At 36.0% G+C, this 72,089-nt stretch overlaps 1 pseudogene; it reads right to left on the reverse strand.

The window, feature by feature from the left end:
• Window positions 1-18,516: 18,516 nt before the first annotated feature.
• Window positions 18,517-23,749, reverse strand: LOC150049740 (splicing factor 45 pseudogene; annotated as a pseudogene).
• Window positions 23,750-72,089: the final 48,340 nt, after the last annotated feature.

The raw sequence follows: 72,089 nt of genomic DNA on the forward strand, positions 1-72,089 counted from the left end.
ATTTAAAAAAATATCCCAAATCAAATACAATTTTCAAGTTATCTGTGCTCTGGGAACCAAATGTCTGGAAACAAGTCCACAAGATTTCATCTCAAAAGAAATAGGTAAGCTGGGTCTAGTGGGCTCACATCTGTAATCCTAGCTATTGAGGTGGCAGAGATCTGAGGATCAAGGTTCAAAGCTAGCCCAAGCAATGCAAAGCCTAGAGACTCTTATCTCCAATTAATCACTAGAAAATGGGAAGTGGGACTGTAGCTCAAGGTTAGGGCAGTAGCCTTGAGCTGAAGAGCTCAGGGACAGCACCCAGGCCAGAGTTCAAGCCCCATGACCTGCCCTCTGTGGAAAAAAAAAAAAAAAAAGAAATGGTAGGCCTAGGAAGGGCATGTCTGTTATCCCAGCTGTGTAGTGTCTACAACAAAGAGGCATTGTGGTCAGGGTCTATTTCAGCCAAAATTGAGATACTACAACAAAAATGGGTTACAGAGTGCTGTGAGGAACTGTAAGAAAACAACCGTATTGACTAGCACACCTGTGAAGGTCTCCAAGAAACCTAATTTGCCTGAATTTCCCCTATTGATTTCTGAGGCCAAAAGTGTCTCTAGTAAATGAGTCTGAACAGGGGTTTGAAGCAGAGGCACCCAACTCTACAATATTTATACCTATTAGGTCAAGTTGGAGAAAAGCTGAGGTCTTCTTTATGGATTTAGGCCTGTCCATTTAAAGTTCATTTAAAGGCAATGAATTGGTACTGCCAGTCTACTAATAGAAAATACATTTACAAAAACGCAATATTGATATGGAAGCAACAAGAAAGGTATCTACAGGTGGAATGGAAATTTTAGTGTTCATACAAGTTCAAACACATGAAAAGAGTAATGTCTGAGAATATCTCCACATAGTCTTTGGAAGGAAATGTGTTTAGTTCTGATGGTGGTAGATAACATCAGGTTCCACTTTTGAAACTGAATCTGTAGTTGTTCATAGCACTATCAATATGATAAATTTAGAAGTACTTAACAACATGAGTTAATTTCAATGAATTCTTCCCTAGATTATTAAGCTGATCAAAGAAAGTATCTTGGAACATGGCCTATGACTACAGTAGATGTTCGCATGTAAATAAACAAATACTTTTCCTAGGCTTAGGAAATGATGAAATATTTTTGTATTATAAGCTTTACCTGAGTAAACATAGTGAATGTGTTGTTAAGATGTTACTTGCAGAGAGAGAGAGACAGAGAGACAGAGAGACAGAGAGACAGAGAGAGACAGAGACAGAGAGAGAGACAGAGAGAGAGAGAGAGACTGAGAGAGACATAGAGAGAGACAGAGAGTTCAGTACAGGAAAACCAAAAGAGGAAAAAAAATTCAGTATAGAAAAAAGCAACATAAAATTAAATAAGTATAGTTTTCATTGGAAGAAAAATGAGCAGCTATTGTTGACTGGAATATAATGAACAGAAAAGGTATGTTAGAATGAAAGTCCCAGACATAATTCAGATACTTATTGATTGTTATGCTGCTCATTTAGAATGAAGACTTAAAGTGGAGAGAAACCAGTGGAAATATTTTGAATAATATTTGAAAAGCAAGGGTGAGGACAATAACATGAGTACTAGATCAGAACTAAAGGGAAAGAGACAGGAGAAAATATAACCATGTGTAGAGTTGTAATGTTTCCATAAATGACAGATTATAAATATGAGGATGATCTCTAAGATTATCATAGAGCTGAAATTGTCTATTGTCCAGTGACATTGCAGCTGCATTATACTGTGGTTATGCTACATTACAATGCCACTTGTGTGATTGTAGCAATGCTAGTATAAACAAAACTAGCACAAAGCAAGTTGTATACAAATATAGCCCATAATTGTGTACAGTACATAATGCTTGGTAATGATAATAAATGTCTACAGTACTGGTTTTCACATTTACTATATTCTATCATTATTTTATAGCATGTTCCTTCAGCTTATAAAACAACAGTTTGCTATAAACAATCCACTGTATTATTCTGGCAGCAGCCTCATTCTGTGTTTGTGTAGGCACAAAGCATGATGCTCTCACAACAATGAAATCACCTAATGACACATTTTTCAGAACATATCCCTGTTGTTAAGGGATACATGGCTATATACTCGAAGAAAAACGTATTGAAGAACAAGACAATTTACTTGACTTGACAACAGACAATAGTTATAGTGAAGAAGAGAGGATGTCTCAGGATGTACTGGTAAAAGCACAGGTCATAGCAGAGGAAGATTGTTAGAATTGTTATTTAAAGACTCAGTGTGCCAGTCTAAGCATCTTATATCATGTCAATGGAACACTCTCCTCTGAGTCCCAACCAAATAACTTACCTCAGAGCACATCTTATTCCTAAATCAATGCTGGTGTTTCTGGACAAGATGGATTGCACTTGTGCTTAAGTCCTCACTGGGTCTCAGTGAGTCCTCAGTTCGTGCAATATTTAGTCATTGTTCATCTGGGATAGGGTGCATTGTTGACTAGATCAATTCATGTGATTCATACCAGGGCCTCAGGTTAACCTATGTACCTGAGAAGTAGATGGCTGTCTTCCATATAAGCCCAGCATCAACATTGAAGAAGAAAAAAATGCACAGCCCTTCTCGAATGCATACACATTAAGAACAAAGAAGAATGACATTTTAATATATCAATAGATCAATATCACATCACCAGATTGTGTCATTATTGGGGAGATAGTATAATCTTCAAGAGGAAGGACCCAGTAGGAGCAAGTTAAGTAAGTGCCCCTGAAAATACTGAGTTGAGACCCCAGGCACAGCTCTGTCTCTGTCTGTCTCTGTCTCTGTCTCTGTCTCTGTCTCTGTCTGTTTCTCTCTCTCTCTCTCTCTCTCTCTCTCTCTCTCTCTCTCTCTCTCTCTCTCTCTCTCTCTCTCTCTCTCTCTCTCTCTCTCTCTCTCTCTCTCTCTCTCCTCTGTCATTTCTCTCTCTCAGTTTCCATAAGATCAATAGGTTTCTTCTGGCACATTCATTCACTATACTAGATTGTGTTAGTACCACAAACCCAAACCCAGAAAACCAGAGGATCACTGACAGACTTATACCTCTGAATCTGTGAGCCAAAATAAACACGTTGTTCTTTTATGAGTAGGAGTTTTTTCTGAATGACTTTGTTACAGTAACACAAAGGTGAGTAACTTAGGGTAAGAAAGGTAGCAGGCAACAAGAATCAATGATTAAGGGTAGAGAATTTGGAGAATTTGGAATTTCTGGTCTGCAACTACATGGTTTCACAAACCTTTTTTTCTGGTGCAGAAAATAAAATACTCCACCACACAAAACTATAAAGATAATTAAATGGATAGTATGTTCTGAAAATAGTCACCAGAGTGAGTCTGTTTTTTTTTTTAACTTTATGGTATTGGAGATTGAATTCAAGGTGTTGAATTATCCAAGCAGATGGTCTAGATGGTGTTTTTGCTGAGACCAAAATCTAGCCATGTCCCAATCCTCCTCCCTCCACCTCCTGTGAAATAGAATTCTAGACTTGTGCCACCACACTCCTGATTTATTCCACTTAGGATTTTTTTTTCAATTCAGAATTGTTCATAACACCACTAATAGATTTGTTGCAATTCATTACATGAATAAACTCATTTGGGGGAGGGCAATATTATTTTTCTCATTGTACAGATTAAAAATAGATAAGTTGGGTCATACAAGAAATGCAAATCAAAACAACTTTGAGATTCCACCTCACGCCAGTTAGAATGGCCATAACCAAGAAATCTAATAATGACAGATACTGGTGGGGATGCGGCCAGGAGGGATGGCTACTATACTATTGGTGGGAGTGTAAATTTGTTCAATCACTATGGAAAGCAGTATGGCATTTCCTCAAAAGAATAAACATAGAGCTCCCTTAAGACCCAGCAATTCCACTACTTGGCATTTACCCAACTGTCCAGAAATAAGGACATACTAAATCCACAAGCACAACAATGTTCACTGCAGCACTATTTACTATAGTGAAGATATGGAACCAATCCAGATGCCCCTCAGTTGAAGAATGGATCAACAAGATGTCTTTATACACAATGGAATTCTATGCTGCTGTCAGAAAGAACGACATTGCCACATTTGTAAGGAAATGGAAAGACTTGGAAAAAAATCATATTAAGTAAAGTAAGCCAGACCCAAAGGAATAGGCTCAATGGTTTCCTTCATCTGTAATAATTAGTACACATCTAGAACTCTCCTAGCAGAGGATTACAATATCTCAACCTCTAGATAAATAAGGCCATATAGGATGAGGCCAAATTAATGGACCTCAAAGACTTGGAAACAAGAGCTTAATTATAAGGGGCTGTTATTCTTTATGTATTACATTTTTTCTCTCTTGTGTTGCCCTTTCATTAATCTTACATTGTTGCAGCATCCCACTTTGTTACCTGATACATTATATAGAGGTTACTTGTTTATTTGAAATAGGAGCAGAAAAAATGAGGGAAGGGTGGGTGGAGGGAAATGGGGACAAAAATATAAGAAGGGATATCAATGTGTGAGAAGTAATGCACACTCTATCTGGTGAATATAACTGTAACCCCTCTATACATTAAAATAAAAAATAATTAAAACCTCTGACAATATGATCCAAAATAAACCTTTCTTCCTTTAAAAAAATAGATAAGTTGAACACCTTGTTCTACATAGCTAGTAAATGATGGAGATTGACAATAACTCCAGGCAGTTTGCCTATAGGGAATATCATACTAATTTTACCTCTATAGGCATATAATAAAAATCATCCTTTGTGGCTGGGAATGTGGCTTAGTGGTAGAGTGCTTGCCTAGCATGCATGAAGCCCTGGGTTGGATTGCCCAGGACCACATAAATAGCAAAAACTAGAAAGGATACTAAAGTGGTAGAGTGCTAGACTTGAGCAAAAGAAGCTCAGGGACAGTACCCAGGCCCAGAGTTCAAGCCCCAGTACTGATTTTTTAAAAAAGGGGAAAAATAATAATTTACTATGAGATAAAACAGTATTTCTCAACTGGGGCCCATGTGAACCTTTTGCCCTTTGGTCTTCCATCATTATGGGAGAATAGGAGCATCTTGGTAAAAAGTGACATGAAATAAAATGAGTGGGAAGAGAGAACCATATGATAGTTCAAGAACTGGTCTAAGAGACATAGTATTTGTCCTCCTGGAGGTGGTACTAACTAACATAGGAATGTGGCAGATGGTTTCAGAATTACCATGCCTGGATTTTCTCCTTCTATAAAGATGCTGCTTTGTTACTAAATGATTCCTGTGATATCCTTTAGAATACAATATATGGTTCTATAATTTCACCAGAAAACTCTGTGCTGTTTGGCAGCTATCAACATCAACTTGAGAGCAATTGGAATATGAATACAGAACATAGTTATCTGTCTTTGCTTGAAAATCAAATCAAACTCTCTGAGGGAATTTAAGAATTGGGTCTATGTGGGAGGAGCATAATCAAGCATAACAGCTTTGGAATTATATTCTAATGGAGAGAAATCAAGGGAGTAGGAACAGCAAGAACAAATACAAGGGGAAAAGTCAACTCTGCATGGACTCCATGTCATTTGCGGATAGCCTGTTCTTCCTAGGAAATGTTGCCATTGCATCATGGTTTTAGTGAACTCCAACTGTATTCCCTCCTCCCTGGGTGCACTAAGATCCCATTGGCTTAGGAACCACTGGTGTTTAAGAACAATGAGATCTCATTTCATTCTCACTCTGGAAAGTGCAATTTATTAATGGCTATTTTAGGACACAAGATAAAGTTAGTGAATAGAAGGATCCTGTTATTATCACATTTGTCCCTAGCAAGAAAGGAATCAGAGATGACCTCTGATAGGTGAAAGGGATATATTTGCATCAGCTCAATGTATGTTCAATTTGGCTCATATATTGGAAAAAACTTGGAGGGAGGTCCTGGAAGAGGCAGAAAAGCATTGAATGACTCCCCTCTGCCCTGAGCCTCTGAGATGCTTGTCAGCAAGCTTGTGACTCCTGTGAATGGGAGAATTGGAAGGCCTCAGGGGGATATAGCTGCGAGCCTGGGGGCAATGGACTTAGCTAAATCTGAAAAGTACGACAACAAACTAAAGTGAGTCACTCAGAGCACATCCAATATTCCCAAAGCCTGGAAGTATATGCCCTTTCAGAAAGTTTTCTTTTGGTTGAGAATGAAAGATCAGTCACAAGAGAAAATATTAAGAGGAAAGAAATGCTGTTTTTTGTTTTTTGATTTCTTTTTTTTTGCCAGTCCTGGGCTTAAGCTCAGGGCCTGAGCACTGTCCTTGGATTTTCTCAAGGCTAGAGCTCTACCACTTGAGCCTCAGCACCACTTCTGGCTTTTTTTCTATGTATGTGGTACCGAGGAATCAAACCTGGGTCTTCGTGCATGCTAGGCAAGCACTGTACCACTAGGCCAAACTCCTGGCCCAAGAAATGCTGTTTTTAATTGTACCTCTAGATAAAGGTGTTTGGGGCTGTGATAAATAGGTGGAGATAATTTTGGTAATCAATTAGAACTTATATACTGCATCAACCATTAATATTAAAAAGAATAGGATGTTAATGCATTGACTTCATAAAACAAAAGGAGGAAACTTTTCCTACTCACAAAACAAAAAGTAATGGGCAGAATGAATTGAAGAATCCTTCAGAACATGTGTGCTTCCCAGGATGATTCTGCATTACATTTTCTTTTAGGAGAAGGTTACAGTGGTTCCTGAGCTGTTGTATGAGCCCTCACTACCAGTACTCAGCCCTGGAAAAACTCAAATTTTGTCCCCCATCCCCATTCATGACCTCTGTAAGAAGGCCCACAGAGCCAGGCACTGGTGGCTCACAGATGTAATCCTAGCTACTTAGGAAGCTGAGATCTAAGGATCTTGGTTCAAAACCAGCCTGAGCATGAAAAGTCCATAAGACTATTTTTTTCCATATAATTTTTATTGTAATTAATAGAAAGGTTACATTACATTCGCCAGAGAGAAAGTGTATTACTTCACATATGTTGATACCCTTTCTCATGTCTTGGTCCCCATTTCCCTCCCCCCATCCCCACCCTCGTCTTGTTTTCCCCCCTTTCCTGTTCAATTTCAAATAACCAAATACGCATATATCCAATATATCACATAACAAAGTGAAATACTGTAACAATATGAGATAACCAAGGGAAAGCAAAATAGATGAGAGATAACATAGTACATTAAGGGCAACAATCACTTATTATATGGCCAAAAGTCCATAAGATTCTTCTCTACAATTAAACACCAGAAAACTAGAAGTGGCGCTGTGTTGCTGTGGCTTAAGTGGTAGAATGCTAGACTTGAGCTGAAGAGTTCAGGGACAGAGCCCAGGCCCAGAGTTCAAGGAAAGAAAGGGGAGAAAGAGGAGGAAGAAAGGGGAAAGAAGAGGAGGAGGAGGAGGAGGAGGAGGAGGAGGAGGAGACGGCTCACAGTTGAAGTTGTCCTAAATCAATTGAACCTAACCTGAAACTAATGCTAAACCTAACTTTAAGCAAACACTAACAGGCAATCTGTCAAAGCATTATTCTTTTAAAAAAATATTTTATTGTAGGGGCCGGAGTTTGGCCTAATGGTAGAGTGCTTGCCTAGCATGCATAAAGACCCGGGTTCAATTCCTCAGTACCACATACATAGCAAAAAGCCGGAAGTGGTGCTGTGGCTCAAGTGGTAGAGCTCTAGCCTTGAGAAAGTCAAGGACAGTACTCAAGCCCTGAACCCAAGCCCAGGACTGACAAATATATATACATATATATATATATTGTAATTAATATCAGGGTTATATTATATTCACCAGATAGAAGTTGCATTACTTCACAAACATTTATACCCCTTCTCATGTTTTTGTCCCCATTTCCCTTCCCCCACCCTCTCCTCTTGTTTCCCTCCCCCCACTCTTTCCTATTTCAAATAAACAATAATAAAGCCTTATTCTTAAGGCTAACAATTTTTCGAACTTAACATTAGTGTTCAAAATCTAAACAAACACTTAAGCTAAACCTTCCCTCCTCTCTTTCCTTACTTTTCTTTTTTCCTTCCTTCCTCCCTCCCTCCCTCTCTACTCCCTGCCTCCATCCTTTCCTTCCTTCCTTCTTTCCTTGCTCCCTCCCTCCTACACACTTTCTTTCTTTCTTTCTTTCTTTCTTTCTTTCTTTCTTCCTTCCTTCCTTCCTTTCTTTCTTTCTTTCTTTCTTTCTTTCTTTCTTTCTTTCTTTCTTTCTCTCTCTCTCTCTTTCTTTCCTTCTTTTTTTATCAATCAAGCTATGTAGCCCATGTTGGGAAGTACATTCTATAGCCCAGACTTGGGTGATATGCATGATCTTCCTGTTTCACGTCCCTGAGCACTGAGACTAGTTGTGGATTATCATGCCTGTCAACCTTTTTACCTTAAAAGTATCCATAGTTAGGAATTCTACCCAAGTATGGAAGGCATGCTATAGAAGATTATTATAAATTGGAGTTCCAGACTGATTATTTATCCTCTTCTCTACAGTTAGGTGATTATGGACATTCCTTTCCCTCTCATTAATAAAATATTCAATTCCCACTCTGTACTTGAATATAGCAACAAGTAGTACAGCCATTAAAGCTCAGTTGTCACTTTAAACACAGTCCACACTAAAGAACTAGATTAGAAGTCAAACAGACTTGATCTTTTGCTTCCTCTGACCAACTTTGGTAGCTCATCCTACCATTATCAATTGCCATTTTGTCAACTGTGAAATATGATTATATATCCCACATATTTGCCAGACTAAATATAAGTATTCTGTATTCATCTTTTGCCTGATGAAACTAAGAAGATAGAAAATTGCTACTACTCTTTGAATTATCTCATCGGCATTATGTTGTGACTTTTGAGAAAACTTGAGGCACTCAGTATTTCTTGAAAGAAAAACTAAATTGAATATAAGATGGAAGGAAAATTAAGACTCACTAAAGGTAGTAGAATTCCTGATCAGTCATTTAACAAGCCCTCTAAATCTTCAATCAATTGGTATTGCCTTCATTATCACCAGCTCCTCAGATAGGCTTCTTTCCTCCTTTCTCATAATTAGTCATCCTTCTAAGATATCCTGCCTACATTTTCCCCTTCATGGAAATGGTTCTTTGTGATGCTTTTCCCCCATATGTTTCCCATAAGTAATACTCTTTTCTGTCCTGTGTGATTTAGGGATATCTATTAAAAAGGACAGAGACCCAGTAATCCTCTTGGTTTCTAGATTCCAATGGGGTTTGGATATTGGGATGTGCCTATAAGTGCTGGAAGGAAAGAAGAAAGAGAACATCTTCCTGTGTTACTGCATGCTTTGTCATCATGTTCTGGCAATGATTCTGCTCACAGACTCTACCAGATGGCTCTCTTGCTTGTCCTTCAGCTTCGGAGATGGCATGGCCTCTTGCTGTTATTAGTCCTCAGAATTCTCAATATTTTTTGTGGTTCCCTTAACTATGTTCTTTTATTTTCTCTAGAATTTTATTTTTATTTCTTCATTTTTTGCTGGGAACCCGTACCATTCTCTCATTCTTTTTGCCACATGTGTATTTATTTAATCATTTTTCAAATGAAAATAGGCCAGTCTTATTCTCAGTTGAAAATAAGAAAAAATAAGTTGAAAGGATTGTAAATGGGGTTAGACATATGCATCTTAGGACGGTAGAACATCCATAATCAATGACAGCCTTTCTGCTTGCAGAAATTATTCTTGATCAGTTGCCTTGATGGAATTGTATCATAATACAAGGAAGTATCATAGAGGTGGAACTGGAGACTGCACAAAGTGATGGAACCTGTCTATTCTTCCTTCCCAGAGATAAACACACACACACACACACACACACACACACACACACACACACACACACAGAGCACAATTAACTAAACGGTTCCAGGTAAGGTTACAGATCTTTGCCTGAACAGTGTATACTGATTCTACAACCCCAAAGTGATGGTACATTTTAGACACAAAAGTTGTCAGATAGCTATTAGCAGCAGTGGGAAAAAACTGGAACTTTCCAAGTGGGTGGTGATAACACCGATCAGATACAGCTATATTCAGAGGCCATTCAAACTCCACACAAAAGCGAAATCTGCCAGAAACATAGACCCCATGCCAAGCCACAAAGATTCTGCAACCCAGAGGGAACAGTCTTTTTTCAGGACACTCCTCTAGTATCTGACACACTAGAATCCTACTTTTGTGACTTTCCATCTTTGCCAGTTTAGGAAAGAGTTACATTTTATTTTTTTATTTTTTTGACAAGAATTGAAGGCTTAAGCAGGGCATGGTAGGGATTCAGTAAATAAACTACATCTGGACGAAGTATTTGGGATCTTGGGGCTTTGCTGGCACCTCAAAATCACGCTGTGTAGGCAGTCGCTTCCTCCATCCCCTCAGATGTCCAGGACTGCTTTTGGTCCTGTGGACAGGGAATGGCTCTGCTGTGATTTGTACATTTTCTTCCTATCTGAATGCCCTCCAGTGAGGGTGGATTATCTTGCCCTTGGCTTTCTTGGAGTGAGGCATCATCTGTCATGCCGTATGTCTTTTTAAAATTTTTTTGGCTTGAACCTTTCCATTTTGTTATCACAAGCAAGATTGCCAGCAGTTCCAACTGCGAGCTATTTGAGTTCTCAGGTGTATGTTTTAGGAGATGAAGACCTGTGCCAGGAATATAGGTTAATACTAGTGCCAAACACAAATCCACCTCTATCAGATTCTAGAGACATTCTGGAAATGACAGAATAACTCATAGTCATCTCTGTGACAATTATTTTTCCCTCTCTGAGAAGAAGTGCATTGGATCTACACTATGGCCACTCTGAGCTCAGTTTTTCAAATTCACAGTAGTTTATATTCCATCCTTATCTTCATCAATTCCATTTGTACTGAATACTGTGGGAGCTGAATAGAAACCCACCACAGAAATGAAACAAGTGGTAGGAATATTAGTCTGGGAAATTCTCAGCAAAGTTGTTTCCTAAAGTCTAACTTAGACTGACACACACACACACACACACACACACACTCACACACACACACACACACACACACACCTCTATCTAGAGGTAACTCTCCTAGTAATAAAAAGCATTGAAAAGTATGAATGCCTGGCTTCTTAATCCAAGCTGGAATAACTTTTCAAGGACCAACCAACATATCCACAAGTCTGCCTTGGTTTCTGAAACTACGATGATGCTTCATCCTAATTTGGCTTCATCCTACACACTCTTCATCTGTTTCCACCTAGGCTGCTCTTGTGAACACTCTCCAGTGGACTTCACATGTGAAGACCTGCCACAGAGAGATGTCTCCAAGGAATTTGACTAGTGACACCCATCAATTTGAATATTCCTAAAATAATGGACACACTCTACAGAATATATCCAAAATGTTATCTCCATTGTTTTTTTGTTTTTGTTTTTGTTTTTTTTTTTTTTTTTTTGCCAGTCCTGGGCTTTAGGTCAGGGCCTGAGCACTGTCCTTGGATTTTCTCATGGCTAGAGCTCTACCACTTGAGCCTCAGCACCACTTCTGGCTTTTTTCTATGTATGTGGTACCAAGGAATCGAACCCGGGTCTTCATGCATGCTAGGCAAGCACTCTACCACTAGGCCAAACTCCCAGCCCGATCTCCATTGTTTTATTTGGGCCTTCTTGCTTTCTCTTGATAAGCTGAGAGGGCTGATTTTTTAAATGACTTCCTGTGGGTTCTTTTCCAAGCTAGCAAATACAATTGCTAATACACCTTCCTTCTTTTATATGCCTTTGTTTCCAACTGTTCATAAAAGAGTGCTGTGGAGTGTTTCTTCTTCATTGTGTACATTCTTTATTAATCATGACAATAAGACTGGAAGACTGGGTGCTAATGGTCCATGCCTATAATCCTAGTTACTCAGGAAGATGAGATATGAGGATCATGATTTGAAGCCAGTCAGGGCAGGAAAGGCTATGAGAATCTCATCTCAGATTAACTACCAGAAAACTGGATGCAAAACTGTGGCATAAAATGGTAGAACACTAGCCTTGAGCAAAAAAGCTCAGGGACAGTGCTCAGGCCCTAAATTCAAGCCCAACAACCACCACTACTACCACCACCAACAACATCAAAAACTGGAAAGTACTTAACTGGTTATTTAAATGCTGCAAGTGAGGCCTTAGAAAATTTTACCTGATTAATCTGCATGTAATGCCTGAGGACAAGTATTTTAGAAAGGGACAATATCATTGTTATTTATTTCTCATGATAGTCATAAAAATGTGGCTCAACAATAATTTATACCATGTACGAATATCTTTTTCAAATGGGTTGGAAAAATCAAAAGACAACAAGTGGGTCTGTGATAAACGTCTTCCTATGAACACATATGACAAATGTCCATTCCCTTTTCCAGAAACAATTGTGATTTCAATTTTAGGGCATTCTTTCAGAAATAATCAACACCCATTCTAGCAAGTTATATAAACTGTATCTCTTTTTTTCTAATTTATACACCAAGGTCCTCCAAAGTCCTTTAGTTAGCAAGGTTTTATAAAGAACATCCCAATCAATGCAGACATATTTTCTCATTTTTCTTATTTTTCTACATAGTATTGTTTTATCCAGATGTAAAAAAATATTTTTAAAACCTGTTCTCATACTGGATAACATATTAAGATCATTTCAGGGTAGATTTTTCTCAGTTAATGTTTTCTGGAAAAACCACAGATTTAGAAGACTCACAGACACTCTCAGAAATGTGCTTAGTAATCTCCTCTGTACTTCTGAATCTAATCAGATTCAGGAAACATCCAGGGCTGGGATTGTGGCCTAGTGATAACATGCTCACCTAGCATGCACAAAGTCAGGGGTTTGATTTCTCAGAGCCACATACACAGAAAAAGCCAGAAGTGGTGCTGTGGCTTATGTGTCAGAGTGCTAGCCTTGAGCAAAATGTGTCCAAGAACAGTGCCTAAGCCCTGAGTTCAAGCACCAGGACTGGCACAAAAAAAGAAAAAAGAAAAAGAAAACATCCAAATTAGCCATTATAGTAACACAAATGTGTTCCCTATATTAAATATGGTAATGTTCTGGGAGCATCCTTCCAGAAATTCACACAAGCAACGGCTGTGCTACTCTTCATTTTTCAATCATATGATCTTCAGGCTCTGTTCTTTAGCTCTCAGTGACTACTACAGACTTTGGAATATGATCACTTTTCAGGAGGATTTCCTGCACCACTTAAACAACCACTTGGGAACCCTGACTCGACATGCTCATAGTACCACTGGTAAGATAACCGAGTCCCGTGAGTCTCACACTGAATTGACTCTCTCCATTACCTTCCCCAATGGAAAGATAGATGAGAGAGAAGTATGAGCTTTAGTCTAATGCTAATTTCCAGGTTTTATTATAAATGGCATGATGATAACATTTGGCCAAGTATATCGCTTTCCATATAAAAATTACTACTTTTTGAGCCTCAATATTTTATTGAGGAGGAAAAATTCCATCAGACAATCAGACTGATGGCATTTAGGGTTTTAGCTGTTTATTCCCTCATCCATTTTAGGAAAATGTAGAGTGATTCTTAAATCCTTCAGCAGCCATCCATCAATTGGTTAGGCCAATTACAGAGGAATTTTCACATTGTTATTTCATCACTTTCTCTGTTAACTCTTGTGTCTCAAGTTGTTAAATGGTAGTGTCCAATCAAAAGACGTGGAGGTAAGTCTTTCTATGGTACTTTTATTGGTCACAAAACTACTGACAGTTTTTACCTATAACAGAGGCCATATTGGGAAACATTTAACAGTCCTTGTCAAGAAAATAGAGCTTCAACATAAGTTGAGAGACATTAATTTCCGGATTAAAGAAAATTATGTTTCTGAATTTTAACAGATCAAAGCATGCATTTCTATTCTGTTAGGATTCTAGAGCCTAGAAATCATGGATTTGATGTTTAACTCATCTCTCAATATGGATTTTCTCTCCAGAGTTCAATTAAATATATAATTAACAATTTTAAAAACATCAAAATATCTACATCAGAAATGACATTCATATAAACTTCAACAAGAATCCTCATAACTAAGATATTTCTTTTGCATTATTTCCTATTTGGACACTCCTCCAAATATCCCATTGCAAGGGTTAACTTTAGAAAATGCAGTTATAGGATCAGACAACTAACTCTAAACCATCTTAGCCTCAACACTCTAGACATTATGTTTCAGATTACTTGATCTCATGGATTTTAATTTCCTATTTCTATTCCTAGTACTCCCTTTCCTACACATTAGTTGGTATGGGTCTAGGATAGCAGCACAAATGTCACTTACTTAAGATGCTAGTGGAAGTAAAAAAAAAATAATAGCTGAACATGGATGGCAATGTTTAACTCTCTTTGTAGCTATTAACCTAATAAGTAATACAGAATTTTGTTCAACCAAATAACAGGATTAAAGATGTCCACTAGACTCATTGGCCAAACACTGTAAAACATAATGATTTTAGAATTTGAATGTACTATAACCTCCCCCCAACAAAATAATTCATTTCATCATGGTGGTTTCTACTGAGATCCAGTTACACTTTTGCCATATTATGTCTTCCATTTGCACACATTATATTCATTGTATTGCTGCAATCACCACATGTTTGAGAAATTCTCTTGTGGAGGAATGTTCCAGTACCAACAAACTTCAAAAGAGAGGCATGTTTATAGGTTAGTATGCACAGTGTCAGAATTCCCTCTCCCTGCTGGCTCTAATAAACTCATTACATTAAGATCAAAATGACTGACCAGCTGTTCCTCTTCCCTAATGTATTTGCATTTTCAAAGGTGAGAAAAAATCCCCAAACTGAGAGACAAGAGTTGTATATGTTGTTCAGACCTGCAGAAATATCCACTGATATATGGGATACAAAGCAAAGAAATATAAAAACTCTTGGTGGGTTGCTTCTAGATTCATTTTACATAGTACATAGCCTGCTTTCAAAAACCCTCAAATCACATTCAGGACTCTCTCCGGGGAACCAATTGGTCCCTAAATTCTGTCTTTGCTTTCATATTTGGCAAGGCCCTAGGTTCATTAAAACACAGGACTCACTATAGAGACTTTAGTGTAGTGGCCTCTTTGGGGACCAATCCTGTCACCATGTTGGGTACAGGCTGACTCCCAGCAGGGGTCACAGCTGGCTTGGAAGAGTTAATTATCCTCAGGATACAACCACAAAGCCATAATCCTGTCACTCATACCTTTGCTCCTCTTTGCAGTAATTTTAGACTATCAGAGGTGCACCTCCTATCATCAATATCATAAAACACACTTTTCTTTAAGGAGCATTTGTGAATGACAAGAAGACATGAAATGTTAGCAACTATAACTCATTTAGACTTTCTAAAAAGTGTAATTTTTCCTCTATGTCACTTGCTTAAAAAATAATCAAAGAAACAGTAGTCGTCAAAATAGATCAGTGTTTCTTTTTATAAGTATTAAATTCCAGAGATAGGAAGTAGAAGGAGCCAAAAGAAGAAAATATCAGATTAATTGCTATGGACAAAACTAAACAGTGTACTCCTGTATAAAACAAGGTTGTAAAAGGGAAGATTAAGTTGCTTGATCTGAGACAGTCATCTCAGAAGGTAGCATTTAGCCTGAGATTCAAGGTTATTTCTATAATAATAAGGCAAAGATAATTTGGGGCCAAAAATAAAATCTATAAGATGGAAAATAAAGGATTTTATTTGGGAAACTTTAGGAGTAGCTGGGAGTTTGGTCTTATATCTCTACTTGCAGATAGTAATTCATTTCTCCTCCTGAGATGGAGTGCTGTGAGTGAAAACCTTGTAAAGAGGTAGGGTTTCACTGAGTGGTAATAAGGTTATTTCAACCTGTACATGCACTTTTAGTGTAGAGTTGTGCACAAAGTAATCCCTGGCCTTGAAGTAAGTATTGAGTGCTCCTTTGCCACTGATGCCAAATCATGTGGAATGGCTAACTTAAACTTTACTTCCACTTGAACATGAAAAGACAGTGCCTTCTTTGTGCACTAACACATGAAACATGAAAAAAAATAGAAAAACCTCAATTAAAAAATGGAAATTATTGCCAATAAATAACAGATATAAAGAACCAAGTAGAAAATTCAGAACTAAAAAGGTACAAGACAAACATTGATTTAGATGAAATCAACAAAAGAATGCTACACAGCAGAGATAACCAGTAAAATAGAGGACAAGACAATTGAATTTATTTGACCAGATCAGAAAGATAATAAAACTAAGTATGAGCAGACTCTAAGCCCTGTAAAACTACAATAATAAGATTTAAGGCTTTCTAATAATAAAGTTCAGGAAACAGAGATGAAAGAGGGTAAGACTGAAAAAAAGATCTGAAAAGATGGTTAAATAAAAGTCACTAATTTAGAATTAGGGTGAGTGGGCCTGGCCAAAAACTCCACCCCGGACTCCCAAGAGACCATAACCCATTTTTATTTTTGCTTCCTTATTAAGCCCTATATAAGCCTACCCCCAATTCCAGCTCTTAGCACAACCTCCAATCCCTTGGAAAGGTTTGTGCTCCTCCCTGTTCCTTAATAAACAGTCCTTGCCTGTTTAAAAAAAGAGAATTAGGGGGAGCCCAAGTTGGGTAATTTCAAAGAAACCCATTTGAAGATAAGACATACTATAAATATATTTTTAGAAATTAAAATTTTTACAAAATATCATCAAGGACACCAGAGAAACATCTGAGCTCAAGGGGGAAAACAAGTCATATGATGCTAAATTTTTCATAAGAAACTGCAGAGCACAACCAAAACATACCAGAAATACATCTGCAGATCACAAAAATAAAGAAAGAAAGAAAGAAAATGATGAAACCCCCAATTCAAGAATTCTCAGACGAAACAAAATCAGTAACAAAGAGAACGACTCTAAAAACTAGCAAAACAGATGTTCGATTCCATCTTATTCAACAAGTCAGTTGTGGTGGCATGCATCTTTAAGCACAATTACAAGAGCAGAGAAAAGAGAGTCATGGTCTCGGTGCCCTGGAAAAAATCATGACAAATTATCCACAAAATTAAAAGCATAAAGCTGAAGTGGTAAGAATACCTGTCTAAGCAAGCATGAAACCTTGGGTTCAAACCTCAGTAACTTACCCTCCATTGTAAGAGAAAAATGAGCCATCAAGCATGAAAAAAAAAGAATCATAATTAAGAGTATGAGGGAAGGGATAGGTAGAGTAGGTAAGGATAAGAATGTTGAAAGGGATGGCATTGATCAAGACGTACTGTATTCATAAACTGAGGACTCCTTTGTACAACTACTTAAACATAAGCAAACAAGGAGGGAGGGAGGGAGGAGAGAGTGGGGGAGAGAAGAAGGGAAGGAGGGATGGAAGGAAAAAAGGAGGGAGGAAGGACTTTTAGTAAAGCTAGATAACTACAAAAGGCTTTCTAGAAATGTACTTTATACTCATAAATTTTCTAAATTTTAATGTTTAAAACTTTAATCACAATACCTCTCAATGTGATTCTAAATATACATAGAAGTACATTTATGATAATTATCCATAAGAAAGTATATAGGGGGCTGGGAATTTGGCCTAGTGGTAGAGTGCTTGCCTAGCATGCATGAAGACCCGGGTTCGATTCCTCAGTACCATATACATAGAAAAAAGCCAGAAATGGTGCTGAGGCTCAAGTGGTAAAGCTCTAGCCTTGAGAAAAGTCCAAGGACAGTGCTCAGGCCCTGAGCTCAAGCCCAGGACTGGCAAAAAGAAAAAAAAAAAGAAAGTATATAGGGACATCAGAGTTAAGATTTATATACTTCACCCAAATTTATAAAACGATGGTATTTTTCATACATGGGTATGATCAGATCTGAGAATTCGTTATTGTTTCCTTGTGTTAAATTTGTCATTACACAAATATTTTTCTGATAGTGTTTTTGTGGCTCCTCTGTACATAATGAAATATTTCCTTTGTTATATACAGAGCCTTTTGTATTTATTATAATTTGTTAGTTTGTGGGGATTAGTGTTTTATCAAATCAGAGAAGTTTTCAGCTATTAGGTTTTTTGTTGTTGTTGTTTTTTAAAGGATTTTTATACTATATTAAAAAAAACACAAGATAAAAAAGGGATCAATCAACATGTCCCTTAGAAGTCCTTCCAAGAGGCTCAGTGTCGAGCAGCCATGGTGCTGAGGCTCAGTAGCTTATTTGAGGATAATCAGGAATGACTCTAGTTCTTAAAAATCAAACTTGCTGTCTGGGAATTTGGCCTAGTGGTAGAATGCTTGCCTAGCATGCACGAAGACTCAGGTTCAATTCCTCGGTACCACATTCATAGAAAAAAGTTGGAAGTGGTGCTGTGGCTCAAGTGGTAGAGCTCTAGCCTTGAGAAATTCCAAGGACAGTGCTCAGAACCTGAGCTCAAACCCAGGACTGGCAAAAAAAAAAAAAATCAAACTTGCTCTGCCATATCCAAGACCCTGAATTCATCCAAATTGTAGAAACATGCTTTTACCACTTGTCCACCAAAATACCTGCCATTCAGATCCATGACAGTTTTAATTGCTTATTCAACTCTTTCAAATTCTAAAACTATTTGAACTGCTTCATCATCAGGGGCACCAGGAATTTCAAATATCACACATTTTCCCAACTTGGCCATACATTTCATCTTCTTTCTTAGTTTCAACTTCCAAGTCTTCATCTACTTCTCCTGCACAGACCATGTTCCTCAGCAGAACCACTTTAGTAGGGCACTGAAGTATCTCTGTTAATGGATTTGAATCCGACTTCTTGGATGCATCCTGAGCCTCTCCCTTCCCCATGGTGTCACCCACGATGACCTTGCCGCCCCTCTTGCTGGTCTTCTCCACAGACAATGGGGCGCTCAGCCCCTGCTCATGCTTGCCCAGCCCCCCTGGCCTTCACGGAAGCCATACTTCTGCATGTGCCCCTCATGTTAGCAAGGAAGGAATTGTTGGGCCCAGTGGGAGAGCTGGGCCTGTCGGGCTCTTCAGACACGGGAGGGGGAATTGACCAAGGCCTCGAATCTTCTTCATAAGGAAAGTTTCGGAGTGGGGCTATGGTAGCTCTGCCCATCCTTCTTTTCCTTGTCTCTGGTTCATAATCTTCATCTTCATCTTCATCTGGATCTGGCCGCCTTGAAAACTCACTGGCTTCAGGTGTCTGTCTTAGCAGCTCAAGCTGCTTCTGCCACTCTGCTCTTTGGTGCTTCACAACTTTCTCATAATCCTTAGGAAACATAGGGTCATATTGGCAGGGCCAAAGACTCTGCTTTGCTTTGTCCTTTGGCTCTTTGCTTGAGTGAGGGCTGCCTTCTTCACCTGAAGCTGAGACTGTAGAACCAGCCTTCAGTTTTCGAGTCACTGGTCTCTACTCCAAGGTCATCATACAGGGATATCTTCTTTTCAGTTTAATGCGGGCCTTCCCGGTGGATCTTGCCCATAGGGCATTTTGTTTGTTGATCTGTCTCTCATTTTTATTTTTTCCTGAAATCATTTATTTCCTGGAATGATGTGTATGGACTCAATTGTATCCTGCAGATACCATCCCTTTATTTTTCTTATTTAGTTTTCTATGTGTTTTTTTATAAAGATCTGTTTCATATACACTATTAATTTTCATCTATATTCTACCACCATGTGTCTTTCTTCTGCCATATTGAATTTGGGATTAATTCCCACTAGTAATTTTTCATTTCAATGATTATAGTTTTTCATAGATAATACACAGTTCTTCTTAAATTTCCGTTTTGATTAACACTTCCAATTTTTAAGCCATTTTTATTTGATTTGGTTATTCATTCATGTCTCTCCATAGTTCTATTTTTATTTTACGTTTGATAGCTGCTTTCAAGTTTTTGGAATTTGTATCTGCCAGAATGTTTGCACTGGCATTGTTTTCAATGAATGGGTCACACTTTACGTTCCTTTGTGGATTGTATAAGGTTTTCTGTCATTAAAAGTAAATAAACATTTTGCACGAATCACATTATAGGATTATTCTTGGCTAAATTACTAAAATTATTTTACTATTATATCTACTATAATGAATTAAATGATCTAGTTTTAAAAATGACTGTAAATATGACTTTTATTCTGTGTGTGCACACGTGCACATGTGTGTGTGTGTGTGTGTGTGTGTGTGTGTGTGTGTGTGTGTGTGTGTGCCAGTCCTGGGCTTGAACTCAGGGCCTAAATATTGTGGTGTTTATTTCACTCAGGACTAGCATTCTACTATTTAAGCCACATCTCTACTTTTGGCTTTTTGATTGGAGATAACAATACCAGGGAATTTCCTGATGATCACAGTCCTCAGATTTCAGCCTCCTGAGTAGCAAGGGTTACAGGTATAAGCCACCAGTGCTTGGTAGCACTTTGTTTCCTTAATGGCTGTACTTGGAGATGAAAACGTCCACAGTAGCTAAGCAATAAAAAAAAAAAATCAAGAGTTCAGCTATGAAAAACTGACCCAGTTTTTCAAAACTTTCTTTTGGTTTCCTTTGGATAACTCTCTGGTATTTATGTGTCTATTTGATATGTCTTACAATCAGGGGAAAGACAACTTTTTAAAAGGATTTCTAGAAGGTATTTCTTGCTGAAAGAAATTATAGCATCGGAATCTATAATTTCAACATCTACTTTGAAACCCAGTCATGCCCTATCCCTTTGTTGAGGCAGAATTAATAATCCATGTAAGACATCTTTTATTTCAAGCAAAATATCTTTCATGGTAGATGTTTTCCCTGTATTTGATAAACTAATTTCAAGCTAATTTCTAATTTAAAACATTACTTCTGATCTATGGATGAATTAGAATTTCTGTATAAGCTACAGTTTTTTTAAAAAAAAAGTGCTAGTTATCCACTGTGAAACCCAATAGCTGGTTCTGCTAAAGAGGCCAAGGTATTGGCTGCACTGTTTGTGCTTTTCTGAATGGCTGATATCTTGAGGTTGATTTCCACAGCTACAATTCTCTCCTTTTCAGACATGACTGGGAAAGCACAGAGAAAATATTAGAAAGAGTTAATGGCAGATGCCATGCTTCCTTATTGCTTCCTGCGACTTTCGGAAGTTGATGCTTTTGCCATTAAATATTTTCACACATAGTTTTCTATTTGCTTTGAATTACTGAAATATACTAAGCATAGCTCTCCAAGGACCTTAAGCCAGAGCATAAGAGTCTCCTGCTAATAGCTTGGAAATGTACAGCAATCTAGTTTTTAAAATACAACACAAATCTTTATCTAAAAGCACTAACACCTCACTTGTGTTCGCCTAGTATGTTTTCACATTTCCTCTTGCAATTCATAGAAAGGGGGAAAGCTACAAGAGAAATGATGCATTCTGGGCAAGGAGCCAATTTAAAAAGTCTGTTCTTTCCAGTTTGCTGTCACTTGTCGTGGTTAAACAAAACACGGAGGAGAAAAAGAGAAATTGGCTTCAGTGTAAATGTCAACATTCTGATTAAAGCAAACACAAAGCATTCAGGACTCTTGACAAAAAAATTAAATTGAATTATGAAGGGTATGCAAATGGAGCCCTTCCTCTGTATGATTACCAGGATTTGTGCATTTTGCATTTTTTTGCCTATGTTAGAGAAATCTGTGCTTTGGGACAATGTGTAGAGGAACCGGAAACGAAGGTGAACAACACATTTCTCAGCAGATGACAGCTGGAACCTACCAAAATATTGCTTCAGAAATAACCTAACCCTTTGCAAATACAGTATATGGTTTGAAAGCTGACAGGAAGGTCTCTTGCTCATAGTCTATTGTCTTTTTTAGCTTATCTGGTTCTCCCCTCAAGACCAAAAAAAAAGCTGAAAATATTTACTTAAAAATGTCAAATGCTATTGTGTGTCAAATGGTAAGGCATTAAGAAAAATTCATATTAAAATATAGATATGTAAATGATAATGTCAATTCATTTCTATCTCCTTTATAACAGACTTCAGAAATGGAATTGTTTGAAATGCAATTTGAAAGGGTTCTCAGCATGCATCCATGATATGAAATTTTAAAGTTAGCTTAATACATTCCATTTGGGTAATTAAAATTAATGGGAAAATGAAAAATAAATGGTGTGCATTGGTTCTCTTTCCTAAGGGGAGAATATATTTGCCAACTAGGATGAACATATATTGCCCTGTGATTAGAGGTTTCACAAACAGAGAGAAAGACAGACAGACAGACAGAGAGACAGACAGACAGACAGAATGAGGGTGGGCAGTGAACTCTGTGTATATATCCATCTGCATGTCTATCTCTGCATAAGAATAAGCTTGCAAAATAAATATATAAAAATATTTCATCCTTTTATGTTCTCTATTATCCATAATGCTTGTATCCACTTAGTTTCTGAACTGTACATTTGTCCAGAATTCAACAATTTTTTCTAAATGATCACTATTCCTGTCTCTTCATTCCTTGGGATAGTCTTCCAAAGTTACCTTGCAATCTAAACGTCATTCTTGATTCAAGAGTTGGCTAGTCAATGCCTGATTAAAAAAAAAAAAAGAGCCATGTCTGCTCTGACATTCAACTTTTTCATCAGTAGTATTGAACTAACATGGCATTTATTTCATGAATCTTTATTGGTCATTTTACCTTTTGTCCACTTTGTTGCCCATGCAGTAACTATTATTGGATTATTTATTCCTTCCTCAACCTGCTCTGTGCCTTTTCATTTCTGCAACTTTATCCTTTTAACTTTGCCCTTTTGTTTGAAAGGAACTTCCTACATGTACACCTATAAAAGCACATAACTTTCAAGTATATATATTTATAAGGTATCACTTTCTTAACTTTTTACCATAATAGTGTATTTAAAAGTGACCTCCTTTTCTCCCAGACTATTGTATCACTGTGTTTGTAAGCTTTAGAATATACTGATTCTGATTTGTATATGTTACATGTTCATAAGAAGTATTCTGTCCCAATCACAGAGGAAATAAAATGCTTCCATAGGGTATCGAGTGACAGTCCTAATGTACACAGCATATGAGTCTTGAGGCTTTCTGATAGTATTAGTGTGTCCAAGAAAATGGGACCCAGAACATCTTTAAATGGAATTAATCAACTAAAGGTAGTAGGGCAAAAATTCTTTTTTAATTTTTTTTACTTGTCTTGAATTAGTGGTACACAGCACTTTCAATTCAACCTGTCAGTTTATTAGTAGAACGCATCTCAATCAACGTCATCCCTTCTACAATTCTTCCACATCTTTCCCACGCCTAGCCATCCCTGCAAATATCCTAGTTCTGTGTTGGCATACATACATTTAATAAAATTAAATCTTGAAGTGATTTTTAATAACATTTTCATTCATTCATTACCTTCTGCAGGAGCCTCCACCAACCCCCTCAGTGTCCACCGGAATTGTGAGACCTAAAGAGCCTCTGATCTCTGGAAGTTTACAATCTGCATGTGGGAAATGATATCTACTTATAAACAGACACTGTAACGCTTGAACAAGAATTCCAAAGAGATGATCACAGATGTATTTTAAATAGAATTGAAACCATCCACACACACAATTTACATGCTTTACATGCAGCATGGGACCTGGTGTGAATAAAGCAGGTGTTTTCCAAGCAGGTGCGAACTTAACCACATCACACCACGAGGTTCCCCAAGGGGGGAAGTGGACAAGAGGTGGAGGCATGCCTAGCCCACTTCCTGCATTGCCTCATCACAGATGTGTATAGACACTCAGATTCAGGAAGGATGGCTTTTCTTTTTTTTATGTTTTTGTTTTCATGTGGAGAAAAATACAAGTTCCATCCTTTAAAGTAAACATTCTAGAAGGGTTTGCGATTGTTCGGATTTCTTTAAAGACCTTGACGCCACTTACTATTGCTTTTTAGACTGCAGGGAACATAATGAAACTGAAGTCTCTCGTGGAGCTTTTATTCCTCTTCTTTCAGACTTAACAGAAGGCAGTAGGGGATACTTGGGCCACCAATGCCACTGCCATTTCAGCATCTGCTTTGGTTTTATTCTCAGGGGAAAAAAAAAGCATTGGGAGATATATATATATATATATATATATATATACACACACACACACACATATATATATATATATATATTTGTAAGCAGAAGTTTTACTCAGAAAAATCTCTGACACTTGCCATTTATTTGGTCCTCTCCAATTTCCTCCCCTAGGCTTTTCTACCTCTGGTGCAGGACAAAGGCTGGAATTTGAATGGGATCTTTGTCCCATGATGCTTCTGGCTATGGTTTTAGAACATTGTTTGACTACGGCCCCCAGTATGAAATATATTTGACATGGAGACCTAGCATGTAAACACAGGGAAACATATACACACTCATTTTCTGAACAGTAGTGTATACCTTTATTGGAAAATGTATACTTTTTCTTTCCCTTTAGATGTCTCCCAGCCAAAAGCTATTAATTTTTAAGACAATCTCAAACTTGGCCTTTAGTAATTGAATCTAATTTCTGCATGGAGCCACATTACATATATACTTCATTAAGTAAAAGTTCATTTATTCTGATTTTTAAATTTTTATTTTTATTCTTTGACTGGCACCAGACCTTAAACTCAAGGCCTCTTCATTATTCTGCTTTTCTTGCTTGGCCGGCACTCTATACACTTATAGCCAAGCCTCTGGACCTATTAATCTCCTCATGTTCTTGCCCAGATTGACAAGTTCTTTTGGTGTCAGAAATTTACTTGAAATACATCAGAGATAATTTCTGTGTCACTAATTTTGCCTCATCTGTGACTGAAGAAACATTGGACAATGCACACACATCACACATAGAAACATGCATATTATATTTACATATATATCTAGTAAAATATTATAACTTGTCTTAACTAATGAAGCACTGTTTAGTTTATCATTCTTAACTAAATTTTCTTTTAAGCAAAACTAGCTTTCTCTTTAAATGTTCTAAGTAGTTATTGCAAAAATACAATTTAAGTTTTAGAATGTGTTGCCTATTTTGTAGTCATGAATCTTACTGTATTTTATTGTAAACTCAAAGAAATATTTCCTTTAATTCAGTATTTATGGGGTAAATAATCCTGTGATCTGAATGTAGAAATACTCTGTCACTTTATTGTTGTTTTTTTTTTTTATTGAGATTGGCATTATCTAGACCAGATTGGCTCAAATTCAGAATTCTTCTGCTTCAACTTCCTAAATGCTGGGATGACAGGCATATGACCCCACTTTGCAAGATATCTGAGATAATCAACTGACAATGAAATCGTAAACATGGGAGTTTTATTTTGGCTCCTACTTTTGGAGACTGTAGGCTACATGTGATTGACTTTATTGCTTTTGGGTCTGTCTTAAGCCAGAGAGAGCATGGGATGGAACAAAGACCTCATCAGAGAAGGAAACACAGAGAGGATGAAGGAAAGACTGGGATTCCACAATCCCCTTCAACAGTATGCCCTCAATTTCCCGAAAGAACTCTCAAAAAGTTTCTGTTTCTAAAGGTTTCATCATCCCCAAAGGGTCAAACAGTGCCTTGCCTTTAGCACCATGTCTTTGGCCCATGAGCCCTGGTGGGGATATTTAACCAAGCCATAGTGACCTTGTGGTAGGTAAATCATTACTAGTGAGAACGTACAAGACGTTATCTCTTTACGGGCCCATCAAAAAGACTGCTCTGTGTGGTGCCAGTGGCTCCCACCTGTGACCCTTACTACTCAGGAGGCTAAGAGCTGAAGATTTCAATTTGAAGCCAGCCTGGGAAGGAAAGCCTGTGAGACTACTACTTCCAATAAACCATCAAAAATCTGGAATGGAAACTGTAGCTCATATAGTAGAGCAGTAAGTTTGAGCATAAGAAGCTCAGCAATGGTACCCAGACCATGAGTACAAGCTTCAGGACTGACACCAAAATAAGACTGATAGCTAGCTAGCTAGAAAGATAGATAGATAGATAGATAGATAGATAGATACATACATACATACATACATACATACATACATACATACATACATACATGCATACATAGATACATAGATACATAGATAGACAAACAGACAGATATTCTATACTGCACAGGAAATAATCTAAACCCAAATGATAAAACCCCCCAGCACTCATATCACTGGGATTCAATAGAATGAGGTAAAACTCTTGGCTTCTTTGTCTTTAAATGTTTGAGAGTTATTTTTTTTAATCACAAAAGATTTTATTTTCCTAAAAGGAAAAGTTTGGGGAGGTAAAACAACATAAAGTTGGGAAGTAATGGAGTACACGTTCAAAGAACTTTCAATAATAAAGGTTGACCATAACATTTTTAAGAACTAAGGACTTTAACTATAACCCCTCTCTACATCACCTTTATAATAACAAGAAAAAGAAGAGAGAAATAGGCTTTCCCCAATACAAAGATTAAATCTTGATTGTTGTCAACTTTAAAAGAATAGCCTAATCTTGCTTATGCAAACAAACATGAACCATGCTCTAAATGGACAAAAGGAGAGATTGGTTCTTATGAAACCCATACTACATTGAATAAATGGACTCGCTGCCTCCTCCTCCACCCTCCCTGCAAAAAAAACAAAACAAAACAAAACAAAATAAAACAAAACTCTCCTAAGAACTGAGGACTTTATGGGACAGATGGAAATAGGGCAGGGTTGAGAGTGTGCTTGAACATGGTAAAGGTTCTATTTTACCTGTAATAGGTATTTTGTGGCCAACTGAAGGTGAATTTGATTACATTAGAGATTCATATAATTTGAAGTAAGGGGTCCACAGTGTGGAGCAGATGAGCAGTCTTGTCTATGGAAACATTTATTTACACTTTTAGTGTAAAATGGTGACATAGCTACTTTCCTTATAATACCACAGGAAGATTAGTCTTTGAGAAGATTCTCCAGAATGGCACTCAGGGAATAAAGTTAACTAGTAGAGAAAATTGAGAATTGGTTTTACTTTTGTGATTTCAGTTTGTCATCACAACAGACCCAAGAGGTTGATGAGACAGTGATGGGTTCATGAATACAGATGCTGAACATCACGGAGCTTTCTGCCAAAGGTCAGACCACTGTCTTTAGATTTGAACTCGGGTCTCTAGAATACAAGTGATCTTTTCACCACTCTGCAAAGCTCATCAATTTCATATCTTACTGAAGGCTTTGTTGTGTGTTGTTTTGTTTGGTCTGCTTTCCTCTGACTGGTGATGGATTTGAACTGAATCTCAGAATAGCTTCAATTGAAAAATGCTGTGAACCCTGCAGTTGTTGACATTGTATTACTGTTCAAATGTAGATATGCATGCTAGGGCAGTAGAGTCCAAAACTGAGAAAGCACATTAAATATATACATTCCAACATTAATATGTTGGAAAGAAACACGGGTGTGACATATGACAGGAACCCTCCATACAGCACACCACTTCCAACTCCCTGAAGCTAAGTATTTCCATCCATTGTTACTCTAATGGAAACCATCAGCTCACTGACTTCTCATTTCAAAGTTCAAACAGGTAACCTGTGATCGCCTTCCAATTTTTTTTGACTCTACGATATCATGAGTTTCTAGAGTCCTGGAGTACCAGTGGACCCCCATCAAGGGGACATTATGTAGCCAGACTTAGGCAAAGAAGTCATTTGTAGTCTTGTATATCTAGGCTATTTCCTCCCATGGTTGTGAATTTTCAAGTCTTTGTGTGCCAACAGCAACAGCAATAGTAGTTTGTATAAGTCACGAAGGAGAAGAGCACATCTATATCTTATGAGTCTGTTTACAAAGGGAATTACAGAAGATGGCTGCTTACTACAAAAAAAATTGCCAAACTTGATACCGTGAAAGTGCCATTAAGTCATTTTTCCATCCCTCAGACCCTGGCAGAGAATTGTTCCCTGTGGTGCATTTCCCTGCTTCTCTTGCAGCCAGATTTTAAACATCTTAAGCTATAGCTCTCCTCTCCCCTCCCTTGAGCAGTGACTATACTGCCTCATAAATCTCTTTGGTCAAAATCCTCTCCAACATACCTCTGGGTCTCTTGTGATAGATTTTTGTCTGCCCCTGGGAGGCCCTGTAGTTTTGTCATGTATTAAAGAAAAGAAAACAGATATTGGATTTGTGCAAACATCAAAAACAGTCCTTTTCTATCCTTTGTTTACTTTCTTTAATTTGAAAACATTAAATCTTAAAGAATGCCCCACAGATACTAAGAGGCAGAATGTATGGCTCCCTAGACCAAGGAAAGCATGGGGTCCATGTATTTGTGATTACCTTCTCTGTCAAAACAGTCCCAATGAAGTAGCTATGCACTTTACTTAAGCTTACATTATGGGGATGAATTGGGGTACAGTAATAAGTTATCTGTGGTTCTAACCTGTATAATGCTGAGAAGACTCACATTGAATATCAGGTTTTTTTTAATCTTATTATTTAGAAAATACTTCTGATTATTCTGGAAGGCTTGGATTTTATTTTATTTATTTGTTCTTGCATAGGTATATATTTGTATGTAGGTTCTATGTCCTGTACAGTATCCCTAAGCTCTGGTGCTCAAGGGTAGTACCCTACAATTTAAGCAACAGCTCCACTTCCAGCTTTTTGATGGTTAATTGGAGATAAGGGTATCAGGACTTGTGAAGTAATGTACCTTCTATCTGGTGAATATAATGTAATCTTCCATTAATTACAATAAAAATATAAGAAAAAAAAGAGTATCAGGACTTTATTACCTAGGTTGGCTTAAAACCATGACCCTCAGCCTTTTGAGCACTGACTATTGCAGGTCTGAGACACAGGTGCACAGATGAACTTTTTTAAAATTTCTTTTTGTTTTATCTTTGTTGAGGTAATGTATAAAGGGGTTACAGTTATATTTGTTAGGTAGTGGGTACATTACTTCTCACACATTGATACTCCTTCTCATGTTTTTATGCCCATTTCTTACCCCTACCCCCTCCCAATCATCTTGTTTCTCCCTTCCTTCCCTATTTCTAAATAAACAAATAAACATATATACAATATACCAGGCCACAAAGTCAGATACAGTAACCAAAAGAGAGTAACCATAAAGGGAAAAAAAGAGAAAAGAAATAACATAGTACATTAAGAACAACAGTCACAAAGATAAATCTTTTGTTTCCATATCCTAGAGTTCATTTCTGTTGGTCTCATGCTACAGGACCATATATGTACACAGCTTTTTTTTTTTTTTTTTTTTTTTTGCCAGTCCGGGCTTGAGCTCAGGCCCTGAGCACTGTCCTTGGACTTTTTCAAGGCTAGAGCTCTACCACTTGAGACTCAGCACCACTTCCAGACTTTTTCTATGTATGTGATACGAAGCTGAGGCTTTGTGCGTGCTAGGCAATCACTCTAACACTAGGCCAAACTCCAAGCAAATGTAGGACTGTGCTAGAAGAGTCCTAGATATGTACTAATTATTACAAACTACAGAAATCATGGAGCTTATGTTTCTTTGGGTCTGACTTACTTTTCTTAATATGATTTTTTCTAAGCTGAACTTTCAATTTCATACACATACTGAATTTTTGTTAACCATCAGGACCTTTGTTTAAATTAGCTTATTAACTAAGATACACACGAAAAGTTTGATTTTTTTATGTGAACTCAATTGCAATGTACCCTTGAATTTATGTTTTGAAATTTTAACTCTATGTGACTATTCCTCTAATGACAACACTAAGATTCAGTGAGATTTCAGCATAGGATATTAATCAAACACAACTAGCATTCTCCCGAGCAGAAATAGAGTCACAAGGAGTGATCACTCACAGAAAAAAAAAAGGGATAAGAACACAAGAACAATACATTCTTTTGCAAGCTAAAAAGAGAAAACTGGACTTGCCTTGAACTTGGAATCCTAGCTTCTAAGAATAAGATTTTGTTATGCAAGCCAACTAGATTGTGGTATTTTGTTTGCTATGACAGTTCCAGCACACTGTTAAACATTATGCATTTTACTTCTGTTGTTTGATGTATTACTGTCACCAGCCTTTAAAATTTTAATTGTATTTTATTCTTTTTAAATACTTGTACAAAGGAGTTGCCATTCAACTACTCAATTTATGAATACAATACACCTTTCTAAGATAATGCTTACTTCTAGTTTTTGTTTACCCATTGCCAACTCCCCACTCCCCCGTCTTGAAAAAGAAAAAAATTGAACACAATAATTAAATGTTTATATTGCTGTCCCCAAAGCCTTTTTCATTCAATCCAAAACCAGTAGTCACTGTACTAGATTTTCATTTTTGTCCCATCTGGTTGCACTTACAACCCAAAGCTTGTTGTGTCTAAGGGCCATATCTTTTCTATGGTATTATTATTGCAGCCTACTTGATGGCACACAACAAAAATCATTTTACTAGATCACACTTAATATTGGGGAGCTTAGAAAGATTCTAATGATTTTTTTCTTCAAGAAGTTAGAAACTTCATCATTATATCACAATGGATTCTTTTGGTGATTGTCAAGTGTTGTTTTGCCCGGGCAGTATGCTTGAACTGAGAAAATTCTACAAGGTAGATGCTACTACTGCACATATAGTGATACATAGAAAAAAGTTTTCACACAATTATTCCTTGTTCTGTACAAAAATTCTTCCAATGTCACATTTATTCTTTTAATATCTTATTATAGTTTAAGCCTTCTAGAGTAATAATTCACATCCTACGTTAACACACAACTAGTCACAACATGATGCTGTCTATAGTCTTGGCATTTTCCATAGCCCCTTGCTTGGTTATTCTACAGTTGTCATGGGCGTCTCTTAGAATGTGCCAGCCTGCTTTCATGAAAAGCACTGTCCCCTTCTTTTTTTTCCATCTAGAAAATCCAATTCACACTTTGAGTCTTATTTCAAATGTCATAGTTTTACGAAGCTCTCAATTGGTCTTGTGTCCCATTACTTTTCCTATAGTTTTCTGAATAGTATTTGTTTTCCACATTGTATTATAATTTCATGTGAAAGCAATTCCCCAGATTTCAAGCAAGCATCAATAACAATATCACTGACTTAGAAGTAATGTTCCAGTTATTTGGGAAAAGATGACAAGACTTCCCCTAGAAATCTTAATTGATTTCCCAAACTTGAATCTCTTCTTTCTGTTTATAATCTTTAGATTTTTTTCCCTTTGCATTAGACAGGAACATGGCTTAGGGATTCAAAGATAACTTTGTTATCAGCCAAACATGGTGGTGCATGCCAGTTTTCCCAATATTCTGGAAATTGGCTGAGGCTAGCTCATGGCCAGCCTAGTCTACATATCAAGTTCCATACCAACCTGAGCAGCACAAAATGGCTTTCAAAACAACAACGATAACAACAACGACTTAGTGAGAAGTTTTGTAATATAAAGTTTGATGATATATCCCACATAAGTACAAGTTTTTCCATTATATTTTTTTCTTTCTTTTTTTATTCCTATAGTTCCTGCCACATAATTGAACAAGGAAAGCATTTGCCTAATTTCATTTCTACCTCAGTCCAGAGATGCTCATTCTCAGAATTTAATCCAGTCATTCTACCTCTATTTTTTTGGGGGGGGTGTGGGGGGTGGGTCATGGGGCTTGAACTCTGGCCCTGGGTGCTGTCATTGAGCTGTTCAGCTCAACGTTATCACCCTACCACTAAGCCACAGCCCTACTTCCTATTTTCTGGTGATTAATTGGATATGAGTCTCACATTCTTTAGTGCAGGGCTGGCTTTGAAACTTGATCCTCAGATCGCAGCCTCCTGAGTAGCTAGGATTACAAGTGTTAGCCACCTCACTGGCTACTTTTTTTTTCTTTGATAATGTTTTAGTTTCTTATAACAAGAGTCAACTGCCTTGAAACATTCTGAAATATTCTTGATATTTCTGACAACATGGACCTCAAGACATTGCTTAGATACATAAAAGTTTTCCAAACTATCCAAAAGGAAAGTATTAAACCTAAAGAGTCATAGAACTTAGAGCTTATAGATTAAATATTGCAACATTGAAACAGAATTTCTCAAGGCAAAATCAAATGTATTTATCAATAGTACTATTCTAGTCACAAATAAATAGAATCATATTTTTCAATAATCTAAGCCTTCGAACTCTTGACACTGTTCCAACAGAGTTAATTTGAACTCTCATCATTCTATTGCTTCCATTTAAGGATTCCTCCATCAAACATGCTGTGCATGAGATCTGACTGCTTCCGTACACTTTTGGCTTCACTTTACCTGCAGAACAAAATACAATCCCTTCAGCAATTCATCGCCTTCTCATTCTGTTCCAAAACCAATTTTTAAGACTGGTACTCCACAGCTCTTTCCAATTCTACTGTATATTCTGTTTCATCCTAACTGAACTACTTAAAATTCTCCAAACATATATATCTTCTTGCTTTTGGGTTTCACTTTGCTCAAGCTTCTCTTCTGTCTCCCAAAATGTACCCCTGCAACTCACATTGTGCTTTTTCTTTCTGAGGGCCCAACTCAACTGCCATCTCCACGAATCCGTCATTCCTTCCATATGAAAAGTAAATGGATTGTTCTCAGAACTGCCACAATATTGTTCCTTATTTTGCCAGATGATGTACTATCTGACATTTCTCTTCAAATAGTCACCCTCTTCATCACTCTTACAATTCTTTTTTTCTTCCAAGGAGTAAGGAGAAGTTCTATATTTGTTTTCTAACTATTTTCATTGAATTCTATCCTCCTGCAGAATTAAATCTCAGTGAATTCAATGCAACTTATGTTGGCCACAAAACTGATAATACTCAATGATTTTTTATGCTCTACACCATAAAATCTAAACATTTCCATGAAAAAATATTTCAGAGAAAATGAATGAGAAATTTTGCATGTAAATGTATTTTCCTGTTGAAGCAAGGTGCCGGGGATTTACTTCTGAAATCCTAGTTACTCTGAAGTCAAAGCAAAAAGATCTTGTGATTTTTATCTCTGATTAACTAGGAAAAAGCTGTCATAAAGGTGTGGCTCAAGTGATAGATTGCCAGAAATGAGCTAACAAGGCAAGAAAGCACAAAGCCTCTGAGTTCAAGCCATACAATGAGAAAAATAAATATAAATCAAATCAACAAATCAAAATGATATTTTCTATTGACAGTATGAGGAAAAGATGTCAGATATCTCACATTTCAGAATGAATCTTTTAAGGAGATATTTCAAAAGATGAAAGTAGTGGCTTCTGTAGCAGGCTACAAAATCAACCCTCAAAAATCAACTGCCTTCCTTTAAGCCAACAGTGAGAGGAACGAGGCAATAATCAGGAAAGAAACTCCTTTCACAATAGCCTCAAAAAAATAATGTACCTAGGAATTAGCTTAACTAAGAATGTAAAGGACCTTTTTGATGAAAACTTTACAACCCTAAAAAAGGAAATTAAAGCAGAACTAAGGAAATGGAAAAACCTCCCATGCTCCTGGATTGGAAGAGTCAACATTGTGAAAATGACAATCTTGCCAAGGGCTATCTACAAATTCAATGCAATACCCATCAATATCCCAATGGCATTCTTTGAAGAAATAGAAGAGGCAATTCAAAATTTCATATAGAATAATAAAAGACCCTGTATAGCAAAAACACTTCTTAGCAGAAAGAACAGCGCTGGAGGAATTTCAATTCCAAACTTTAGACTCTATTACACAGCTATAATCATCAAAACAGCTTGGTACTGGCACAAGAACAGGCCTGAAGACCAATGGAATAGAACTGAGGACCCAGATACTAAACCACAGACCTATGGCCACCTAATCTTTGGCAAGGGAGCCAAAAAAATAGAATGGAAGAAAGACAGCCTCTTCAACAAGTTGTGCTGGCAGAACTGGTTAAGAACATGCATAAAACTAAAGTTGGATCCTTCTTTGTCACCTTGCACTAGAATTAACTCCAAATGGATCAAAGACCTGGAGGTAAAAGCTGACACACTGAAAACTTTACAGGAAGGAATAGGAGATACACTAGGCCTCCTTGGCACAGGTCGAAACTTTCTTAATAAGGACCAAGAATCACAACAAATCAGAGAAAGGCTGGATAAGTGGGACTGCATTAAACTGCAGAGCTTTTGTATGGCAAAGGACATAGCTAGTAAACTAATTAGGAAGCCTACAGAGTGGGAGAAGATCTTCACCCACCAAACAACGGACAAAGGCCTCATATCTAAAATATATCAACAGCTCAAAAAATTGAATCACTCCAAAACTAATCTCCAAAGTAACAACCATCCCATTAAAAAAATGGGCCAAACACTTCAAGAGAGTCTTCTTTGAAGAAGAAACAAAAATGGCCTATAGACACATGAAGAAATGCTCAATATCTCTGGTCATAAAAGAAATGCAAATCAAAACAACTCTAAGATTCCACCTCACTCCAGTTAGAATGGACAAAATCAGGAAAATGAATAATAACAGATGCTGGAGGGGATGTGGCCAGGAGGAATCACTACTACACTGTTGGTGGGAGTGCAAAACTCGTTCAACCACTATGGAAAGCAGTGTGGCAGTGCCTCAAAAGGCTAAACATAGAGCTTCCCTATGACCCAGCAATTCCACTACTTGGCATTTACCCAATCATCCAGAAACAAGGACATACTAAATCCACTAGCACAACAATGTTCATTGCAGCACTATTCACCATAGCAAAGATATGGAACCAACCTAGATGTCCCTCAGTTGATGAGTGGATCAACAAGTTGTGGTATTTGTACACAGTGGAATTCTATGCTGCTGTCAGAAAGAATGACTGCCCCATTTGTTAGGAAATGGAAAGACTTAGAAAAAAATCATATTAAGTGAAGTAAGCCAGACTCAAAGGAACTTAGGCTCAATGGTTTCCCTCATTCGTCATAATCAGTAGAAACCCTGTTCTCTACTAGCAGAGATCTGCAATAGAGCAAAATCTTGATACATAAGGCCATATAGTATGAAGCTAATTGAAAGGACCTCCAGGATATTGAAACAAAAGCCATATAACGAATGGTTGTTGTCCTTAATGTACTATGTTGTCTCTCATCTCCTTTGCTGTCCCTTGGTTATCTCATATTGTTATAGTATCTCACTTTGTTATCTGATATATTGAATTTATTTGTATTTGGTTATTTGAAATTTGATAGGGAAGGGGGGAAAACCAAGATGGGTGGGGGGTGTGGGGGGGAGGGTAATGGGTACCAAGACTTGTGAAATGGTATCAATATATGTGAATTAATGCATGTTCTATCTGGCAAATATCATGTAACCCTTTTACTAATTACAATAAAAAAATAAAAAAAGAAAGTAGTGGCTTCTATTTTTAAGCCATATTTTAAAAAATAGGATATTCTACTAGACATATTATACTTTCAAAAATCAAAGCAAAAGTGTGATTCTACAAATCTAAGTTTCTAACAAGGTGGAGAATTACAAATTTGAATTCTAGGCTATTGGAATCATGACCTAATTTATGCAATTGATAACATTTTATGAGAAAGATAGAGTTCAAATGAAGGAAGAAATGCTATTAACACTTGAGAAAATTAGAGAGAGTGTCTTTAGACATAAATCATTTAAAAGTCACACTGGTCTTACAAAGCAAGTCTTTCCATGAAATTACTAATGTTAATAAAGAAAATAGAAGAACATCCTGAGGATAATAGTGACTAGAAGAAAACAGGGAAAATCACTCTTGAAAGGCTCCAAGTTTTCTTCCAAAGAAACACACTCATCACAGTTAGCCAGTGTTTGACAAAATTATTTAAACATGGGACACTTTTATCTTTCCACAAAGAAACACCCTTACAAACAAAACTAGGAAATACTCTCTCCCAGAGTTACTCTGATATATACTTTGGCAAGATGATAAATCAGTGAATCGAGCATAAGATAGATGCAGGGACTGCAGTCTCTGAACACCTTGGACATTAAGAGGCAACACCTAATTTGATGAGGTTTGATGAGGACAAAAAGTTTACATTCTTAATCATGTCCTATTCATTCAAGCTGAATGAAATCATCCATACTTTCCATTAGTTTTTAATCAGACCAAAGACTGAAAAGAAAAGCTCAAATAAAAAAAGAAAATTCAACATCAGAGTAAATCGAAGAAATGAAGTATAAAGTTGAAGAAAAGCCTTAAAAACTAGATACTAACAGCAACATGCTTAAAAAATCAACACCACCACCAAAACCCTGCCAGCTGTAGCCAGCTAAAGTCTAACTGAAGTTTCAGTGGCAGGCATTTCATCTGTCATATGAAAACATTTTCAATAGCATCTACCAATACAGCACTAAATTCTGGACTGCCATTAATGTCAACCCATTTATAATTTTGGCCTGCAGCACTACAGAAAAGCAGATGACAGCCTACTATTTCACACCTGCTGTTGAAATGAATAAAAATGACTGAAACCCTTAAAAGCAAAAGAAAGAGGAAGGGGAAAAATAAAGCCAACAACTCAGCACAATAATGCTGGAGAGATTTCCGTGCCAGTGGGAGTACTGATACCTGGCTCAGGATGATATTCCTCTTCAGACATAACAGCAGTAAGTGCAAAGCAACCTCAGTGGAAAACTGACCTGCTTGCAGTTAATTTTCTCTCCCTTTGATTAATATAATCTTGCCTACTCATTGTAATTTTATGACTTGTTCCTTTTTTTTCTTCTCCTTAGCCAAAATGAGGATGAAACAAAATTTTTTCCAACATTGTTTAGTGAACTCTGTCCTAATACTAAATTAGAAGATCTTTATGAATTGGTCACCGTTTTTGTGTGTGTGTGCATCATAGCATGAAACTACCAAATGTTAAACTTGGTGTGATTAGTGGTCTTTCTGACCAATCCTAAGTGAAATGCAATATACATCTCTGAATAATTTGATGTTCTGGATATCAGTCCTTAGCTTTGTTTGACCTTGTCTGTCAACTGTAGTTACAATAATGTCATCTAAGTCAAATCAATTCTACACTAAATTTAGAGGACCAATTCCTACTTTCATTATAAAATTAAGGTACCATTTTCATTTTTCATTGGCATTTCATTTGCATTGGCAGTTGGAAATCTATGAAGCATGAAACCATTGCTGTCTAAACACATTATATAGATTTTTGTCTTGGTATCATCTAATACTTCTAGTGAAGTATCAAGTTATTCATAAATTTGTAAATTTATTCCATTTTGAAAGCAAAGATAAGGGGCTGGGAGTGTGGTCTAGTGGTAAAGTGCTTGCCTAGCATACATGAAGCTCTGAATTTGATTCCTCAGTACCACATACACTGAAAAAAAAAACAGAAGTGGTGCTGTGGCTCAGGTAGTAGAACACTAGCTTTGAGAAAGCTGCTCAAGAACGGTCAGTGTTCAGGCCGAGTTCAAGCCCCAAGATGGACAAAAAATAAGTTTCTAATTCTTTCAGATTTTAAATACTGTACAAGCCCAGATTATCTAAAAATTAAATAAAAATTGGCATTGATGTTACATTCATTCCAATACTGTCTTCTCGTATTTCTTTTGTTGAACTTCCATTTTGCCTTTGTAAGGAAAGACACTATTTCAATATTTCCAAATATTAAATGTTAAATATATTTTCAAATATTCTCAATAAATGTAAATCTCCCCTAGTGTACAATGCTGAGAAATGCCAAAACCGAAGCATTATGTATTTCCTATTTGCCATGAGATCAATAACAGTCTTCTTCTGAATATTTCAAATTCTAGTTGTATTTTCATGAAAATGAGGTTGGAATTAATGTTTATTCCTGGAAATAACCAATACTTCATTCCAGACCATGCATTTTCAGAATCACCAATTTAGAAAAAATTGTTCTCTGAAACACATCCTGAAAATAGCTTGGAATGCCCACCAACAACACAATTTGTAGAATAAGAGGTGAGAGGAAAGTAACTATGATCATTTATCATTATAGAATATCTAAAATCAATTTTCACATTTGTCCACTGAATAAATAATTAAATCCTCCAAAGTTTTGGGATTATCTACCTGTTTAGGAAGATTATTTTTCTAAACATTACATAGTTTGCTGGTATGATTCTACTATGAAACCTGATGGGTAAAAAATGTGGAATTACAAGAAATTATAGAATGGACCTTTAATTTTATTAAACTTTGTTGCTTATTGATAAAGAAATGCAGGCATAATTAAGTCAGATGACTCTCCAAGGTCTACAGGATCATAATTCATATATCCTACTTCAGTAAAATCTTCTTCTTTGTGATAATGGTATCTCCCCGAGTTTATTTGTTTATTTGAAATAGGAAAGGGATGGGGAAAACAAAATGATTGGAAAGGGATGGGGGAAGAGAGAGGGGGACAAAAACATGAGAAGGGGTATTAAGGTTCCAGAAATAATGCACCCAATACCTGATGACTGCAGCTGTAACCCCTCTATACATTATCCAGAAAAAAAATACAAAAAAAAAATCTTCCTCTTCTGAGATTCCCAGAAGTACATCTGTTTAGGTCACACACACATTTTCTAGCCACAGTCCAAGATCCTAGAAGAAAACAAGAACAGCATCCAAATCAGTCATCCTTTCCTTTTTATGAGAAACAATTAGCTGCACAGAGGACACAACAAACAGTATTAGTAATCATCAATTTAATGGGCATGAAGGACACAATGAAATTATCAGTCAGGTATCCTTCCAATGACATGATACCATTTCTGAGAACCCACAATAGTCAGACTATGGTCTAGAGATAGGTAGCAATCTCAGTGTAATAGAAGAAAGGTAACCCATTTCAATGGGCTATTCTTTCTTCTGGGAAATTTTAGAATATGATGGCTCAAAAACCATGACAACTCTAGGTTTGTTGTGGATGCTATAATATCATGCATAACTCAGAAGTTTGTAACAGATGCCAAAGGGAATGGATCAGTTGGCGTGGGAGAGTAAAGACATTGTTGAGAAATTTATTGGTTGTTTTTGTCAGAAGGGACTTCATTGGCAAAGATAAGAAAAACTGATTGTTACCAAAAGAGCAAACATCAGAGTAAATTTTGAGTGACCATTGTGGCAGATTCGATGCATGGTGATACATAAATAAAGAATTGGAACTGAAATGAACAAATATATAAAGGCAGCCATGTTGTTGGATAACAGTGGGTTATCAAATATTGACAAACATGAAATGATTGTCATCAGTCACTGTCAAAGGAGAATGGGTCCCCTCCTCTCTTTTACAAATGATCCAATTAAAGGAAACATGTTGGCTATAAAAGTCAAAACCAACAATGCTCTATACACTGACAACTCATCCAACATATAAAATCAATAGTGCATTCTGCTGCCATCCAGCACAAAATGACAGTAGCAACTTCCCCACCTCTTTAGTCAAATATGACACTGTATCAATCGATCAAAACACAGTACTTATTGAGCAAGGATTCTGAAAAATGCAAAAAGCATTACATTTTATAACAACCCCCCCTTATTATCTTGATAGATTTTAACTTAAAGGCATAATACTTCTGTTGGCACATAGTGTTTCTTTGCATAATCATCATAGAATTTGACATTGACTATATTCACTGCAATATTATAAAAGACTATAGGGCTAGAAATGCAAATGTCATTGAAATAGGAATTGTAATTTTAGTTCTAGCTGTATACCTAGATTTTGTCGAAGTCCACCATTCAGTGTGACAAACAAAATATACATCTATAATTAGCCATCGAGCTTGCACTAAAACTAAAAATAATATGAAGTTGAATGGATCACGGAATGGAGATTGAATAAATGTTAAGTTAGGCTGAAGATTTAGATTCTACCTATTTTTCTTTGATTCAATGAAAAAATGAAAGAGACCTGGGCTCTGTCGTTGGGCTGTTCTCTGCTCAAGGTTGGGACTCTACTACGTGAGCCACAGCACTACGTCTAGCTTTTCTGAGTACACTATTGGAGATAGGAGTCTATCGGGGACTTTTCTGCCAGGCTAGCTTCAAATTGTGATCCTCGGATCTTAACCTCCTGAATAGCGAGGATTACAGGTGTAAGCTATCAGCTCCTGGCTTGTGGTAATAAGTTTTAAGGCAGTTTTTAAACTTGTCTTTTATACTGCATTCTGCTTTCAAAGTAATGTTTCTTAACATGTGCTAGATGAACAATTCCAAAAAGACAAATCTGAACTCTCTATAATCAAATAATAAAATATGACCAATCTTCAATGAAGTTGGATTTGTATGTTATTAAACACCCATTGCATATAAATTTAAAGAAATGCTTATATCATTAGTTTGCATTTTGAGCCCTCATTTTGTCATATTTATTCGGGAATCTAATACTGAGTTTCTTTTGCTGTGAGTTTGACAACTTCTGATAGAAATCTAAATTTAATCAGTCTGTTAACTATTCCATTTTCTCTATCTCCTATGTACATTAGCATCAGTAAGTTATGGTTATATTAAGTGCTACAGTTTAGAGATCTGGCCATATATAAGATATTGCTCCTGCTTTGTGCATGGGAAATCAGTATTCCACAAAATTATCCTCAAACAAAATTTATTTAGGCATTACATTTTTACATAGGATTTGCATTTTTACCAGGAGAAGAAATTAAATAGATGACCATTCTAAGTGGGAGAGTCCTAACATTTACCTGAGTAGTTGCAACAAAATCATAGACTTTAGAGATGGCTGCTTTAACCCTCATGAATCCATAAAGACTCTACATTATGAAGAGTTTCTTAAATAGTTCAGTAGTATTCGTATTTCTTTACTATGGTTCCTTGGGATTTTTTTCCCATCTAAACATGTATCAACAGTTCTACTCAAATGACTTTAATAACTCTTATTCTGAATTAAGATAAGAAATAATATTCCCTAATGAGCATACAGAAGCTTCCCTTCAAATTGGCTTCTCAATCTGATTTCAGGTAGTATGGTGTTATATATTGCAACACCGATCGATGATTAAAGAGATTAGTAGTATTTCATGTCAGAAAGTCATATCATTTTAAAGAGAATATGAATGCCGAGTATTTTACATGATAGAAAACTTGAAACTTACCCACCAACAATACTTGTTGAATTGACTAGTTTGTTATACATTTGAATACACTTGTGACATTGTTGAAATTTTCATGTTGAACATCAATAAATGGAATGAAACAAGGCAGGAAACACGTGCAGAAAATGAACAGTTCAATACCAGTAAGACATGATAGATTCTTTAAAGGCTCCTCTGCTACTTCATCATTTCTAGGACCTGGTGTGAAGGGAGAAATGGTAAAACCTTCTCTGAATAACAATTTCTGCAAAATATATCCTCAGGGTCCTCCTAATGAGATAAAGCTTGATAAGTTGAAGTTCATCACTAAAACTTGCTCATTTTGTCTCAGAGGTCAGGAGAGGTACCTAGGATTACAAATCATTAAACTTGACAAAGGACCTTCGAGATCAGCCTTGTGGCCCAGTCTTTTCCTTTTGAGTGAAGACATTGAAGGCTTATCAGTTTTAGGGTCTAGTATATAAAGAATTTTTTCTTTGATACAGTCTCTGACAATTACAGTTTTAAAACTATATCCCACTAAGCCTTCTGAGTCTTGTTTTTCCCTGCAACTCTCAACAGATAAATTTCAACACATGTAGCAATAGCAATGGATGATAAACATAGGAGGTTATATATCAGGTTTTCTACAGACAAAACAAACCAGATTAAAATGATTATTCCAGGTAAGTAACAAAAAATAGCATGACTTACAAGTATAATAATAATAGTACCAGGCTACAATAATTGTTTTATTTTTCTATTCTGTTCTTTAGATCTCTTTGTTGTTTCCCCATAATTTATACTCCATACTTTATAGTTGTGGAACATCTTTAAAAAAAGAAGAGAAAAGAATCTAATGAGTTGCTCAGACTTATTTTTTAAGCCCACATTTAAAACATTAAAGTGTTTCTTTCATACCCAAAGCAGTCAAGTAATGAAAGTTATACAATCATTTCAATGATTTGAGGCATTTTAGAAATCTCCATTTCAAAATTTCCTTTATAATCCACATTTATTTCAGATCCCTCATTTGTGCCAAATGTGTGTATTTGAATGTATGTTTTTATAATTTAAATAATGGGATCAATCTGATTACTGAGTGTTCAACCCAATGTTAAGATAAGGATTGGATTGTAAACAGGTTACAATTGAAAAGGAAATATGCTGATTTCGTATGCGCTAATTTAGATGTGCTTATACAATGACAGAGAATTCCAAGGATTCTTGTTTAGGTCTAATTTCTTTACAGTACTAAGCTGAAAGGCTATGACTCATTTAATGCAAGAAATACTTTGATTTATAGGAGAGTCCAATTTGAGTCAAAGAACCACATCTGAAATTCCCTTTCCACCATTCTCAAATTTTGAGACCTTGAAATATCTACATAATATCAGCTTCTTTAACATAGATCAAATAAGAAGTGTTATAAATATTTAAATACAGTTTAGTTTTAATTGTAATTTATACTCATAAATGTTAGACATTGTCCTTAAGATTAGGATATGCTTGTTTAAAATGCTAACAATTCATAGTCAGATTATTATTAAGCTTTGTTCTCCATGAAAGTATATGATTTCTGACAAAATTCCAGAGTGGAGATCGTCACAAAATTTTCAGGTGTCTCTGAAATATTTCTTTCTCTTTATCAGCAACCATTTTCTTCTATAAGCCAACTCCTTGAGGCCTTCCTCTGTCCTGTAAATGACTAGTGATAGTTATATACTCCATTTGGAATGAATGTCTCCTTTCTTAACCTCCCTACTTTTCTCTAAAGTCAACCTAATTTAGCTAGTGCGTGGAACCCTAAGGTTTCTGGTACCACATCAAACAATTTTGCTATTCTACTAAACTGTTTCTAATCTCACTGAGATTTTAAAATAAAAAGAGAAGCATTTATTATGTCTTCTTTTTTAATTTTTATTTTATTGTCAGGGTGGTGTATGGAAAGGGATACAGTTTTATATGTAAGGTAGTGAGTACATTTCTTGTAGAACATGGCTGCTCCCTCTCTAGTTTGTCTCCCACTTTTCCTCTATGAGCCAAGTCATAAAGTTCATTTCCAACATATTGTCTTGTTAGTATGGATGTTACAATGGCTCACCCTTTATCTTTTGTATCACTATTTTGTTGGTAAGATATGGAGCCTTCTTATATACATAACTAAAAATGCATTCATGAAATTAACTATCTTAATAGTTTGAATTTACATATGAAAACATGCAACTCCATTAATAATATATATGTGACCAAAAGATACGTAGTGGAAAAGCTGTGGAACTGGATTTGAATGGATAGCTTTCTGAAAGAAAGCTCAAATTTCAATTCTCTACTTTCAGATGCTCTTGAAGGCATTTAACAACAACAAAAAAAAAATCCATGTCTCTTAAGTGGGTTGGGGAGGACTTGAGGGGAATGGAAAAAGGAAGAGTCTTGGAAACAGTTATAATATCCAATGAATACATGTGAAAACGGAACCAGATAACTTGAGGGATTGGAGCGGAAACATAATAGGTATCACTGATAACAATGCATTGTATTCATTACCTGAAATTTATAAGCAAAAACATTTTTGCGTAAAAAATTAAAGATAATAACAAAATTTATCTTGTGTAATAATGTCCTCTCCCACAGCAACCTTCTTCATGATTCTGGAGGGTAGCAAACACACTCAACTATTTACTGCCTATGCATATTCATTTTATCTTTTCAACTTCATCAATCTCTTTCTCTCTTCTGAATCATTTGTACCCTCCTTGATGAAACTCCTCACTTCCTTTGCAGCATGTGTCAAAATTCATTTGTATTTTTAATTGTAGCATATGTCAAAATTTCACTTATGAGGTCGGGAGTTTCGCCTAGTGGTAGAGTGCTTGCCTAGCATGCACGAAGACCCAGGTTCAATTCCTAGATACCATATACATAGAAAAAAGCTGGAAATGGTGCTGTGGATCAAGTGGTAGAGCTCTAGACCTGAGAGAGTCCAACGACAGTGCTCAGGCCCTAAGTTCAACGATAAAGACTGGGGAAAACACATCAACAGGAGCAGGGACAAAAATCACAAGATTGTCTCAATAGATGCAGAAAAGGCATTTGACAAGATCCAACACCCCTTTATGTTAAAAGTTCTGGAGAAACTAGGAATCCATGGAACATTCCTCAATATAATAAAGGCTGTGTATGACAAACCTACAGCTAGTATTATACTTAACGGCAAAAAGCTAAATCCATTCCCTGTAAAATCAGGAACAAGACAAGGAAGCCCACTCTCTCCATTCCTCTTTAATATAGTATTAGAATTCTTAGCCAGTGCAATAAGGCAAGAAGCATAAAGGGGATCCAAATAGGGAAAGAGGAAGTAAAACTTTCCCTCTTTGCAGATGACATGATCATGTATTTAAAGAATCCTATAGACTTTACTCCCAAGCTCCTGGAGCTGATTCAAAACTTTGGAAGGGTAGCAGGGTATAAAATTAACCCTCAAAAATCAACTGCCTTCCTCTATGCCAAGAGTGAGAGGAATCAGGCAACAATCAGGAAAGAAACTCCTTTCACAATAGCCTCAAAGAAAATAAAGTACCTAGGAATTACCTTAACTAAGAATGTAAATGACCTTTTTAATGAAAACTTTAAAACCTTGAAAAAGGAAATTAAAGCACAACTGAGGAAATGGAAAAACCTCCCATGCTCCTGGATTGGAAGAATCAATATCGTGAAAATGACAATCTTGCCAAAGGCTATCTACAAATTCAACGCAATACCTATCAATATCCCAATGTCATTCTTTGAAGAAATAGAAGAGGCAATCCAAAATTTCATATGGAATAATAAAAGACCATGCATAGCAAAAACACTTCTTAGCAGAAAGAACAGTGCAGGAGGAATTTCAATACCAAACTTTAGACTCTATTACAAAGCTAAAATCATCAAAACAGCTTGGTACTGGCACAAGAACAGGCCTGCAGACCAATGGAGTAGAACTGAAAACCCAGATATTAAACCACAGACCTATGGCCACCTAATCTTTGACAAAAGAGCCAAAAAAATAGAATGGAAGAAAGACAGCCTCTTCAACATGTGGTGCTGGCAGAACAGGTTAAGCACATGCAGAAAACTAAAGTTGGATCCTTCTTTGTCACCCTGTACTAGAATTAACTCCAAATGGATCAAAGACCTGGAGGTAAAAGCTGACACTCTGAAAACTTTACAAGAAGGAACAGGAGATACATTAGACCTCCTTGGCACAGGTTGAACATTTCTTAATAAGGACCAAGAATCACAACAAATCAGAGAAAGGCTGTATAAGTGGGACTGCATTAAACTGCAGAGCTTTTGTATGGCAAAGGACATAGCTAGTAAACTAATTAGGAAGCCTACAGAGTGGGAGAAGGTCTTCACCCACCAAACAACGGACAAAGGCCTCATATCTAAAATATATCAACACCTCAAAAAATTGAACCAATCCAAAACTAATCTCCAAAGTATCAACCATCCCATTAAAAGATGGACCAAAAACTTAAAGAGCGTCTTCTCTGAAGAAGAAACAAAAATGGCCTATAGACACATGAAGAATTGCTCAACATCTCTGGTCATAAAAGAAATGCAAATCAAAAGAACTCTAAGATTCTACCTCACTCCAGATAGAATGGCCAGGATCAAGAAAACTAATAACAACAGATGCTGGAGGGGATGTGACCAGGAGGGATCACTACTACACTGTTGGTGGGAGTGCAAAGTCCTTCAACCACTATGGAAAGCAGTATGGCAGTTCCTCAAAAGACTAAACATAGAGCTCCCCTGACCCAGCAATTGCACTACTAGGCATTTACCCAATCATCCAGAAACAAAGACATACTAAATCCACCAGCACAACAATGTTCATTGCAGCACTATTTACCATAGCAAAGATATGGAACCAACCTAGATGTCCCTCAGTTGATGAGTGGATCAACAAGATGTGGTATTTGTACACAATGGAATTCTATGCTGCTGTCAGAAAGAATGACATTGCCCCATTTGTTAGGAAATGGAATGACTTAGAAAAAATCATATTAAGTGAAGTAAGCCAGACTCAAAGGAACTTAGGCTCAATGGTTTCCCTCATTTGTCATAATCAGTAGAAACTTTGGGCTCTCCTAGCAGAAATTTGCAATAGAGCAAAACCTTGATTCAAAAGGCCATATAGTAGGATGCTAAATGAAAGGATCTCTAGGATGTAGAAACATAAGCCATATAATGAATGATTGTCATTCTTAATGTACTATGCTATCTCTCATCTCTTTTGCTGTCCCTTGGTTATGTCATATTGTTACAGTATCTCACTTTGTTACCTGATATATCAGATATATTTGTATTTGGTTATTTGAAATTGGATAGGGAAGTGGGGAAAACAAGATGAGGGGTGGGCTGGGGGAGGGAAATGGGGACCAAGACATGGGAAAGGGTATCAATGTATGGGAATTAATGCACCATCTATCTGGCAAATATCATGTAACCCTTCTATTAATTACAATAAAAAAAAACCCTTTACTTCTGTACTGTAAGTATATCCTAGCAATCTTTGTCCATTGGTATGTTTTTGGTCAACTGGATTGCTTAAAAAATTCAGTTAATGTGTATTATGCTGCAGTGAAAATGGCTGTTCCCATGCTGGTAAAGCATGGGAATGGATAACAATGTTCAAGAAGTAATGCACCCACTCCCTGATGAATGTAACTGAAATCCCTCTCTATACATCACCCAACAGTAATATACAATAAAATGCAATAAAAAGAAAAGACTCATGGGCTGGGAGTTTGGCCTAGTGGTAAAGTGTTTGCCTAGCATGCACAAAGACCCGGGTTTAATTCCTAGATACCACATACATAGATAAAAGCCGGAAGTGGTGCTGAGGCTCAAGTGGTAGAGCTCTAGCCTTGAGAAATTCCAAGGACAGTGCTCAGACCCTGAGCTCAAGCCCAGGCCTGGCAAAACAAACAAACAAACAAACAAACAAAAACCTTGCTGGTAATTATCTGGCTATACATGAATAAGTAACAGTGTTGGATGATGAGCATTTTATGTAATTTTTTTTTAATTGGGGGTAATTACCCTATTTTTACATGGATCTATTGCTTTGTTTTACACATATGAGGAACAAGGTTTATAAATTTTCAAATACTTGTCCTCACTTCTATCCTAATATGTAGAAGCTGGTGTTTTATTAGAGTTTGACTTTTCAAATAATTGATGGTTTTGTGAATCTATCCATATATTGGGTGTTCATTTATCTTCTTTGAAGTAATATTCCTCTAAATTTTTTGTGCCATTTTTCCACACATTTTGGTTTGTTATGTTTGTAGTTGAGTTTTAAAAATCCCTTATGTATTCTCTAGGTTAGTCACTTAGGAAATAAATAATCTTCATACATTTTAACTCACTTCATAATTTTCTTTGATAACATTATTATATATACAATTACCTTTTACATTTCTCTATCAGGTAGTTCATAGCTTTGTTGCCAAAAATATGATCTATTCATAGGAAAATTCCATGTCAACTTAACAGAATTTATATTTGATCTAAGGCTCAGTTTGTTCTCATAGTTCTTTGTTTTCTGTGGGGCATTGAAATTGCTCATTGTTAAGATATATGGAATTATCTTTCTCTTTCTACCAAGTAGTGTTTGTACCAGTAGTGTTTATGCAATTGGTCTTAGAAACATGTGGTACATAAAAAATTTAGTCATATATTTTTGACAAATTTTTCTCTGTACTGAATTTTTATCCCAACTAACCTGGAAATTTTGGCTAGAAGTCTACTTTTTCAAATTTAAATATGCAGCTTCTCCTTATTTCTTCAAATTCTATTTCATGGAAAATCATATTCCATCACACAATTCTCTGGTCATGTACCAGGGAGATAAGTTATTTCCAGATAGTACAATGGTGAATTTTGTGGAATTATTATTTCTTATATGCTATGAATTAAATAACTTTTCAAATTTATTCTTCTTCCATGATCTTCTTCCACTTAGTCTAGTCTATTGCTGATGATTTTTATTGACTTTTTTAATTTATTGTTTTAAGTGTTGTTTTTCTTTTTGTAGAATCTATTTATGATGAGTATCTTTTCCAAGTTGCTGAATTTCTCATCCAAGTTATGAATTATTAACTTTTGTACTTATCTGAATCTTTGTATTAAAATTATAATTTTGAATTCATTGTCTAATACTTAGTTATTTTAATATCATTGTATTTGTTTCTTGAACAGTAATGAACTTCTGAATGAAACATGTTGCTTTGCCTTTTTATTCTCTTTAAATTTTAGGATGAATATATCTTTTAGATCTTCTTCTTCTGCAAATTCAATTTCAAATACCTCTCAGGAAGAAATTTTTCTCAGGATAAAATAAACTATCATAATGAAAAAAGCAAACAAGATTTATAAACACAATCAAATTAAAGATAACCATTATATATTATAAATAACTACAGAAAGTGACAAATATAATGAAAAATAAACTGTGATATACTTTAAAAAGATAACATTTATAATAAAATGAAATAAATAAATGGTACAAAGAAGAGTAAAAAGGAATTAAGATTTTTTTTCCAGTCCTACGGCTTGAACTCAGAGCCTGGTCCTTGTCCACAGGCTTCCTAAAAGCTAGTGCTCTGCCCTTTGAGCCACAGCACCACTTTTTGCTTTTCTGTGTTTGTGGTACAGAGGAATCGACCCAGGGCTTTATGTATGCTAGGCAAGCACTCTAGTAATAGACCATGCTCCCAGCTCACAGAATCAAGATTTTTAAAAAACAGGAAAAGGACAAGGAAAAAAGAAAATAATGTGAGGAAGAAGAAGAGAAAATAACATGAGATAAGATACAAATCTGATTATAAAATACTTTTTTTTACTGTGAGCCAAATGTTGAAGCTAATAATATGGTAACTCTGATAATCAGATTGTGCTTTCCTCCAGGGTTTGTTATTTTTCTTTTTTCCTAGTGAGGTACAAATGTAAGGTATTAGTGCATTTCTGAGCCTATTTCTTCTTTACCTCTGGTGTGATGATGAATTTTCCTCATGTGAGCTGTTGCTTTTCAATAGTCTCACCTTCAACATCTGCCTCTCAAACAGGAGGAAAATGGAAAATGAAGGCAAAAAAGATGCCAATGCCAATCCTTTAAATCCCATTAAAGTGAACTCTGCCCAAGGGAGAAGATTTTGCAGTCATGAGAATGATTTGCAGCAAAGGCAGTGTATCCCTCTTTGTAGCCATGATAAGAAGCAACAGTAAAAAATGAAAACTCAAAACTCTACTATTTAGAGAACACTATGCTCACTGTTGACAGAAGCCACTATAAGCTACTCCAGGAATATTTATAGTTATTGTGGCACAGGATTGGAATATTGAGAATATAGAGCATCTTCTGTGCCCAAGAGTTGAACTCAGCCAAAATTACCCATCATTGATCATTCAGTATAGCCACTCAAATTTTGAAGACTTCGATATGCTTTCACAGTTTAAAATATTTATTTCAGACAAATTCAAAGAGATTTTCAATGTAGCTAGTAAGACAGATTTGGGAACCATTCTACTCTTTATCCTTCCCAAGCATCTCCAAAAAGTACACATGTAGATGTGTTATAGCATTTCAATGTTTACATGAATTTTTGTCATCACTGAAAATATCAGGAAACAAAAGGGTATTTCCATTCTACCAACTAAAAGGAAGATTTAGGTTAGCAAAGATTTATATGATCTAGTTGAGGATGCGATGTCAAGGAATCTCAAGAGACTACAAAGCTGACATAGACTTAATATGTCATCCATAGAGAATTACAGTATTTCACACAGTAATAATATGTGAAAACTTAGCTTACATTTTCATATGGGATTATCTGTGAGCTCATAAAATGTAGCAAAATGATCAAGATGAGAAATGTGATGCTTCCTCACATATTCAACAGAGAATGGAAAATCCTCTTAACCATCAAAGGTTCCTTTATATTTTTAAGATATGTTCCTAATGCAATGTTCCCAGACCTCCTAACTTTGGTAAAGGCAAAAGTCTGCTGAATGATAAGGGGGGTATAAGGGAACTGAATGAAGTGAACAAACAGAAATGGGACCTTAAAGGACTTGATAGGAACTCAAGGGAATTTAACTTTGCTCTGTCCTTAAGTAGAAAGATGTCATAAGAAATACTGTCCACTAATTTAAAATAAAAAGGTTCCAATCATACATCCTCAACGTTAACTCTCTGATTTCTGTAAGATTTCAACAACATGGACTGTGGTTTTCGTTGTTCCAATAACAAAAAGTTCAACAATACCATTTAAAAAATCATTTTCCAGGTAATTCCTACTTCTGTTTTAAATTGTTCTCATTTTTAAGGGGGCGACAAGAAGGAAATACATTTGCTCCTGCTTTCTTTAAGACAGATGAAACATAATAGTTTAGCCAATAAGTGACACATACTTAATGCTACAAGCATGAGGTTTGTACAGTAATAATCTCTCTATTACAGAGAAATAAATTGCCCTCTCTATACACTCCATGAGACAAATATTACTTTGGGATAATTCAGTACTCTTTTTAGCTACTTTATAATTCCAAATGTTAGACTTCCCTTCCTCCCTCCTCTTCTCCTCCTCCCCTCTACTAGGACTTCAACTCAGGTCCTGGAATCTCTTCTTGCTCAAAGCTATTGCTTTACCATTGTAACCACAACTTCACTTCTGTTATGTTTTTTTCATAGTTAATTGGAAGTAAGATCCTCACAAACTTTCCTTCCTTGGCTGGCTTTGAACTTGCAATCTCAAATCTCAGATTCCTGACTAGCTAGGATTACAGGCATGAACCAGTAGCGCCTCCTTTTTTCTCCACTTGTTAAGAGCATATACCATCCTGCACCTCCCAATCTGATGGCTAAACACAAAATTCTAATGGACATTGATAGGTAAATAGGACACTCAAAACATTTACCTTATTGGATTAATAAACAGGCTAAAAGCCAATGTTTGCTTGTTGGTATATAAATCCTATAATTACTGGAGTTATTTTTAGATACTATTTTATGATTAAAGCTCCAGGTCAAGTACTTGGTAATTAATGCGATTCTTAGAAAGAGCAGAGCAAAAGAGAGAAAGAATAAAATTGGGGTTACCTATATTGTCACTTAATCTTCTATATTCCCCTCTCTGATTATTCTCCTATAAATTCCCTTATACTCTGCATTATCGTTCCCATGCCTCTTGAGTTCCTAATATGTATGAAAAACTAGCAGGTGTAATACCTCAAATAAGACCTTTTATTTCTGAAATCTATTTTGTTTGTCTCTGGATTGAGAGGTTTAATTATCTCTAAAGCATTAATATTCTTGGATTCTAGTCTTTGAGCTATAGCTATTCCTATTACACTAAATCTTCCAAGTACCATTATAGATTAATTATGACTATACAATAGTTAATATTGCAGATTTATCAAACTAAATCATTCCTATAGTTCATTTCCCAGGTCTTGTCAGAGTGGAAAACAGCATGTTGGGGAAATAGTGTCAGCATGGGGAAGGTTGCACAAATTTCTTTTGCCGCACTAAGCCACTGTGCTTGCTGGGACACCGAATCTTGTCAAAGTAAATATCAGCTGCCAACCTGCCTGTGCACATCCAGGGAGAAGATAAGCCGACACAGATCAGAAGAGCACTGGAATAAAAAAAAACTTTCCCAAGTAACAGACCTTTAGAAATTCAGGGAGAAATTCTGCTTACTGCTTTTACTTTCCTTGGTAGAAACTGTGCCTTGCTCCGTGGTGATTCTCTGCTTAACCTGGGGCCAGACAAAGAAATACAGAAATACCATGGGGGAAACTCTGCTCTCCACATGCCCAACTTGATTAAAACTGGAGCACATGTCCTGGGCGCTCCCTCTGAGAACCAGGCCTTTGGGGATCACAGACAAGAAAGAATTGGCATAGTGTAACAGATGTGATCCTGCCGCTCAGAGTGCATTTGTCCAGGATTAGGTTCACACAAAGGATTTTCTCTAGGTAAAGAATACAGGAGGACCAAAGGACAGAGTTCCAAGATCCTCACAGTTGGTGCCCCAAATTCACAGGAATTCGAGGCACTGAAGCTGAATGGGATGATGCAAATGGATATGAATTTGTCTCGCATTTAAAATCTATGTTTAAGTCTGCTACTTGTTAAAAGATGTTCTTCATTTTCTTCATGTACTTCTTGTCATTGAGCCATAAAGAAAATACAAGATGATATATACACAATTCTGGAAATGGTTCTCAGGATATGGTTGCTTTAGATACCAGTGGACTTGGCATAGATATTTCTATTATTGAATAACTATCTCTCTACCTATCTGTCTTTCTCTCTATATATATGCATATATAAAGAGATAATTATAGGAACTACTTTATTGAGTTTCAATCAAGGCAAAACATGGGCATGAACATTTTTACAAATGTGTGTATATGAATTTATACATAGACACACATATATATATACCTGTAAAATATCCATAATGTTAGTTTGTACCATTATTATAGTTATCATTTTGTGGATTGCAATTATCATGTTTGTAGAGGTGAGATAGTCTCGAAATTTAAGTAAGATCTTGAATTTTGAGTCAAGTACAGGTAAGTTTATAGTTGGCTATACAGTTTGGCACCTTTGCTTTTTATAAACAGAGGTCTGGAAGAACACTCGATTATTAGGAAATTCACATAGCGTTGGGTTAAAATTAGCTCTGAAACTCATTCGTATGTGCCTTTGGGTATGTTTTCAATCTCTTCAAGCATCAATTTCTTTATAGACCAAATGGAGAAATCATGCTATATATATACCTTGTGGGACTAGTCAGGGAATTAAAATCTTGGTTTAAATGTTTGTATCTGGTTGAAGTTTCAGAATGCAAAGGACTTAAATCATGAATAGAATTGTCAGCCCTCTGGTGGTAGGCAAGTATACACTGCACATCTGTTTTAAGTAGAGAACAGTTCATTTTTTCTCTTTTCTTTTACATCTTCCCAGCATGTGTGGACTTAGGCTTCATGCTAGCCTAATGCTCTGGTGAGCTTTACCTTGGTGGCATGCATGCTCATTCAGACCCTTTAGGAAAGAAAAGCATGTATCCTTTGATCTCTGCTAAATGCAAATCACTCATTTTACTAAAAATTTCCGAGTTCTTGTTGTTATTGGTTCAAATTAGCATAGGTTTTTGAATTCTCAAACCAAGAATGAAAGCAGTGTGTCATGATGGCCTTGAGCTGATCACCTGGGGAAGAAATATACATTTATGACCATCACAAATGAGATATGCAAGGCCAGGACCAGAGAATCTAAATGGGTAATGAATGTTGTATGGTATCACTGCTTTTTATTAGTATATTTATTATAGAATGTGAATGGACAACATTTTAGCATATATAGTTATGTTCATAGTAAGTGCTTATTCAAGAGATCTCTACATTATAAAATATTTTTCATTCCAATTCAACCTAACCACTATTTTATATAGACTATCCTCATCACTGAACATTCCAACCACCAGAGGTATTTCCTTACAACAGGTATGCCTGCTGTGGACATCACATTTCCTAGGTTTCTCTTTCAGACTGTCTTTGTCACTTAATCTTCAAAAATAATTTGACACTTTTTTCTGACCTGCCAAATAGAAAAAGATCTTTTTTTCCTCCTTTTTTTCTGAATATCTTTTTAATGTACATACTTATCAAATAATACCACAAAACTAATTATCTAAATTAATGATCTCATCTTCCCAAGAAATAGAAAGGTGATTGAAGGCAGATAGAGGTTTTTAAAAATACATCTTATTTCTCTCTGAGGTGCCTGAACTATTGCAGTGCAGCTAATGTGTGCTCAATGAACAATAGTTAGCTCATTGCTATTAATGGTTGAGTGGATTCTGAAAAAGGGAGCCTTTTGACTTCCACCATTATTAAAGCAGAAGAGAGAGGAAGTGCAGTGATGAATGTTCAACAAAGAGGAGTTTCTACTCTACGGAATATTTTTTTTTCTTACAAAGGAAATTTTTGTGTTTAAGAAAACTCTATGAACGGAGAAGAAATTAAGTTTTGGAAGAAAGTAAGATGACATTGGAAATGAACTATGTCTTTTCAGATACTCCAAAATTAGTGCACACATTTTATCTAGGCCAATCCTTGTGATACAAAGTCTCTTTTCTCTGAAAAGCATACATACCAATTCACTTTTATTGAGTCATCTGATATTCTCATTCTACTTCACCATCCACAGAATCATTGGCATTGGGCTGAGGGTAGGCAGTACAGTGTTACTTATTGGTATAGTGAACATGGAAGGAGGCTATTTTTATAGATCTTTGGCGAATCTGCAGTATCTTCTCCCTTGGTCCAAAATCTATTATGTGCTCCTCCTTTTCCTTTATGAGCTATTATTCATAGACTAAAACCCAAACATCTTGGAATGGCAGTTCATGGTATAACAGTTCACTTTCTATTGCTCCGTTCCCCATATTCAATCTCTATTATCATCGCTTAAATATGATTTTAACCACTGATTAAATCTTTCCAATTATTTCCCACTACACGGCTCCTGTCCCTCCTTCCCATACATTTAAATATATCAGATGAAAGATCGAAATTCAGCCATTGCTTCTCTCATGTTTTTTTTTTTGTACTTCTTTCAACAACTCCAAACCAACTGAGCCTGCTCTCAAGATTTCTCTCATTAGTAAATACCATTCACTTAGCATTAATATAAAATCTGAGTTTTGTCCTATGCATTTGGTTTTGTCACATAATCTGTTAAGTTACATTATTTTTTGATATTGTCTGATTCCTCAGTAGTCATTCCTAGTATTCAAAATTCCTTTCCTCCTAGCTCCTCCATATTAGAAAGAGTTATTTACAAATACATTGTTACAATAAAATACATTGTTACTTTATTTACTTGGGTCAGGTATGAGTTTATCTTTTCTAGGAGCATCAAAATATAAAGCCAGAGAAATTGCCACATCCAATAGCAGAGTACTTGTCTCTTTGTAACCAATAAATAATAATGTTACTCATGTGGTGAGAAATGTGAACATGAGATCTCAAGAGTTGGCTCATAAATAGTCCATAATCTTCCAAGGCTTCTAAGTGATAAAGGATCCAAATTCATTAGATCATGGAAAGATTCTAAGTTCCTAACAAGAAAATTCTATCATATTTCAGCATTTGCGTTCTAGCCAAGCATAAAAGAGGTCACAGGGATATTCAGAGAAGCCATATGAAGTGTATAATTATGTAAAGGGAATTATTAACTTACTCTCATAGTTTACACCATTTATTAATTCATCTGGATAAGATATATAAATATGCAATGGATCATAAGATGGCCTTCTTTTTCATTCTTATAGTTCATTCTGTGATAACTCAGAAAGGTTTGGTCTATATGTGCGTTATTTAAAAAATTCGAAATAAACTAACACATTGTGAAGAAATCCCTGAGCAACTCTAAAAGACTATCTGAATTTTGTGGTCCTTCTCAGACCACAACGAAACATGATCAGGCTAATAATTCAGATTTGGTTCAGGACAAGGGCAATACTGTTGGGAGAGGGGGAAAGAGCCGGGATTGTGATGACTTCTGCTGTATTTTACTAAACACACACGGGATATATATACTTGCTTCTCTGAACAGTGATTTTGTTCTGCTTTCCTCTGGAAGACAACACATTTACCTCATTATTGGTTACACAGATGCTAATCTATTTGTTAGCTTCTCTTTATCTAAAATACACGAATTTACACATTAAATTGAAAATTGAGGAAACCATAGCCATCAAACACTCCTCATCTACCCTTGTTGCAATCATACTTTCCCAAGATTTTGCCCAGTAAAATTTACCATCATCATCACAAAACAAGAGTCCTTGTTATAAGCCTTGTAATGTGTTCCTCACTAGTGATTTTTTACAAAGAGAACTAAACCAATGTCCACACAACAGTAGTACCACTTTGGTTTGTTACCCATTAATTTTGTGTTATAAACTGGCATGATACATGGACCCAGTGATATACTCTATTTAGTCCTCTTTAGTTGAAATTGCATAAAATGATTATATTTTTTCCACCAAAACTTTTGTTATTAGATTCCAAAAGGCACTGCTATGATAGAGAGTATATAATGCCAGGATAAGCTACAGGTGAGATAATGACAGTTATGTATGCCCAAGGCAATGTTTCCTACTAGTACAGACATTAGTAACAAGGAGGAAAAGAGCTACAAATGTAGTTACAACTTCTCTGAGGTGAAAATATTAAAATGTATTTAATATCTGATTAAAGATTTTAAAAGAGAACACACCAAGAACTAGGTGGGAATATGAAACAAAATTAAATAAAGAAGGAGTGGTTGACATGAGAAAAATAGTTGTGCCCGAATTAAAACAAAATACTTGTATACAACTTAGGTGAGAATTATTAAGTAATGACAATGGATTAAATGATGAATATAACTCAGTTACAATTTTCAATATTTTTTTAAAATGAGAGAAGAAAGAGAATACATTGTGTAGAAACTAAAATACTTATTGTCCATAAAGAAAATATAAAATCCCTCATATTGTTACTGTATCTTTTTTTGTTACCTGGTATATTTTATGTACATTTATTTGTTTATTTGAAATAGGAAAGGAAAGTGGGAAACTAGGTGATTGGTAGGGAGTGGAAAGAGAGAAATGGGCACAAAAACATGAGAAGGGATATCAATGTGTGAGAAGTAACACATCTACTACCTGACAAATGTAAATGTAACCCCTCTATACATTATCCTGACAATAAAAATAAAAATAATTAACAATTATAAAAAAGAAGATACAAAATCATACATTATATATAATGTATTCATTTAAACATTGTAAAATAAGTGTTAAAATATGTAAGTAAATATCAGAAGAACCTGTCCAAAATTAACATAGATTACATTGTGAGTTCAAAAATACATAGGAAAGGAATGCTATTCTTGTTTGTGCTTCATATTATAATTGATTTGTTTAAACCAGTAATCTTAGCTACTCAGGAGGCTGAGATCTGAGATTGCAATTCAAATACATCTTGGTCACAAAAGTCTGAGAAACTCTTATCTCCAATTAACCACTAGAAAACCCAAAGTGGCAGAGTGGCTCCAGGAATGGGGCAGTGGCCTTGAGCTGAGGCACCCAGGTCCAAAAAGTTCAAGCCCAATGGAAAAAAAAAGAAAAAAGAAAAAAGAAAAAATCCCTAAAAACTAAACTAAACTAAAAAACCCCAAAACAACAACAACAGCAACAAAAACTAATATTATATATTAATAAGAGTGAAGATTTTTTCAAAAAGAGAACTGGACTTGGAATTGATATGTGAAACATTGCAATATTTTAGAGTCAGACAATAAAATTACCAATAAGCAGTATCTAGCAATGGCTGCCTACACACTAGAAAATGTCCTAAGTGATCCCCACATTACCAACACAAAGGGAGAAAAAAAGGTATGTCAAGAGGTGAGTGGTCAACCAAGTAAATTTATGCTATATCTTAAATAAGAGCATAGATTGTTTTCCTTGGGATTCGGTGATGTGAAGTGCATCAGTGGCATTCTATAATTACTTGAAAGAAATGAAAGAGTACAGACAGAAAAGGAGTGAGGGAGGGTGAACAAATGTAATCATGCTATTCAATATACACTATGTGAAAAAGGGACTTTGTAATTTGTGGGCAGAGAGGAAAATAGAGAAAAGGATTCAAGGGGTGACATTGCCCAACAGAAGAAATGCACTCATTACCTGAGATGAAACAATAAAACAATGGAAAACCATAACATTATTTTTTAAGAAATGAAAGTGAGTTCAATTAAATTGGAGATAGATCTAGTGAAGGAATCTTGAACAATTAATAAAATGACAATGGTGAATACTTTTAAAATATTGTCTGCGTCTTTATTTTTTATTATTTTTAAGTACAGTACAAAGGAATTTCCATTCAACAAAGCAGTTTATGAACCTGGCACATATTGATCAATATCACCCTTTTCAATATTCTCCCCTCCCCCAACTCTCCCAACTCACTCCTGGCCTCATTTCTTAATATTTAGTTTATTGGTTGATTTTTTTGCCATTGAACAAAGCAGTTTATATATACAATTCATCTTTTTGCCATCCTGTCAACATCTTCACCCCTATTCTACCTACCTCTTCCTTTATTTCTTTCAATTCTCTCATAAATACAATTCATTCACTATTCTTTGCATTCTCCTCCTTTCCTCCTTCATTTTCTACACCAACCTCCACCCTTATATACTCATTTTCTGGTATACATTTTATTGGGTTTTTACTAAATCTTTCCAAAGAGTTTTATTATTGATGCTTTCCATGGAGTCTGTTACACTTCAGTTAATTTGTAACCCCTTGTTTACCACCTAGTATGTTTACTTGTAGATTATTATGCATATTCTACCTACCATAAAGAAGAAGAAAAAACACGCAACCTGTTTGTGTGGATCTGGCTTACTTCGTTTAAGAAGATCTTTTCAAGTCTTTCCATTTCGTTACAAATGGTACACTATCATTCTTTCTGATGAGTAAGTAAAATTCCTTTGTGTCGGGGTTTTTTGTCCTTCTTGCCTCCTGACCCGCAAGAGGGACAAGGAGAACACGTCCCGACCAAGACAAGGCCTAGAAAGGTTAGGGCCTACTGGCCGCCTTCACCCAGCCCTCCGTCGCCGGAGGGAATACAGACACGCCAGGGAGATCCGTCATGGCAGAAACTTGTTTAATGGGAAAATACAATGGGTAGGTATAGGATGCAGGAGCCTATCAGCATAGAGGTGGGCATGGCAGGGGGAGGTAGGTGCTGTCCGTTTGTCCATATACATACCAAAATTTTGATTCATTTATCCATTGAGGGGCATCTAGGCTGATTTCATGTCTTGACTATGGAAAATAATGCTACAACTTGAAAGAAATAGAAATCTGAGGTAATTGCTGCACTATCCTATAGATACAAAGGATTATCACTTACCCAGTGTATCAGTAAAACATACATGTATCCGTGTGAAAATAACAGCCTTTGATTACTAAAGAAATTTCTACCTAATTTTTTCCTATTTTTGAAACTTAATAGGTATGCATGAAATAAAATTATATGGCAATTAAAGATGGTAGATTTTTACCATGAGGGTGAGTACACTAAGTGTTGTGTTCTAATTTGCTTAAATTAAGACTAATTGAGGTGGGCGCATGGCTTATTGCTGTATTCTTAGCTATTTGGGAAGTGGAGATTGGAATATCACAGTTGGATAGGACCCTGGGCCAAGGAAATTCATATGATTCCACGTCTAACCAATGGCTAGGAACACTGTTCGTTTGCTCTTACTCCAGGTCCTGGAGAACTACTATGGCTGGTGTAGTGACAGATGCCTATCATCCTCCACAAAAGTAGAAAGATGAAGATCACGGTCCAGCCAGCCCAGCAGAAAGCAAGATCCACTTCACAAGTAACCAGTGCCAGAAAAGTGTAGAGTTTTGGATCAATTGGCAGAAGACCAAAATAGCAAGCCAGAGGTGCTAAATTCAGTCCCCAGCATTGTCAAAAACAAAGTAATTCCAGAAAAGCAAATGTTACAGCAAAAGTAAATTGAGCTCAGTGCTAAAACAAGTAAACCAAAATAAGAAAGCAAGGAAGATGATCTCAGTTTCCAAGTGGCTAGAGACCTCAACTCTCCAGTTTTTGTTTTGTTTTGTTTTACCCTGGACATGGCCTGTGAATACAATGGTCTGGTCACTTCAGCTAGTGTTTATGCCAAACACAAAACATAGGATGAGCACACTGATGCACCTTCCCATCTAAAATGGGTGCCATTTTAGGTGAGTTGGGGAGCTAAACTCTCAGGGGTGCAGATAATAGACCTCAGAAGGAGGAACAAATAGTGAAAATAAGTAGCCATCAATTTGAATATCTTACTACTCTGAACCCGAAGGTCATCATTTTTAGAACAAAATGATCCCAATGAGAACATCAAAGTAGACCCTAGAATGACTTTGTTCGGAGAGAAGACAATATGTGGCTTGTACTTGTTTTACCAATTTGTAGCTAAAAGACAGACTCCAGTTGAAGGTGACAAAGTTATGCTAATAAGTTATTTTAGACACTCAGAAAGTCACTGAACTGACAAGCCATATATGTGCATGGAAAGAAATTGCTTTCTAAAAAGTTGAATCCCACAAATGGAAAAGGAATAAAAGTTTATTTTTGTCCAGTAAAATAATTAGTCACCAAATGCTAAATGTATTATTCAACTATGTTTTGCTAAATTGAATTACATGCATAAACATTACAATACCTTCAGTTGTAGAAAACTATCACATGAAGGTGATTAACCAGAGGTTTTTATCTCCACCAAGAAAGAAATAGTGGAAAACAGCTGCCAATTATACACTATTTTGGTTAAATGTATCGTGTTTATGGAAGGTGAGATCTTCCTAACTCTGGAGTGCCAAAGAATGGAGCATGCACTCCTGTGAACCTCTGACCTTGAGCTAGTAATTTAATTCTACCAGCTGTGTGGAATAGAATTAGCACTTTGACAAGTTAAGGCCTATGAAGGGATGGACTTATCCATGTAATATTCTTGTTAACCCTCACTATGCTGTGACATGCTGAAAATACATGCAAATCTTGATAGAGAAGTACAGTTTCCTATTTAACCACACAAGAAGCATCCTTCAGCAATATCTACCATCAAATGTTAGTCATCTATTCTGTCACAAACCATCTTGAAAAGTCCTGATCAAGTTGGTCCCAGGTAACTGTAGATCCAATAATATTGATAATTCCATGAAGAGTGCAGGAATTTTTCTGGCAAATCTAAACAGCCAATACAATCATATGAAGTAAAAGCATGATGTTTTATGATACTAATCTCTGAACTAATTTCATTAGGTAGAAATAGGCAATTGGAACAATTTCAATTCTCAATTGAAAGATAAAGCAAGCTAATCCCCTCCAGTTATGGGATTAGATTCTATAATCTTAATCAGGTACATAAATGTGTACAAAATAAAAATTCTTCTGAATTTTGAATGTGTTAATAAGTAGACTATTAAATACTATTAAACAAACACAATGCATATAGGTGTGTGTGTGTATATATTTATATATATATGTAAAGATTTATATATATGTGCCTGCTAATGAGCCCAAATCTTGTAGAAGAAACAATACCTATAAGTGACATAATTGAAAAAGTAGAATATATATGTGAAATCAGTGATATATAGAATGTCAATATGAATAAGCCAATAAGAAACAGGTTCAAAGAAAGACCTGGCCTCAGTAAGTGGAAGTGGAAAAGTGAAAGTGGAAGCAAGGAACCTGGACTGTGAGCTGAGGCTGGGCTGTGATTCCATCACTGATTGCTCTGGGCCTCCTGGTGGGTCATTTAACCTTGCCTGTCTTCAGATTTCCTATCACCAAAATGGAAATTAAAACTAGAATTCATTCTCCTGGGTGGTGGCCTAAAAGCCAGAGAGTATCTTATCATCCTATTATAATTGTAGACACACAGAATTTTAGAGTTGGATGGGTCTTTAACCATCAAATTAATCTCATTTTAAGGGTGTTGGCACTGGAACTACAAGGTGAACCATGTTGCTCAAGGTCAACTTAGCTGGTGCATGATTTTCAGCCAGAGAATCTATCATGTTATAATTCAAGCCTATGTCCCCACAATACATTTTTTCTGTCTTTATTCCAATCAACACATCTATCTGTGCACAGTATTTGAGCGGGCATGATAGCTTTCAGACATATAACAATGGTATCTCTTAATAATTGCATACATTTTCTCTAATCCTTCAGGTCAGGTTGATATTTACTAAAGATGAAAGATCAAAATTTTAACTGCACTGCTATTAGGTTGATTTGGAAAAGAAAGGGAAAAGCCTCTTGCCTAACAAGTTTTGTTAATGTTAACATGAATGTGAATATTTCCTGATTTATGATTGGTTCTTCCAGGGTTACACTAATTCTTTGTGAGTATGGGTCTCTTAAGATGGCAGGAGAGGTTATAATAGACTAAGCTTTAAAGGCAGCCTAATTGAAAACATCCTGCGTATTATTTTTACTAATTCATGAAGTCTATGAAATCTTAGTATGAGAAATGATGGGATATTTTCATTCGTTTCTTTGGGTTATATCTTCACTTCTATTTAGTCATACTTGGTTTTGGTTATTGTTGTTGTGTTTTCCTTTTTCCACGGAGGCTCTGAATTTGAGTGAGTGGGTAGGGATTCTACTACAGTGGTTACTTTCATTGCCATTTTGTTAAAAAGGCAAAAATCATTTTGGCTTAATTCCCAAAAAATGTCCCCTCTACTTCATACAGAAGAGAAACATGGCCACTTCCATGTGCGCAATGTTTTAAGGGAGTTGGAAATTCATGCTCCTGGCTTTGTGTATGGTGGCTTGTAAATGCATTTTCTATAATGTATGGAATGAACTGTTTCAAGTTTTTTTTTTCCTTGCTGCTATAATTTTTATATCTCATTTTACCTCTGTAATTAAGACAGGTCTGGTAGGTATTTAAATTAGCCCAGCTTTCATCTCTATCACACATTCATTTCAAAACTTTTATGAATATTTAATAGAGGTTTTATAATTCATGGTGATATGATGAACAGCCTTTTGGCCGTTAAGTCAATTGACAGAAAAAAAATCTCTCTCTTCAGGCAGAAATAATAACGATTCTATTTCTGTTCCTAGATTGGTGATTACACAGTCACCTGTTTTCACATTAAACTTTGATGATAAATTACTCAGCAACCATGATAATATCAGAAGTTTTACTGGCCAGAACAAATTGCCAGTAATTGCCTGCAAGATAAAGAGAAAGCTCTGCCTCTCTTTCCCCCTCTCCTTCCCCCAGGGGGTTGTGGCTCAGACCCTGCAATCCAACTGGCTTCAATTTCTTTCATTTGTTCTTTCCTTTATATTCTACTTTTTTGTTTCCTTTCAAGCCTTAATCTGTCCTTCTAGTAAGAATATATTAATATTCCATTAGCCTGTCTGCAGATTTAGCATGCACACACAGAATACAGGATGCATAAAAACAGTTAACTTCAAGATGAATTGCGGTTCAAACAGGTTCATTTTCTACCCGACTCCCCACAGGACATACATACACATTTTAAAAAATATTTGGGGAAATGTCTCCACATAAAAGCCCACGTCAAATGATACCATTTCCAAAGCAACCTAAAGGTTTTATTTCATTTAAATGTATCAAAGGTTTAAGAAATGACAGTCTGATCATAATACCTAAGCATCTATCAGAGAATTAGGAAATCTAACCTTGACATCAAATCCAGGTAGCTGAGGCATCTTGCCTTCACTATTTATCACGGCACAAAACTAGAACCATAAATGGTAGGAGATGAAGGAGTCACATTCCTTCCTACTTCCCCTCCATGTCTCCAAGCAGTCTAGGAGGTAGCCCACCCTGTAGCCAGTACTGGGGAACCAGACCATCCAGCCAAGCTTTATGTCCCCTGTAATGGGGTCACAGTCTCAACTGTCTCCCTGGAGAGGTAATTTTGCTGCCTAATAGCTTCGACTTCAAAAAACTTCTTTCCTTGATATGCAGACAACTCCTCTCTGCTCATTTCCTTCTCAGTAATACTCCTTTAACTGCCCTACAAATTCCTCTTTGGGGGTTTACAGCCCCAAGACAGACCATGATGCCATCGCTTTTAAGCAGCAGCTACACAGAGCAGCACTCACAATGACGTTCTTTTAATCTCACCTTGTATGTTAGAGCCTTCATCCCCTCAATCATTTTTGTGGCTCTTCCCTCTACTTTGTCCAATTTGTACAAATACATGACTTATATGAATGATAAATTTGACTCTATAAACTGCAATGCATCAATGACTACTTGATAGTAAATACTCAAACACTCTCTTTATCCATCGTGTGTACACACATGCATACTGAACTTTAATATATTTCATTCCCCATGTCATAAATTCTAATGGCATTCAAGCGTCCTTGGTTTTACCCAAGGACAAAGGCAGAGAAATCGGGAGAGTCTCTCCCTTTTCTCACTCCTTCCAAACTTTATTTCTCTATAAGATACTGAAACACTGTCCTTGGATAAGGGAGAGATAGCAAACCACTTAACAAAATTATGTCCTTTTATTATCCAATGGAAATTTACTTCCATAAGTAGACATTAAACATAAGCATGCTGAGGTTGAGTACTATTCCAAGTTCTTTTGGTGTAATAAACCACAAGATCTTGGAAATATTCCCCTACATGTGACAAGAGATCTCATAGAGAAACTTCTTCCTAAGAAAGGTGGAAAGAGTCCCATGTTATCTAAATTTCAGTTGGGAGTCATTTTAGAAATTGTACCTGTTATCTCTGATGAAGAGGGAGGGTATAATTCACTATCAACCTTTCCACACATCTCTTTTTCTTTTTCTTCAAAGAAAACCTCAAAGCCATGCTAACTAACACGGAGGCATCACGCAAACAGGATCCCATAAACATCAACCATCTCAGTTGCACAGCTTTTGAAGTGAGAATAGTGTGCCTTTGTGCTGCTGGCTTAAGCCCAACTTTCTTCTTCTTTATTGTGGGCTGCAGGGCTTAAAAGGCATAAAATAACTGCCAAGTAGACCCTCATGAATTTTAGAGCTTTTAGATGCTGAATAATTTCAATCCAGTGAGGTGGGGTAAATTTTAAAAGTCAAATGTGTGTGAAATTGTAGCTGTGAAAACACAGCCACTCCTGATTCTTTCTGCACATCCTGAAGGGGTGAACCCCTTTGACATAGCCTTGCCATTAAACTGTAGAATTAGAGAAGTGGATGAATAGGACCTTTTATCATGATTATGTCTAGATGTCTAATGTATGCATGTGCATCTTTCACTTGATAAACCAGCTATTCTTTTCATTTGTGAACCTTTTTCATCTATTAATTCTACAAAGAGAAATATAGCTCTGTATGTTTCTGGTGTTTGTGTGTGTATGCACGTAATTGAAATAAAAACCTCATGACAACTTCTTTTCTTTTATAGTCATAATGCATTACAAAGAAGTTAGCAACACTATTGTTTAATCAAAAGCAGTTTCAAGGAAACTTCTGTTTTGAGAAGAAATTTTTCATATATAGTATAACATTGTGATATCTGGTAATTCTTTTTCCTGTTAATTATTGCACTATTGCAGTTTTAATTTTGCTTTTGTACCAGAACATTCTGAGGGGGCAAGAACACGAGAGAGAGAGAGAGAGAGAGAGAGAGAGAGAGAGAGAGAGAGAGAGAGAGAGAGAGAGAGAGAGAGAGAGACAGAGAGAGACAGAGAGAGACAGAGAGAGACAGAGAGACAGAGACAGAGACAGAGAGACAGAGACAGAGAGACGCAGAGAGAGATGGGGGGAGGGAGAGAGGGAGGGAGAGAGAGAGAGAAAGAGAGAATGAGATGCAGAGACAGAGAAAACCAAATTCATCATTCTCCCCCTCTCTCTTAACCACACCAATCTCCTCAATTTATCTCATTCCTTTTTTTCATACATAATTTGAATGTTATTGGTATACTTACCCACCACTCTTTCTCCATTTGTCAACCCCTCCTCTTGACCACAAAGCCTAGAAGAAGACCTTTGGAAATGCAAGAAGCTATTGAAACTTTGCAAATTCAAAGATGTGAATGCACTATAAATAAAGTATGCTGGATGGCTTCAAAATATAATAACTGAATATGTTATGGTGTTTCCATAAGATATGTGAGGAATATATTATATACTCTCCGTTGGAAAGACCAGGAATTGATTATAAATTACATAAATTACAATCACTGGAAAGACTCTGTCATATCATAGTCATTATACATTGTGGCCCCTCGTGACAATTTTGTTTTACAGCCAATTTCATCAGTATAATAAGTATTGTTCCATACTTCAAAGACTGCAACCCTGAAGAGAAAGTAAGGATGAAAATGAAGATAAAGGAATTACAGTGGAAAGAATACTTGACAATTCTCTATGATTTGGGCACTATGCTATGCTGAGAATTCGCTCCTGTTTATTGAAACTTATAGCAAGCCTATAAAATAGGGACCAGATTTCCTATATCCCAGAAGAGGATACTGAGACACAGAATAGCTCGGTAAATGACCTCCAGCAATCAGAGGCCCAAAGTCTAAGTTCTTGTTCCAGGTTTGATCACACAGCCCTAGACATTGTGTTACTATTATCTATAATAAGAGATATAGCCTCAGACTTTGCATTGAATTCTAAATTCAGACTCTGTGGGTTGCCAACACTAACAGCTGGAGGGAAGAAGTGAGTCATTATTCAGATGTACAGTTGCTTTATAGAGAGGCAGAATAGACTGTGACTCTGTAGAAGCATTTAAAGTTCTCTAGGGTGGACCTCTACTATTACACGAATAAGCTATACCACCTGCTTGCTATTGCTTGCATTTCTTTACAGGGAACAACACCTTCTATTACACAGACACAGAAATGGCTTAAAATAAAATATCCAAGAGTATTGTACTACATTGTTAGAACTACATACCTAAATTAGACAAGTTCCCTTTCTGGAGTAAGTTTGATCAGGGGAGAGAATAGCACAGTAAAACATGATCTGGCTGAATTCCTTCCTTGAAGGATTATGCAGGAGGCACAAGAAATGTTTAAAATCTATATTAAAATAAATGTACAGAAATTGTATAGAGGAGAGTGGAAAGGAAAGCAAAGAGCACTGGAGGAAATGAAATTGATCAAAATACTTTATAAATGCTAGAAAACATCACAAGTATCTTTGTATAATTACAGTGTATTAAGGAAGATATTGTAGATTTGCAGTTTGCCTAACCCAGGTCCATTAAATATGGACTTTGTAATGGTGTAAGCTGAAGGCAGGCCCCATTCTTCCCTTTACCTTCTCTTAGATCATGGGATGAACATTTCTGTGCACTAAGAATGTGACTGTCTTCAAGGGAAAGCATTGAGCATGTTCTCCTGGGTAATATGGCATAGGAAACAACAACAAAAAAGTTGTATCTGTTTCTGAGAGAAAACGAAAAAGTAAAATGAGAAATAACCATTTCAAAAGAGTAGTAAAGATAATTTTTTGCTATCTACTCAAAAAGCTGACTGTTAAAGGGACTAGTTGAAACACATTTAGAAAATGTGCAGATGTGAAATAACTACATTAGTATGTTTTTTAGGCACAGAGTTAAGAGAGAAAAACAAGTATGTGTATAGCAAAAGACTGACTTTTCCCTGATATGCTACAAAAGGAATAACTACATTAGACAGAACAAGGAATTTGAATGTATCTAATGAAAAACTGTTCGAAACTGGAGGGATAAAAGTCATACACAATAAATTCTTTATTGTGTAGAGCTACGACTAATTTTCATAATGTTGACTTTGTATGATGAACTATTGCTTAATCTATTTGTGATCTCTAACATTTTTATGTTAGAATCTTTAAAGATACACAGATGTGTTATATATGCATATATATACACATAGTACATACAAATATATATTTAAACGTTCATTCTTTCCAAATTGAATGCCTTTCATTTATTTTTCTTACTTAATTACATGGGCTAGAACTTCCAATTAGATATTGAATTGGCAAGAATGGGCATATTTATCTTGTTCCTGATCTTAAAGACAATCTCCCATTGGCATTTTTTCAAGTTTCTTCACTACACGTGAATAATGACCTATTTCAATGAAGAAAAAGCAATCCCATTTATAAAAATTTAAATGAATAAACTATTTACAAAATAAATGTAACCAAGGAGGTGAAATATTTCTCTGATGAAAATTATCACATTGGGGCCGGGAGTTTGGCCTAGTGGTTAAAGTGCTTGCCTAGCATGCACGAAGACCCGGATTCGATTCCTCGGTACCACATACATAGAAAAAAGCCAGAAGTGGTGCTGAGGCTCAAGTGGTAGAGCTCTAACCTTGAGAAAGTCCAAGGACAGTGCTCAGGCCCTGAGCTGAAGCCCAGGACTGGCAAAAAAAAAAAAAGAAAATTATCACATTGATAAAAGACCACTACAAAAACTGATCTATATATATTCAATATAATTCCTATCAAAATCCAATGAAATTTTTCACCAAAAGGAAAAAGAAAAGCAACAGAATTAACAATTTCACATTATTTTACAAATGTACATTAACCATGGAAGTAGATTAGTACTTTAAGAGATAAAAATAGCCCAATGATGCAGAATAAAGAGCATACCCATAACTCATTACATCTATGAGTGAATAATCTTGATAACACCAATATTAAACAATGGGTAAAAGAAAGTATATTCAGTAAATGACATTTTAGAAAAAATGAAATCCATATACAAAATAATGAGTCACACCTGTAATTCTATTTCTTTCTGAAGAACAGGTTTTGAGAATCGTGGCTCCAAGCAACGTGAAATTTGTGTTTAACTAACACAACAAACTAAAACTGGAAAAACTTTTGCACTTAAAAAAGGGTTTATATCAAAGCTAGGAATGAAGCTCATAACATTCAGTAAAATTAGATAAGTACATAAATTACCTTTAAAAACTAGGTTATAGGCCTAAGAGTTTGGCCTACTGGTAGGGTGCTTGCCTAGCATGCACAAAAACCTTAGGTCAATTCCTCAGTACCACATACATAGAAAAACTGGAAGTGGTGCTGCGGTTCAAGTGGCAGACCACTAGCTTTGAGGAAAAAGCCCAAGGACAGTGCTCAGGCTCTGAGTTCAAGCCCCAGGACTGGAAAAATCAACCTAGATTAAGGTCCTGAATAGACATTTTTCCAAAGAAGTTCTATCAATTGACAACAAATGCACAAAATTCACTCATCATAATATATCAAAACAATGTAAATCAAAACTACCTTATAACTGTTGTTTTTTTATTTTAAAAATGTTATTGTATTTTATTGTCAGAGTGAGCTATAGAGGGGTTACAGTTACATTTGTCAGGTAGTGAGTGCATTACTTCTTGAACACTGATACCCCTTCCCATATTTCTCTTCCATTCTCCCCCCCATCCCATCCCAATCCATCCCATCCCATCCCATCCCAATCATCTTGTTCCCCCTTTCCCTTCCATATTTGAAATAAACTAATAAACATATATACAACATACCAGGTAAAAAAGTCAGATACAGTAACAACATGAGAAAAAAAAAAGAGAAAAGAAATAACTTCACGTAGTGCATTAAGAACAACTATTACAAAGATAAGCCTCTTGTTTCCATATCCTGGAGTTCATTTCACTTAGCCGCATTCTATATGGTCATACGTACATAGCTTTTGAGTTATTGTGATCCTCTACTAGGAGAGACCTACACTTACACTAATGATTACAAAGGAGGAAAACCATGGAGCCTACATTTCTTTGGGTCTGGCTTACTTCACTTAATGTGATGTTTTAAAAGTCTTTCCATTTCCATACAAATAGGGCGATGTCATTCTTTCTGATGGCAGCATAGAATTCCATAAATACCATATCTTCTTGATCATTCATCTACTTAGGGATATCTGGGTTGGTTCCATAGCTTATCGATGGTAAATAATGCTACAATGAACATGGTTGTGCTAGTGGCTTTAGCATGTCCTTGGACACTTGGGTAAATGCCCAGGAGTGGGTTTGCTGAGTCATAGGGGAGCTCTATGTTTAGTCTTTTTAAAAATATATTTTATTGCGATTAATAGAAGGGTTACATTATATTCGCCTGATAGAAAGTGCATTACTTATCAAACATTGCTATACCTTTTCATGTTTTTACCCCCATTTTCCTCCCCCAACCCCCTTTCCACATCTTCTTTCCTCCTTCCCTACCCTATTTCAAAAAAATAAAAAAACATGTATACAATATATCAGATAGCAAGGTAAAATACTGTAAAAATATGAGATAACCAAGGGACAATAAAAGAGATGAAAATAACATAGTACATTAAGAACATCACACATTATATGGCTCTTTTCTCCATATCATGGATATGTTTAGTCCTTTGAGGAACTGCCATAGTGCTTTCCAGAGTGGTTGAACAAGTTTACGCTCCCACCATAAGTATAGTAGGGTTCCCTTCTTGCCAAGAGAGACTTTTCTGAAGCAGAAATAAGAATGGCCAATAGACCCATGAAGAAATGCTTTATATATCTGGCCATGAAAGAAATGCAAATCAAAACAACTTTGAGATTCTACCTCACTCCAGTTAGAATGGTCATTATCAAGAAATCTAATAACAACTGTTGTCTGTATTAAAATATGAAATAGATTTGTTAGCAAAAGTTTGCAATGAAGTTCTAATATTCTATTGAAGGGAATATAAATTGGTAAAAGGTGTAAATATAAATTACATTTCCTTCAAAAATAGACAAACATACTCTGTGATCTAGGAACTCCATTTCTCTGTATGTACACAAAGGTATTAAATCAATACTTTGAAGTTATAACAGCATACTTATGTATATTAGTATCATTCATATTAGCTAAGATACTGAAATGACCTGCATTTTCATCTATTTATGAAAAGATATATAATGGAATATTACTAAATACTAAAAGACAGAGATTCTACCATTTACACAGCATTATTGCAATATATTTTATATATAAAATTTGCTCAAACAGGAGTTCATAAATAATGTCACCACACACATGATGCATAACTATGAGGTAAATGTGTCAATTAATTTGATAGTGGTAATCAGTGCAAATGTACGTGTACATTAAATTATTATGGGTGTAACGAGCAATTTTTCACATTGATATTTTAAAGTTTAAAAGGCCACATAAAAATTTAAAATATCACGAAATCTGCCTAATATCACCAGAACTGAAATCATTCTGTTATGGTCATGAGATGGGGTTGCTTTATGTTGCTCTATGTTCACCTTGATCTCAAAGCCCTTCCATATCTGCTTCCTGAGTGCCAGAATTATAGGAATGAGCAATGATCCTCTGCAGTTAACTTTTGGTAATGGTAAGCATTATTACTTTTCTATTTCTCTCCACCAGAAAATACAAACATACACTGGATCTTTTCCTTTACACATGATCATAGATGTACTTTAAAATGGGGTATTGCTTATATATCTAGTTAGTCAAAAGGCAAGAATGTAGAAGTGAATTGTTATTGCATGAGAAAGTGTAGCAATGTTTGTGAAGTAATGCACCTTCTATCTGGCTAATGTAATATAGCCCTTCAATTAATTACAACAAAATATATTTAGAAAAAGAAAAAGAAAAATGAATTTCCATTGTGAATATTTTTCTGTTACTAAACTATTTTTCTTATTGAGATAAAATGATAGAGTGCGTTGACTAAATAGATACAAAATATTGACCTATGTAGGTGAATAATCTATTTCCCAGACATATCCCCTAAACTATCAGTATGTATATTCAATTTCCTAGTTGCATAATACAATGATTCTCCCTTTTCTTAGTAACTCCTTTCAAGAAAACGATATAGCCTTTAAGTAAATCACCCAGTTGACTATTTATTTAACGTATAATCTGTGCTCTTTTTCTAATATTATATTAGTCATTTAACAGCAATATTTACTAGTATTTTTAGATTATTTTAGTACCACATATTTTGCATACTTCAGCAGTCTTAGCATGGAACATAACTACTGACAGTCACATGGCTAGTAAATGACATTTCTGGGGATATTTAGTTAATTACAGAGTTCAATTAATTCCACAACACTAATTTGCTCTGAAATATCATGTCTTAAATTTTCAACTTGTCTTTTCTCAAATGAAATCTAAGTATAGCAGGATGCAAGATACATTTTTGCTCACATCTGGACTCCTTTCCTAGCAAATCAGCCGTCTAATCATGTTGATTCTTCTTTCTCCCTGCCCTGTACTGAATTCAACATCGTTTTTTAAAGAAATTATCTTCATGTAGGTGTACAAATGAATTTTAATTTGACATGTTAATTCATGGGTACAATGCATCTTGATCAATGTCATTCCAATTTTCTC

Source organism: Megascapheus bottae, chromosome 19 (genome assembly GCF_031878675.1).
Source record: "Megascapheus bottae isolate mThoBot1 chromosome 19, mThoBot2.hap1, whole genome shotgun sequence".
NCBI lineage: Eukaryota > Metazoa > Chordata > Mammalia > Rodentia > Geomyidae > Megascapheus > Megascapheus bottae.